The sequence below is a fragment of the Culex quinquefasciatus genome, chromosome 3 (genome assembly GCF_015732765.1).
Source record: "Culex quinquefasciatus strain JHB chromosome 3, VPISU_Cqui_1.0_pri_paternal, whole genome shotgun sequence".
NCBI classification, from domain to species: domain Eukaryota; kingdom Metazoa; phylum Arthropoda; class Insecta; order Diptera; family Culicidae; genus Culex; species Culex quinquefasciatus.
Window position 1 is genome coordinate 40,224,603 of NC_051863.1, and position 72,089 is coordinate 40,296,691.

The following is a 72,089-nucleotide window of genomic DNA, read 5'->3' on the forward strand; positions in this document are numbered from 1 at the left end:
CGCCGGAACCGGTTACCGGTGGACACGGGGGGACACTTCCGGAGTATGCAAAGAACCCTACCATGCGACGTATCAAACGTCATGAAATAGAAAATTATGACCATCTGAGGTCATGCCAATATCCTCTGACCCAACCTGGTCACTCCGGAACCGGTTACCGGTGGCCACTGGGGGACACTTCCAGAGTATGCAAAGAACCCTACCATGCGACGTATCAAACGTCATGAAATAGAAAATTATGACTATCAAAGGTCATGCCAATATCCTCTGACCCAACCTGGTCCCTCCGGAACCAGTTACCGGTGGACACGGGGGGACACTTACGGAGTATGCAAGGAAGCATATCATGCGACATATCAAACTTCATGAAATATAAAATTATGACCATCTAAGGTCATGCCAATATCCTATGACCCAACCTGGTCACGCCGGAACCGGTTACCGGTGGCCACTGGGGGACACTTCCGGAGTATGCAGGGAAGCATATCATGCGACATATCAAACTTCATGAAATTGAAAATGATGACCATCTGAGGTCATGCCAATATCCTCTGACTCACCCTGGTCACGCCGGAACCGGTTACCGGTGGCCACTGGGGGACAATTCCGGCGTATGCAAGGAAGCATATCATGAGACATATCAAACCTCATGAAATTGCAAATTATGACCATCTGAGGTCATGCCAATATCCTATGACCCAACCTGGTCACTCCGGAACCGGTTACCGGTGGCCACTGGGGGACACTTCCGGAGTATGCAAAGAACCCTACCATGCGACGTATCAAACGTCATGAAATAGAAAATTATGACTATCAAAGGTCATGCCAATATCCTCTGACCCAACCTGGTCCCTCCGGAACCAGTTACCGGTGGACACGGGGGGACACTTACGGAGTATGTAAGGAAGCATATCATGCGACATATCAAACTTCATGAAATAGAAAATTATGACCATCTAAGGTCATGCCAATATCCTCTGACTCACCCTGGTCACGCCGGAACCGGTTACCGGTGGCCACTGGGGACACTTCCGGAGTATGCAGAGAAGCATATCATGCGACGTATCAAACTTCATGAATTTGAAAATTATAACCATCTAAGGCGGTGGTCACCAAAATGCGGCCTGCGGGCCGTATGTGGCTAACCGAGGTCTTCTGTACGGCCTTCGGGATGGTTTTGAAATTATTTTGGAATCCGGCCCACTTTGCGTTCTCATATGAAGTTCGCTAGAGAAATCATGAACTAAGTTTCTTTAAAAAGAAAAAATATGTTTTTTTTGACGAAATAACCATAATTGATTTCTGATTTCTACAATATTTATAAGGTCATGGGAAGTATTAAACTAGTGGTGCCTTATTTTCCTGTAGAATTTATAAATTATAATGAATATGAAACATTCATTCCTTTAAAAATATAAAATTATGAATGTGATAGTGTGACAAAAACTTTGTATTATCTGGGAATCACGTTGCTAAAAATACTAAGAATAAATAAATATCCAACAGTTCTAAACATCAGATCACTTTCTGACTAAAACTTGTTAGAAATATTGAATAAGGAAATTATAAAATATGAATTCCGAGCTAATATTTTTTGGTTCAATTTTGTTATCCTAAAAAATCGACAGAACATAAAAATTCTATTTGATTATATTTTTGATCTTTTTTTTTGTGCCCGAATCTTTGATTCAAAATGAAACGAGAAGATTGTACTCGTACGAAAAGATCTTAAAAAATTTCAAAATCATTGAAAAAACACTTTTTTATCATGTTCAATACTACAAATTTTTCGATCGAAAATAAACTTCTAAATTTCAATAAATATGTTTTTTTCCTATAACATACGGATAATTCAAAACTTATTACTGTTTCTTCAAAATTCACTCAAAAAATCATTGAAAAAATGTTCAAAACATTCAAAGCTTAAATGAAACAATCAAACCAAATGTGTTCGCAAAACCAAGAAAATAATTATAAACAAAAAAAAGTTAATATAAATATAACAATTTTTTTTTCAGTGAAATATTGTCGAATTGTACAACATTAATATTTTAAAACATGAAATATGATGAGAAAAATTTATGAAGAATGTTGATTTTTTTTCAATTGATTATGTATAATTGGTGACAATTTCTAAGTTGTCAAAAATTTAGTTGTTTGTCAAAATTTCAATTTCAAACTATTCTACTCTACAACTTATTTTTTATTTATATTTTACATGTTGCCCACGACTCTGGGGCAAATTTCCAAATAAGCCCTTGATGATCAGCTGGTTGAGGACCACTGATCTAAGGTCATGCCGATATCCTCTGACCCAACCTGGTCACTTCGTAACCGGTTACCGGTGCCAGTGGGGGACACTTCCTGAGAATTCAAGGAAACATATCACGCGACGTATCAAACATCATGAAATTACTTCCGGAGGGTCTGTAAGTTAGGTAATTTTGGAAGGTTCAACTAAATTTATCTACTACAGAAAATTAAAACCACCATCAATTAAATGGTTCCGGAATGGTAATCGGGCTTGGTTGTGTAGCTGCTAGTGTGATTGCGTCCACATTTCTTGTGACGAGTAATGTGTCATCACGCCTTCTATCGGATGAGGAAGTAGAAGGTCGGTTCCAGCCTCAGTTGTTGTACGGTCATTTGATCATTCCAGTTTTCTCCCTGCTATAATTACAATCAACACTCCAAACCAAGCCTGCTCCGGTGGAGTCGCTGGCGGCGGTTGGACTCCCAATCCAAAGATCGTCAGTCCGAACTCAGGGATGGAAGGTTCCTTGGAAAATGAAAAGGATTTGGCGCTCTCCCCATTAAAACCTTTTAAATCTTAGGTTCGAGAAGAAACTTCAAACTTGGTTCTTTGCATGTTTCACAAATTTCCTCCATTCCCAACCCATTTTCGGTTCCAAATTAATCAGGATGGGCCGGAGGACATCGCCACCAGAAATTGTCTCTCAGTGGCCAGGTTGGATTAAAAACGTGGGCAAGACCTTTGGTGGTCATAATTTGCAATTTCATGAGGTTTGATATGTCTCATGATATGCTTCCTTGCATACTCCGGAATTGTCCCCCAGTGGCCACCGGTAACCGGTTCCGGCGTGACCAGGGTGAGTCAGAGGATATTGGCATGACCTCAGATGGTCATAATTTTCAATTTCATGAAGTTTGATATGTCGCATGATATGCTTCCCTGCATACTCCGTAAGTGTCCCCCCGTGTCCACCGGTAACCGATTCCGGCGTGACCAGGTTGGGTCATAGAATATTGGCATGACCTTAGATGGTCATAATTTTATATTTCATGAAGTTTGATACGTCGCATGGTAGGGTTCTTTGCATACTCCGGAAGTGTCCCCCAGTGGCCACCGGTAACCGGTTCCGGCGTGACCAGGTTGGGTCATAGGATATTGGCATGACCTTAGATGGTCATAATTTTATATTTCATTAAGTTTGATATGTCGCATGATATGCTTCCTTGCATACTCCGTAAGTGTCCCCCCGTGTCCACCGGTAACCGGTTCCAGCGTGACCAGGTTGGGTCATAGGATATTGGCATGACCTTAGATGGTCATAATTTTCAATTTCATGAAGTTTGATATGTCGCATGGTAGGGTTCTTTGCATACTCCGGAAGTGTCCCCCAGTGGCCATCGGTAACTGGTTCCGGAGTGACCAGGTTGGGTCAGAGGATATCGGCATGACCTCAGATGGTCATAATTTTCAATTTCATGAAGTTTGATATGCAACATGACGGGTTTCTAGCGATACCATTATTGGAACCGTTTTGGTGGTACCCTGTAACCGGTTCCGGATTGGCCACAGTTGGCCGGAACGATCCCAAACATTCAGAGGTAGTATGTAGTGTGCGTATGTAATGATTTACAAACAATCCGGTTGAAAAAATTGACTAATGTGTTGATTTTATAACAAAAGCTGAAAAAATCATGTTTTTCGGATGTTCCGGGTTAACGGAACGGGTGTCCACTTTTGACAAATCATCTCTACGGGAACTTAAAGTTGAGGTTATTACCCGTCAAATGCAACTGGAAGCAACCCGCTATGTGTTATCGTTCCGGAAATACAGGTCCTCAAAGTCGGGGCCTCAAAAAGGACTTTTTTCGGTTGTAGCAGGTTCCCGGTGGCCACAGTGCCCAAAACCGGTTCTGCCAGTCGGAATCGCAAAGTAGACATTCTAACCTTTCATTTGCGGCCAAGACATCCAAAATCGGTCAAGATTCCGAATTTTGGCAGCCAAATACATTTCTGGGTCATATAGACCCGAGTACCATAAGTGTATGTACGAAACGAAGACCATGGCCAGGTTAAACAAAGTACACCTAAACGAATTTGAACACCCCTAAACACAAAAAATGTAACATTGTTTTGCTTGAACTAAAATTTCTCCCTAGCTTTTTTTGACATCGTTTCAAGTTGCAAACCATCATGGATAATTCTCTACCAACTCACAGGAAATCGGGAAAAGTGGCCCCGACCCCTCTATGATCCTTTATTGATATCTCGTGACGGACGGGCGGTACGACCCCTTTCATTTTTGAACATAAGAAAAAAGAGGTGTTTTTTTATAATTTGCAGCCTGAAAAATAAGATAGACATTTTGTGTCAAAGAGACTTTAAGTAAAATTAGACGCCCGATTTAATGGCGTGCTCAGAATTCCGAAAAATAAACTTATTTTTCATCGAAAAAACCCTGAAAAAGTTTTAAAAATTCTCATATTTCCCGTTACTTGACTGTTAATTTATTTGGAATATGCCATTTTAAGGGATATTCAATGTACTTTTCGAATCTACATTGACGCTGAAGGGTAATTTTTTCATTTAGAACTAAATTTTTTTCATTTTAAAATTTTGTGTTTTTTCTAACTTTGCAGGGTTATTTTTTAGAGTGTAACAGTAGTCAAAAATTGTAGAGCAGACAATTACAAAAAATTGGATATACAAACATACGGGGTTTGCTTATAAACATCACGTGTTATCGCGATTTTACAAACAAAAAAGTTTTGAAAAAGTTACTTTTGCGTTTCTCTTTGTTTCGTCGTCCGTGTCTGTCGCGGGTGACCATGAACGGCCATGATCAACGACGATCAACTTTTACAACACGGGTAGACGGTAATAACAAAATTCATGCCATTTCAATTAAAAATACTGTTAAAATAACAAAAAGTGTTATGGAATCTTCTTGAAAAATCCATTTTTGCATAAGAGTTTAATAACAAATTATGTTATCATAACGAAATTTGTTATTGGTCTGATATTGGTTGAAAGTACAAACAACTCGGAAATAACATTTTTTGTTATGGAAGAATACCGTCAACTGTTATTGGGATCATCGGATTAGTTGTTAAAATAACAAAAAATAATAACAAAGATTTGTTCGAAGATTAACTAAAAGTGATATTGGTCCGTTATTACAATAACAATCCAAAAACAAAAAAAAATCATAACGACGAATAACAAATCTTGTCATAAATAACATGAAATGTTATTGGCTTACTATTTTTAAATATCAAAAATGTTATTCCCAAGCTATTTCCGTCTGCTCGGGAAAACTTTTTTTTTGTAAAATTACAATAGCTCGTGATGTTTATAAGCAAACACCCTATATACACATATCATTTTTTTTGTAATTGTCTGCTCTACAACTTTGTGCAACATTACTACACTCTAAAAAATAACCCTGCAAAGTTAGAAAAAACACGAAATTTTATTTTTCATTGTTGGGTAATTCTCTACCAACTCACACGAAATCGGGAAAAGTAGCCCCGACCCCTTTTCGATTTGCGTGAAACTTTGTCCTAAGGGGTAACTTTTGTCCCTGATCACGATTCCGATGTCCGTTTTTTTATATCTCGTGACGGAGGGGCAGTACGACCCCTTCCATTTTTGAGCATGCGAAAAAAGAGGTGTTTTTCAATAATTTGCAGCCTGAAACGGTGATGAGATAGAAATTTGGTGTCAAAGGGACTTTTATGTAAAATTAGACGCCCGATTTGATGGCGTACTCAGAATTCCAAAAAAAAACGTGTTTTTCATCGAAAAAAAAAAAACACTAAAATAGTTTTAAAAATTCTCCCATTTTCCGTTATTTAACTGTAAAATTTTTTGGAACATGTCATTTTGTGGTAAATTTAATGTACTTTTCGAATCTACATTGTCTCAGAAGGGTCATTTTTTTTCATTTAAAAATTTCTTGTTTCTTCTAACTTTGCAGGGTTATTTTTTAGATTGTAACAATGTTCTACAAAGTTGTAGAGCAGACAATTACAAAAATTTTGATTTATAGACATAAGGGGTTTGCTTATAAACATCACGAGTTATCGCGATTTGACGAAAAAAAAGTTTTGAAAAAGTTACTTTTCACGTTTCTCTTTGTTTCGTCGTCCGTGCCGGGTCGCGGGTGACCATGAACGGCCATGATCGATGACGACCAACTTTTTCAAAACTTTTTTTCGTAAAATCGCGAAAACTCGTGATGTTTATAAGCAAACCCCTTATGTCTGTATATCAAAATTTTTGTAATTGTCTGTTCTACAGTTTTGTAGAACATTATTACACTCTAAAAAATAACCCTGCAAAGTTAGAAAAAACACGAAAATTTAAAATGAAAAATTTTGTTCTAAATGAAAAAATGACCCTTCTGGGTCAATGTAGACTCGAAAAGTACATTAAATTTTCCTTAAAATGACATGTTCCAAATTTTTGTACAGTCGACTAACGGAAAATGAGAGAGTTTTTAAAACCTTTTTAGTGTTTTTTTATTGATGAGAATACGTTTTTCGGCTGCTCTAGTTTTCGTTCAATCCATTTTTTTTTCCTTGAAATTGTTTATTTAGGTCCCCTTAGCTGTAAGAAAACTGGTTCGGACCGGGTTTTAGTTGTAATTTACATTTTAACTTAAGGCTATAGTAAATTAACAGTTTAATCAAAAGAGATAATGGCATTAAGCGCCGAATTCTCCCTGAGCATCTTGCCGAGTTCTTTGAAGAAGGGGATCAGAGGTTCCAGCAGGGTTCTTGTTGATCCGCTCACTACCGACAACACCGCTTCCAACAAGAGCGAAAACGGAATTCGGTTGTCTTTACCATAGACCTTCTGAGGCACGACTGCTGCTGGGTTGGTTGGATTTTTTGGCGATGTTTTTATTGAGCTCACTCCCGGGAACGCTTTGTTGAACTTGTCCGAACCTGGCTGTGGAAGGGTGCTGCTCCGAGACTTGTCACTGTGGCTCTTTTTCTTTGTTTTTCTCTTCCTTTTGGATGTACCGCTTTTTGTGTTGACTATCAGCTCATCTTCAGTTTCGTCCTCAGATGAACCATCCTCTTCCTCAGAAAGGACGGAAAAGGGGTTCTCGCTGCCGGCACTGGTCGTGACCGTCTTCACCATATCTGCGAATGAGCGCTTCGACCGCCTCTGCAGTTCGCGTTTCAACTTGTCCTCGCGCGTCTTGTATTTGGGACAAGAACGAACTTCGTGAGGTTGCCCTCCACAGAGCAGGCACTTCTCCAACTCTTTCTGGCACTGCTCGTCCGGATGTTTCTCGCCGCATTTGCCACAGACCGTCTTGTTGCTGCAGAATGCCTTAGTATGTCCCAGCTTTTTGCAGTTAGAGCAACTCATAACGCGCGGGCGGTACATGCGCACCGGAAGACGGAGCATGTTGTCCACCACCAGGTAGTCCGGTAGAGCTGTCCCCGCAAACGTCACTCGGTACGAGCTCGACGGGACGAAGCGTTTGGACGCGCCCTCGCCTTCGGACGTACCCATCTGTCGAACCTCAATGACTGGGATTGTTGGTAAGTTCCTCCTCTTGAACTGGCCAACCGCCTTCAACACCTGCTGCTCTGTCAGTCCATTTTCGCTCACTACGCCGTCGATCTCCACGGAACGCGCCGGAATCCAGACCCGGTATTCAATACAGAAACGCGGATCGCAGACGATTGCGTTGGCTTCCTTCGGGTTGTTGACAGTAGCGCGGAGCTTGTTCTGGTGGAGTTTGGTGACATCCGTCACCCCGGGGTAGTGCTTCCACAGTTCCTCTGAAATCCGCATTGTTTGCAGTGGCTTGTGCTTCGGCCGAAAGAAAACCTGCCACCTCTCTCCGGGAGCGTCCTGCACGGATAGAAATCCTGTCCGAAAAATCGTAAACAAATTGTTTTAAAATCGATAACATCGAATGTTTTCGATTTCGTTTACAATGTTTTCAAAAATGAAAACATTCTCCTCGATTTCGAGAACTTTTGTTTTCGAAAACGAAAATTTTTCCGTCGCTCTTTTCCGAAGCGTAACAACTGTCAAAACGCAGCCTAAATCAAAACGTCAACCCGGCTGTGCGGTGACAGTTTGTTTGTACAAAGTTTTTTTTTTTAATGTTTTCGGGAAGTCGTTGTCGGTAGCCCGGTAACCGGCCCATTCCGAGGGTGATGGCCAAGTGAAAGACGTGCGTGCAGTTCTGCCAAAGTGTCCAGCTGCAAGCACTGCGTCCGGGTCAACCGTACCAAGCTAGAAATTGCTGACTTCGACAGTGTGTTGCAGGAGGAGGTTTCGGTAGTGGCGGAATTACATTCCCAGAGAAGTCAAAGATATCGATCCGCACCGCCAGCGTCGATTCTGACTTGCAAGAGTGAGCAAAAGGCCGAGCAGAGGTTCAGTTCCGGAAGAACCATTGCCCACGGATAACCTCCTCCCCCTCCTCCTCCTCCTCCTCCTCCTCCTCCTCCTCCTCCTCCTCCTCCTCCTCCTCCTCCTCCTCCTCCTCCTCCTCCTCCTCCTCCTCCTCCTCCTCCTCCTCCTCCTCCTCCTCCTCCTCCTCCTCCTCCTCCTCCTCCTCCTCCTCCTCCTCCTCCTCCTCCTCCTCCTCCTCCTCCTCCTCCTCCTCCTCCTCCTCCTCCTCCTCCTCCTCCTCCTCCTCCTCCTCCTCCTCCTCCTCCTCCTCCTCCTCCTCCTCCTCCTCCTCCTCCTCCTCCTCCTCCTCCTCCTCCTCCTCCTCCTCCTCCTCCTCCTGCACCGGCCACGGAAGCGGGAAGCAAGTGGTCAACATTAGGCTGGTAACAATTCGGATGTCGGTACGACCCTCAGAAGCCTGGTAATATATGAATGAAAAAATCTCCCAACATTCGTAATCAATCGATCTAATCGACCTTCATTCCGTCACAGGCTGCGACGCCGAACTCTTCCACCACATCTTCAGCCACCTCGGACAAGGACAACGGACGACAAGGGAAGCGGCTCGGCCAACATCTTGCACGTACCAGTCTGGGTTGTTCCACGATAACAAGGACCTACCGAACTCGAGCTCCGTCGGCATCCTGAAGACGATTTCGTTAAAGCTTCGATCAGTCGTGCGGAAGGCGCTGAAAATTCACACACACACTTTGTACACTCTACCACCACAAAACTCTAATCTAAAATTCTACAATTCTAATTTCAAAGGTTCTATAATTCCAAAACCTAAATTCTCAAACCTACAAATTTAAAATTTTAAATTCAAAGGTTCTTAAATTCTAAAATGATTCTTGAATTCTAAAAATGAGAACTTATAAAATTCTATGATTCAAAATTTCTAAAATTCCAACAAACTAACACGTTTATAACCTAAAAATCAAAAATCTAGAATTTTAAAAATTCTTGAATTCTGAACCTTCCAAAATTTTAAATTCAAAAATGTAAAAATATCAATATTTCTGAAATTACAAACACTAAAATTTCAAAACTAAAAATCTATAATTCTAGAAATTTAAAAATTTAAATTTTGTATTCTAAAGTTCTACAGTTCTAAAATTCTTTAAAACACTGTAATTTTATGAACCTAAAATCTTGAATTCATTCTAGATTTCTTAAATTTTAAATTTTAAGATTCTAGAATTCTTAAGTTTTTTTTAATTTTCTTAACTTTCAAAATTTTATATTCAAATATTCTGAATTAAATATATTCAAAAAAAAATAGTGTCTATTCCATTAACAGATAAAAATAAATTCAATAAATTTTATTAATTCTATTCTATAAAACTATAATTTTACAATTCTATAGTTCTATCATTTTAAAATTCTAAAGTTTTATATTAAAAAAATCCCAAAATTTAAAATTCAAAACTTTTGAAATTCCAAAATTTTACTATTCTGAATGTTATGAATTCTTAAATCCTAAGATTCTAAAATTCTAACATTTTATACTTCTACTTTTCTATAGTTCTAAAAATCTTAAGTTTTTAAATTCTAAAATTTTGCAAATATCAAATCATTTTTTTTATACAATTTCAAATCCCTAAAATTTTAAAACACAAAAATTTTCCAAACCAAAAAAAAAAAAAATTTTTTATTAAATGAAATTAAATTAAATAAATTCTTTTTTTTTCTACGATTCTATATTTCTATAGTCCTAAAATTCTAAAATTCTAAAATTCTAAAATTCTAAAATTCTAAAATTCTAAAATTCTAAAATTCTAAAATTCTAAAATTCTAAAATTCTAAAATTCTAAAATTCTAAAATTCTAAAATTCTAAAATTCTAAAATTCTAAAATTCTAAAATTCTAAAATTCTAAAATTCTAAAATTCTAAAATTCTAAAATTCTAAAATTCTAAAATTCTAAAATTCTAAAATTCTAAAATTCTAAAATTCTAAAATTCTAAAATTCTAAAATTCTAAAATTCTAAAATTCTAAATTTAAAATTTCAAATTCTAAAATTCTAAAATTTAAAATTCTAAAATTCTAAAATTCTAAAATTCTAAAATTCTAAAATTCTAAAATTCTAAAATTCTAAAATTCTAAAATTCTAAAATTCTAAAATTCTAAAATTCTAAAATTCTAAAATTCTAAAATTCTAAAATTCTAAAATTCTAAAATTCTAAAATTCTAAAATTCTAAAATTCTAAAATTCTAAAATTCTAAAATTTAAAATTCTAAAATTCTAAAATTCTAAAATTCTAAAATTCTCAAATTCTAAAATTCTAAAATTCTAAAATTCTAAAATTCTAAAATTCTAAAATTCTAAAATTCTAAAATTCTAAAATTCTAAAATTCTAAAATTCTAAAATTCTAAAATTCTAAAATTCTAAAATTCTAAAATTCTAAAATTCTAAAATTCTAAATTCTAAAATTCTAAAATTCTAAAATTCTAAAATTCTAAAATTCTAAAATTCTAAAATTCTAAAATTCTAAAATTCTAAAATTCTAAAATTCTAAAATTCTAAAATTCTAAAATTTAAAATTCTAAAATTCTAAAATTCTAAAATTCTAAAATTTAAAATTCTAAAATTCTAAAATTCTAAAATTCTAAAATTCTAAAATTCTAAAATTCTAAAATTCTAAAATTCTAAAATTCTAAAATTCTAAAATTCTAAAATTCTAAAATTCTAAAATTCTAAAATTCTAAAATTCTAAAATTCTAAAATTCTAAAATTCTAAAATTCTAAAATTCTAAAATTCTAAAATTCTAAAATTTAAAATTCTAAAATTCTAAAATTCTAAAATTCTAAAATTCTAAAATTTAAAATTCTAAAATTCTAAAATTCTAAAATTCTAAAATTCTAAAATTCTAAAATTCTAAAATTCTAAAATTCTAAAATTCTAAAATTCTAAAATTCTAAAATTCTAAAATTTAAAATTCTAAAATTCTAAAATTTAAAATTCTAAAATTCTAAAATTCTAAAATTCTAAAATTCTAAAATTTCAGAATTCGAAAATTCGAATATTCTAAAATTCTAAAATTCTAAAATTCTAAAATTCTAAAATTCTAAAATTCTAAAATTCTAAAATTCTAAAATTCTAAAATTCTAAAATTCTAAAATTCTAAAATTCTAAAATTTAAAATTCTAAAATTCTAAAATTCTAAAATTCTAAAATTCTAAAATTCTAAAATTCTAAAATTCTAAAATTCTAAAATTCTAAAATTCTAAAATTCTAAAATTCTAAAATTCTAAAATTCTAAAATTCTAAAATTCTAAAATTCTAAAATTCTAAAATTCTAAAATTCTAAAATTTAAAATTCTAAAATTCTAAAATTCTAAAATTCTAAAATTCTAAAATTCTAAAATTCTAAAATTTCAGAATTCGAAAATTCGAATATTCTAAAATTTGAAAATTCTAAAATTCTAGAATTCTAAAATTCGAAAATTCTAAAATTTCAAAATTCTTTAAATCTAAAATTCTAAAATTCGGAGATTCTTGAATTCTTAAATTATCAAAGTCAAATTTTAGAATTTCAAAATGCCAGATTCCAAAAGCACTATTTTCTAAATTCTCAAATTCTATATTTCTCAGATATCCAAACATCTCGAATTTCCGGATTCCCAATTTTTCAAATATTCTAATTCCTCACATCCAAACTTTAGAAATTCCCGAATTTCCTCTTCCCCAAAATTTCCAAGTCCCCAAAATTCCAATTCCAAAATGTTCCAAATTCCCATGTTCTTTAAATATACTATATCCTTAAATAACTTGTTTCTTAGATTCCCAAATTTCCAGATTCTTGGTTTCCCAAATACTCAATTTTACATATTCCCAAAATACCGAATTCCCAGATTTCCAAATTTCATAATCCCCAAATTTTTATAATCCCCGATTCTCAAATTCCTGAGTTCCCAAATTCTCAAATTTTTAAAATTACATATTCTTCTAGAACCAATTATTTCCGAATTCGCGGATCCCAAATTTGCACATTTTATGATTCCCAAGTTTCCAGAATGTCCGATTCCCAAAATCCCAATTTTTCAGATTACCAAATTCCCAGTTTTTCATGAATCACGAAATCTCAAATCGCCCAATTCCCAAATCCTTTAATTCTTAAATTCCAAGATCTTAAAATCCCACAACCAGGTTCTTGAATTCCTAAATTTTTTAATATCCATCTTTCCAAATTTGTAAAATAACATAATACCAATTTGGATTCAGGATTCCCAGATTCAGAAAATCCCAAATTCCCAAAACTACACATTCCTTAATGCCCAGATTCCCATATTTCCAGATTCTCAAACCCCTAATTTCTTTTATTCCCAAATTCCAAACACACACACACACACACACACACACACACACACACACACACACACACACACACACACACTCACAGAATGATTATTTTTATAATTAATGGTGTATTTTTGCTTAAATAAATAAAAACGAACCAACTGTTTTACTGAACCAAAAGAAATATCCAACGGTCAATTCAAATACCAAAACCAACGGTCAATTCAAAACCGATTAAACCGCCACCCTTCGTTTGGGATGGCTGCGTGCTTTTGTTTTGAGCCAGGCGTACCCAATCGTCACGCTTCAGAATCGAGAACATTGTTGTCGATTTCAATGCAAATGTTACCGGACGACTGGTCGACAACATTACGAAACGAATTTTAGAGCAAATCGACAACAATGTTGTCGATTTCCCGGACAGGATTTCTATCCGTGTGGTACCTACGAACGCGCAGGGTTGGTGAATCCGGTTCTGAGGAATTCTCCACCTTCTTCTCCGTCGCCGGCTGCTTCTCCGCCTGAAACCCGTCCGGTTTCTTCCACACACTTTCATTCGTGATTGTGTTCCAATAGAACGGCTTCCCCTCCTTGGTCTTTTGGAGCGTCCAACCACTTTCCGCTTCCGCGGCCGCCGCCATGGCCGTCAGCGAAGGTAAACAACTCCGTCAAAAATAGAAAAAAACGCGCTAAAACTCGAAAGGCGACCACTCACTGCAAGAGCTGACGAGAGAGTTCGTTCAATCCATACATTTATGATTTATGTTCAGTAAAACTCAATTTTGAACCACCCCAGGAAGCACTTTAACTGCTACACCAATCTGGTAACAAAAGTTTGGTTAACTCCGACTCCGGCTTTCAGCTCCAACCGACTCCCACTCCGACTTTGACACCTACTCAGTAGTAGGAAAATCATTAAATTTAACATTCAAATTTGTTTAAATTACATCACTAAGATGTTCACATTTGCCCGGATACCGCAAACATATTGACATTGACATTGACATCGAAGATGAAGATTTTGTATTGCAAAATGAAAAATACGAATTAAATACAAACATAATGGTATGAAATCATAATGAGCTTGACAGAGAAATGATCGGAGTACCTTAAAAAGTAATTTTCAACAAATTTTGAAATCCGTAGTTGATCTTCAATGGGGCAAAACCTTGGATGTAAACAAGCAACATATCCTTTACTAACTCAACATGGACTGTCGCTAGAGCAAGAGGGATAGACAGTTTGATTACAAATAAGGTTTCGCCCTGTTGAGAAGTTACTACGGAAATGTTTCAAAAGTTAGTTAACTTTAATTACGAAAACATTGATTTTTTTTTTAATTCTCTCAATGTACATTGTTGAAACAGAAATAAAAAAAAATCTTCAGATTTTAGAAGAACAATTTTGTTAGTAAAATTTATTTTTGCACTCATCCTCTACATTAAAATTATTCCAAGTTAATAAACTTCTGTATTTAATTGATATTTTTCAAATAAAGCCAAAATCGATTTTACATATGAATTCAATTTGCTCACTTTTAGGCTGTCCAGTAGGGTGACAATTAAAAAAATCTACTTCAAGGATACCCTCTGGCTCGATTCTTTAAGCAATTATAAGTAATTGTGTCAATTTCGAGCCAAATCGGATAAGGTTTAGGGGTCACTTTTTATCGTTGAAGTTTATATGGGGATAATCGCAAAAATATAAGCACCAACATTTAAATTGGAAGTATGGGTTAACAGATATTAGCTTATAACATTGCTCACAACTGAAATCTGAATATTTTTTTTTTCAGTGTAGTGCAGTGGGTGGTAGTAACCTGGTCAGTAAATTAGATCAAATCAACAAAAAACGAGTTCCTTTGAAAACTGGTCAAAGAGTAATTGGATGGGAAATTGGACGAACCCTCGGTAAAAATATTTTCCAGACTGAAAAATCAAATCTATCATAAAGAAATTGCCAAAAATCACAAAAAAAAACAATTTTACAACATTTTTTAAGCCACTGTAACTTTACAACGATTGAACATAGGGCAATGGTCAATATGGAAAATTTTGTACAAAATTGTCTGGAGAATCGATTCCCTTGTTCGGTTTATGACGTTTAGAGCACTTTAAAAAAAATAGTTTTTGTTAATGATTTTTGTATTTTTTTATGAGAGTTGCTCAATCCTAACCTTTTTCTTAAGTCTTTTTGTAACATCTTAGGTTATGTCCACAAAAAATGAAGGAAAAACAATCGTGGGCTCACCTTCAAATTCGACTTTTAAACCTAAAAATAAAAAAAATCTGATAAAGGTGGCGTGTTTTTTTTTCAGTGGATTTTTTTTTTGAAATCCCGTCAATTTTCCTACTAGTGTGTCTTTGACTAATTTTTGGTACGATGCAACGGCTTCGCAATATTTAAATTACGAAAAATATAAATATTTGAAACACTAACGCTCTTCTCAAATGTCATTTTCGAGTGAAACTGGCTCCATATACACAAAACGCTTATATTAGTGTAGGGTAACATGTCAACAAAGTTTCATTGAAATTGTAGAGGGTCCGGTACAACCGATACCTTATTTGATTTGGAATTGCTCTGTATTTTTACAGTTAAATAACGTAAAATGACAGAATTTTTGAAAGTATTTCTATATTTTTTCGATAAAGAATAAATTCATTTTTGTCAGTTTTTGTAGGTCAGTGTAATCGAGTCTGGACTAAATCTTGGTTCTTATGAAGAAAAATCCATTATTAACATAAAGCAACATAAATCTGAAGTAAATTTTCCGTGCATATCCCCGGATCCCGCCACCCCTATTTGTGCTGCCGCCCCCGGCTTGGAACTTAATTAAGCAGATCAAATCGCTTTCACGTCCATAATAAAGTGCATCATTTCCCACGTGTGAGGACCGACGCGTCATGCCATGCATCACGCACTTCAAGGAGGGGGTTGTCGGTCAGCGGGGGGCAAGCTGGGAGCTGGAAAATCGAGGGTGGTTTAATTAATTTTCTATTGACAAACGCATACGTCATCGAATTCCGGTTTAACTTCCGGAACCGGAACCGGCTGGGATGTCCGTAATTAAACACTTTGATCCAGCGCGGGAGTGAGAGTCTGGCTAAGTGATAAATTAAATGCAGGACCATGTTTAAAATCGTGCAGTTTTGTGTGTTTATTGTGATTTTGTTTGAAAATTCTTTAAAAAGTGCAAGCAAAATCATGAGGCAAACTAAGACAATAAACTAAATTAAACTTTAAAGGGATGATGTTTCAAGGATAACTGTTATAAAACATAAATAAATAGATGTACTTTCTTGGGTATTGTGGTCCAATTGAACAAATTCAACCACTAATACGTAGTATACAACTTTGACGGTAAACTAGAATCCAAAATCTGACAATCTAAAATAAACCCACAACGCAAAACCTAGGCTCATTTTCCCTCCCCGCTATCCAAGTTCAAACTTGCAATGCCAAATGAGGTCCCTAATTGCGCAATCAAAGATGATCCCTTTCATTAGATGTGACTTCTGGCCGGCACGAACAACTGTCGGACGCCGTCGCCACCGCCGCCGCCGAGCTGGCTGAAACAAAAGCAAACTCGGATAATTATGCGTCATTATTGTGCTGAGGTCGGGGCTTTTGTTTTGACGCCACTAGACCACCATACCACACACACTATAGATGAAGCTGATAAGGTTGCAAGACTAGAAAGTCCTTTTTTCATAAGTTTGATAATTTGTTGAAAAAATATTGATATAAATTTGCATTAAAGATTTTTTAAAAACACATTTCGACCTTTCGAATTAATCGCTTCGAATCAACAATTTGCGTTTCAATAAGGGCTCCAATTTCTTTGTCCGAGCTTGAAGCCGCTGCCGCTGGCTAATGCTTGAGTCTGCCAACAGTGGCATCAACCGATGATTCTGGAACCTAATATGTGGTGAAGTCGATATCGCCGCAGAGTGGATTAGATTTCCATTTCTAGTAGTACAGGAACAGGGCAAACGCATCTAGCAAAATTAACCCCTGTCTGCGTGTGTGTGTGTGTATGTGTGTGTGTGTTTGTGTCGATAGACAAGCGGCTCTTGGCTTTACTCAACCGCTTCGAATGTGGCTCTGCACGATGTGTAATTTTCGTTTATTAGAAATGAATAAATGATGGATTACATCAGCCTGCACACATGAACAATGCGCCATACACACATGGTACAACCACATGAGCTCTAAAGCTGCAGTACACTTGACTTTACACTTTGCAACAAGCTTAGTAGAGCATAAGTATTATTATTAAGGGGTGTCCCTTGAAAAGTATTAGCCAAGTCGAAAAAAAAAGAAATATGTAAAATTTACTTCTTTTTTTGACGTAATATCGAATTTGGGATCCTAAAGTACTACTTTACAATCTTACTTATTAAGGGGCTCCGTTTGAAGTTGAAACCTTTAAAGAAAAAAAATCTATTTTTAGACTCTTAAAAAACTGACACGAAAAATTAAAAATTTTGGGAAATCTCAACAGGTACCGAATGGCTCGATTTTTTAGGGAATAATAAGTATCTGAGCCAATTTTGAGCCAAACCGGTTAAGGTAAGGGGTAAGACATATAAGAAAAATAAAAAATAGTGTTTTTTTGCAAAACAAGCTTTAGTGACAAAAAGGGAAATTGAAATCACCAAAAACAAATTACCGCGTATCATTTTTTCCAGGGTAGTCCATATCTATACCTGCAACTTTGCCGAAGACCACCAAATCGATCAAGAAATTCCTTCAAAAGATACAGATTTTTGAATTTGCATAAATCATTTTTGTATGGTCAGCTGAGCTCTACGAAATTGGCCGATTTCGACCATTTTTTGTATTTTTTTGTTTAACTCAAACTTTGTGGGGGCCTTCCCTATGACCAAATAAACTATTTTGCATCATTGGTTTCAAGGTTCCTGATTGCTCAAAATCAACCACTCCATTCGCGAGCACAAATAGCAGGCGACGCGATACTGCCTTGATGAATTCCTACCGTTTGTCACTCTCACACCATTCGCTCCCGAACACTCTCTTTTCTACTCTCCTTCTCTCTCTGATCGGCTCAGTCTCCAAACGGTTCAGACAGGCCGATCGTCTCCGATCACTCTGAACTGAAAACATTTTTTCTCTGATGCGCTGCGTTATACTCATTGATTTGGGTTGCCTAAAATCAATGTTATTTATTAAATTTTATATTTATTTTGATTTCATAACATTATAGACACCATTCAAAGAAACTTTCACCAAGAAAAAAACAAATTGATGGCAAACTGAGGGCGTGAAGACAAAAAGACTGCCGCGCTGGCATTTTGTGAGAGTGGCTATTCGCTGAGCATGGTAGTGTGTGAGTGTCGTCGAGCGACGGAGTAGGCAAATATTTTCACGATGTATTTGTTCGTTGAGTGAACAGTTCGGGCCACTCGCTTGCTGCTTGCGAGACTCATTCGCTCATGAATGCTAGCGGGTTGGAATAGGCGACGAATGGATAGGCGATGAGTGAGTGGTTTCTGTTCATTGAACCGAAAATCAGGACCCTTGATTGGTTTACCCATACAAGTCTCCATACAATTTTGGCTGCTGTCCATACAAAAATGGTATGTAAATATTCAAACAGCTTAAACTTTTGAGTGAATTTTCTGATCAATTTAATGTCTTCGGCAAAGTTGTAAGTATTGTTGAGAACTTTTGAGAAAAAATAGGTACAGGGAAAAAATTTTTTTTATCAACATGTTTTACACTAAAACTTTAATGTTTTTTGATTTTCGAGATTTTTTTATATGTTTTAGGGGACCAAAATCCGCAACTTTTGAGCCATAGAGAAACATGGTCAAAAAATCTGCCGCCGAGTTATGAATTTTTGAAAAAATAGTGATTTTTAGAAAAAATCGAAGTTTCATGCAATAACAAGTTTGACAATATTTTTTAATGCAAAATTGAATTTGCAATCAAAAAGTGTTGTACAGATTTTTTGATAAAGGGCTCTGTTTTCAAGACATAACCACCGAAAGTTTGATTTTAGCGAAATATATGCAGTTTTTCGATTTTTTAAAATAGTGACCATGAGTGACCAATTCTGAAAATATTTTATTTAAAAAGTTCAGAAAATTTGCTATAAAATTATCCATGAGACATTAACATTTGGACCTCGGGCTGCTGAGATAGAGCCGCTTTAAGAAAAGAAACACGAAATTTGAAGTTTTCTTAATCACACCAAAACAACCAACCATTTTCTAAAGACGATATCTCAGCAACTAATGGTCCGATTTTCAATGTTAATGCATGAAACATTCGTGAAATTTTCCGATCTTTTCGAAAAAAATATTTTGAGATTAACATTTTAAAAGGGCAAAACATTGAATATTACGCCCATTTTAAATGCTAGTCATGATTTAATAAATTTCAAAATATTTTTTTCGAAAAGACCGGAAAATTTCACGAATGTTTCATGTTTTAACATTGAAAATCGGACCATTAGTTGCTGAGATATCGTCATTAGAAAATGGTGGGTTGTTTTGGTGAGATTTAGAAAACTCCAATTTCCTTGTTTCTTTTTCTTACAGCGGCTCTATCTCAGCAATCCGAGGTCCAATCTTTAATGTCTCTTACACAATTTTATAGAAAATTTTCTGAACTTAAAAAAAAATCAGTAATGGTTACTCATGGCCATTATTATTAAAAATGAAAAAACTGCAAATATTTCGCTAAAATCAAACTTTGGGTGGTTATATCTTGAAAGCAGAGCCCTTAATCAAAAAATCTGTAGAGTACTTTTCGATTGCAAATTCAATTTTGCATAAAAAAATAATGTCAAACTTGTTTAATCATGAAATTGCTGGAGTCCCGAGTTATAATTACAAATGTTTACGGTAGTCTAGCTTGTACGTGCGACAAACGCATCCTGACTTTCCTGGCCTGAAATCCCTTTGGCCTTTTGTCGCACTTACATCAATTTTCATGGAGTGACAAGATAGCACGACAAGATTGAAACTACTTTCATATATAAAGTGACAAAGATGCACGGAGTTTTTTCGGTTTTTGTTGAATATCTCAGGCTTGAAATCGAATTTTGGGGATCTGTGAAGGTCAAAAGATGAGGCATTGTGAGCTGCACAAAATGGCGTTCTTAACTCAATTTGACCCAAAATGCACGTACGACAAGTTAGCACGATGGCGACGAGCTGCCAAATTTGTATGGAAAATTATATAAACAAACTATTGCGCCTTGCATGAATTTCTAGAGTTTTGTGTCAATCGTGATGGCCTATGATTTTTTCATCACAGTGGTCATGGCTGGCTACAACTGTCAACTTTGCGCACTTTGCACCTTGCTAGAGTGCTGCGCAATTATTTTCATCACAGTGAAATTTCTTCGGCTTAGCTAGTTGCTTCTGAAACTCGACGTTTTTGCTTCTCAGCAATAAATGAGGACTTTATTTATTGCTGAGAAGCAAAAACGTCGAGTTTCAGAAGCAACTAGCAAAGCCGAAGAAATGTCACTGTGCCACGGAATCACAAGAAAGGAGCTCCCAGGAACATTATAAAAACAATTGGAAAATCGCAAAAAAAAACAAATGGATCAGTTCAGGATTGATCCGAGCATTTGAGGGAACCGAGTTCAAGTTTACCATGGATGGCATTTCGAAGACGACTTCTGCTTGCCTCGGTGACGATTATTTGACTGGCTGCTAGCGCCCAAGCGTTCCCATTTCAGAGAAAGGTTAAGTACGGGAGCATCGGCATGCCAGTGACAAGTGATGACCGATTTAGTTTTCTTCTAGCTTGCAAGAGTAATCCGAATGCCAGGCTTTGGCTGCCGATCTCTCATGTTGGCTAAGGGACCTGGGTTCGATTCCCGCCCATCTTCTCTGGGTGGTCTGTATTTGTCACGTTTGAACTAAACGTTTAGTTAATAAATTTGCTCTAAAAAGACGGTGTGATTCGCTTCGCTAGGAGACGGCGATTTTAGCGGATTGCAGACTGGATTTGGACGGCGTGATTGTCTACTAAATCGTTAACTATCCTGACTGCTTCCGGTTGTGGACGCAATTATGTTGCGTCAAAAATCTTTTTCTTCTCAATCCATTGCATGTCCTGTAAACTTAGAATGAAGCATAAATGCTACCCGGGAATCACAGAACATATTCTATTTTGTTCAGTTTCGGAGCAGTTTCTTGGTAGGATTTGATCCTGGAACATATTTTCAAACATTAATCAATTATGAAAGAAATAAGAACGAACACTGAGTTTGATGGAACTGATATGGATACAAATTCGAAATAATTCGAGGGAAACGGTTTCGACTTTGAAAAAAAAAATCAACAAACAAAATCAAGTTTTCTATGGCAACGACTGGAAGTGTGAAGAAAAATCACTGTGATAAAAAGATACTGTGATGAAAATATTTGCGCAAGACTCTAGTAAAGTGCAAAATGCGCAATAATGATGCAAATTAGCTTCTTTGGGCATACTGAAGGAACCAAAAAAGTTTCAGCCGGATAAAAAATCCAAAAATTAAAATTGCCAAAAAATTCCGATTTCGTAGAGAATTGCTCAGAATTGTGATTTTTAGAAAAATCGAAATTTCACACAAAACCGATAGTGTGAATTTTTAAAAAAGTGACCATGAGTGATCGTTTCTGAAAATATGATTTTTGAAAGCTAAAAAAAAAAGATTCAAAGTTGTCTAGAAGACATTGAAGATTGAACCTCTGGCTGCAGAGAAACAGCGGCCTAATGAAAGAAAAAAAAAACAACAACAGGAAAAATGAAGTTTTCTAAGTACCACTCCCAACCTTTATCAAAATATTGGTATAGAGCAATTACAAGTCAAATAGGGAATCGGTTGTACCCGACCCTCTCCGATTTCAATGAAACTTTGTAGTCATGTTATCCTACGGTTCTATAAGCCATTTTTGTATATATGGAGCCAGTTTCACTCGATAATGACATTTGAGAAGGGTGTAAGTGTTTTAAATATTTTTCTATTTCGCATTTTAAATATTGCTGTATCTCGAAACCGTTGCATCGTATCAAAAAATGGTCAGAGACAAATTTGTAGGAAATTGGACGGGCTTTTCCGAAAAAAATACAATGAAAGAAAAAACAATCCACTTTTATGAGATTTTTTTGATTTTCCAGTTTAAAAGCTTAGGATTGTTTTGCGGTCAATTTTTTTGTAAAAAGAACATAAGATGTTACAAAATGACTCACGAAAAATGATGGAGCAACTCACCTAAAAAAATACAAAAATCATTAAGCGAAACTTTTTTTTCCAAACGGTCTCTAAACTTCTAAACTAAAGGTTTTAAAAATAAAAATGCAGAAAAAAGGGTTTTTTGATGGTTTTTTGCAATTTTAAAACGTTCCGAGGAATTTGGTGAAACAAATAAAAAAAACATGAACTGTGTATTCAATCATCGACAATTTTTGTAATTTTAGAATTTATAAAAGAATGCCAAGATATTTCGAAATTCGTTAGTGTGGTCCCATAAGGTTTTCCAATAAAAATTATACTTTTTCAAATGAAGATATCTCGAGTTTAAAGAAAAACACCCCTGAGATTTTTCCAGCGTTTGTAGTGCTGGATCTCCTCTTTCTAATGCAACCTGGCGTTTATAATTTGGCTTGCGCTCTTTAGAGATATTTAAGTTTAAAATTTGCACCTTTACTGTAACTTTTGACCCTTAAGTCCAAATTGACTTTTCAAAAAATAAAAATGTTTGTTTTTAAGAGCTCTAAAGGTGCCCCGAATACCACTTTTCTCTAAAAATTGATTGCTCAGATGCCTTCTATAAATTTGGTCGCAGAAGGCGTAGATTACTTGATAAAATTTTGGTGTCTTGAACAAAGTTGCTTGGATTGGCAAGTCCAACAACTTTCTAGAAGAAAAAAAATCTAAGAAATATTCCTGAACAGTTAAATTTTCAAAATCACCCTAATAGTGAACCACCCTAATTTCAACCAAACTAAAAGTTGCCTCTTTTTTATATGCAACAACTCTTCTGAAGACACCAAAGCTCCAAAACTTCACCATTTTATGGAAAATCCATTTTCCACTAAATTTTGCAATCTGGACCACTGTGCATTGTCCCGAAGTTTGACTGCATTTGGTTGCTGAAGTCCCGATTTATAATTACAAATGTTTACGCTAGTCTGGCTTGTACGTGTGTCAAACGCGTACTGACCTGAAATCCATTTGGCCAGTTGTCGCACTTGCATCAATTTTCAGGGTTTGTCAAGTTAGCCAAGTCAAGATTGAAACTTCTTTCATATGAAATGTTACAACAACGTACGGATTTTTTTTTTTATTGAATATCGGATTGAAATCGAATTTTCGGGGATCTGTGAAGGCCAAAAAGCTAAACTTTTCAAATCATAAGTTGATCACTAAAACATTTTGTAATAAAATTGAAAATTGAGAGATTTTTTTGTAATCATAACCGTTTATTTATTTTTTTTGCTTTAAATATTTAATTCCTGTTCAAAGTAAAGTTTCACCTTATTTTTTGGGACCGATTTGCAGCCCACTAGAAAAGTTTATGTTTTCTCAAAAACAACAACGACATTGAAACAACTCCTCCACCTCTTGCTGTCAGTTGGGAACACTTTACTGCTCCCGTCCAGTAATAACTTTTTTTTCCCGCACTCGTGCGACAACTTTTACTGCCAATCGGTCGTTTTTGTTCATCACAAGTACCACTTTTGGTGACTCTTATTTTTTTTTCGGTTGATATTGTTGCTCGCTTTTTCGATTCGAAGTGGATGAAAGGATTTTATTATTTTTTCCATCGAATCCGTTCTATTCAGGAAGGATAAGAACAGGACTCTCGGCACACAAACGCGCACACACACACGCTCGTTCGGCGGAAGTATAAATAAATGTAGTCATTTTATTTCTGTCCTGCTTCCTGTGAGTTTGTGTGTGACTTTTGCTGCCTTACTATCTGACGTCGTCGGAGTCGCCTTTCGTGTGGGGGAGGGAGGTTTTTCCCGGGTATTATTTCCTATCATATTTATGGCATTTATTAGCCTGTATTGCATTGATTTCCGCTGCTGATTTAATGGACTAACTAATGGCACCACGGGAACCATAAGGCGAAGGCGGCGACGGCGAGGACGTGGTGGTTGTTTGGCCCCGAATTTCGGGGCTAGATTTATGGGACATTATCGGTGCGGGATTGGAGGGAACTTTGGTTTTGGTGGGATTGTCTTTCGCCTAGTCCTACTTTTTTGGTGGGCAAAATTTATGGCGGGCGGATGAGCACAAGTACGTGCTGACGCGCGTTATGCTGGGCAAATAATGACGGAAGTGAATCATGAAAGCATAAGAACATAATCGTGACTACAAAATTAGAGGGGTTTGATACTGTTTGAAACCATCTTTGATGTTAGTTTGCTTAAAAATAACCCTGCAAACACAAAATTAAAAAATTAAAAAAAAAAAATCCAGATTAAAAATTATTCTTTCAGGTTATTGCACCTGAGCAATTCTCTACTAAATCGAGCAATTTTTACCCTTTTTTATTATTTGGCTCAAACTTTGTGGGGGCTTTTCCTATGACCAAAGAAGCTATTTTGAGCAATTCTCTACCAAAACCGGAAATGGATTTTATTTGTATTTTTTTATTTGGCTCAAACTTTGTGAGGGCCTTCCCTTTGACCAAATAAGCTATTTTGTGTCATTGGTTCACCCATACAAGTCTCCATACAATTTTGGCTGCTGTCCATACAAAAATGGTATATAAATATTCAAACAGCTGTAACTTTTGAGTGAATTTTCTGATCAATTTGGTGTCTTCGACAAAGTTGTAGGTATTGTTGAGGACAATTGAGAAAAAAATAGGTACACGGAAAAAAAATTGCAGATTTTTTTATCAACTTTTTTTTCACTAAAACTCAATTTCCCAAAATACGTATTTTTTGATTTTCGAGATTTTTTGATATGTTTTAGGGGACTAAAATCCGCAACTTTTGAGCTATAGAGAAACATTGTCAAAAATCTTCCGCCGTGTTATGATTTTTTGAAAAATAGTGATTTTTGGAAAAAAGTCCAAATTTCATGCAAAAACAAATTTGAAGTTATTTTTAAATGCAAAATTGAATTTGTAATCGAAAAGTACTCTAAATTTTTTTTATAAAGGGCTTCGTTTTCAAGATATAGCCACCGAAAGTTTTTAGTTTTTAGTTTTTTGTTTTTTTTTGTTTTTTGTTTTTTGTTTTTTGTTTTTTGTTTTTTGTTTTTTGTTTTTTGTTTTTTGTTTTTTGTTTTTTGTTTTTTGTTTTTTGTTTTTTGTTTTTTGTTTTTTGTTTTTTGTTTTTTGTTTTTGTTTTTTGTTTTTTTTTTTTTTTTTGTTTTTGTTTTTGTTTTTTGTTTTTTGTTTTTTTTTTTGTTTTTTGTTTTTGTTTTTGTTTTTTGTTTTTGTTTTTGTTTTTGTTTTTTGTTTTTTGTTTTTGTTTTTTTTTTGTTTTTGTTTTTTGTTTTTTGTTTTTGTTTTTTGTTTTTTGTTTTTTTTTTTGTTTTTTTTTTTGTTTTTGTTTTTGTTTTTTGTTTTTTGTTTTTTGTTTTTTGTTTTTTGTTTTTTGTTTTTTGTTTTTTGTTTTTTGTTTTTTGTTTTTTGTTTTTTGTTTTTTGTTTTTTGTTTTTTGTTTTTTGTTTTTTGTTTTTTGTTTTTTGTTTTTTGTTTTTTGTTTTTTGTTTTTTGTTTTTTGTTTTTTGTTTTTTGTTTTTTGTTTTTTGTGCTTGTGTTTTGTGTTTTGCCCGCAAAAATGTCATTTTGGAAATATAAAAATATTTATACTTAGAATCAATCAAACGTAACAAATTAAACTGTCCAAACAGCATTGCACATTTACGACTTCTATCATTTGTTTGCTCTGCCTTTTTATTATTCCGATCACTTTCCTACCCCACCTCCACCGTCCTCCCACGTATGACTTTATTTACGAAACGAGAGTGTGTAAATTCGATGAGGAAAATGGACAAATAAAACTCGACAAACTCGAGGGGTTGGCCTTTGCCACCAAGCAGTTCTGTTTGACCAAGGAGGGAAAATCGAGAAACGATAAAGCCAACCTGAGGGAGGAGGGGTGGGCTAAAATTGATGACACGATACGCAACAAACCATTATCGACAGGCGATCGAATCGGCCGACCGTGGTTGGTCTTTTGAACTTTTGACTTTTTAGTGAAAATTCAAGGTTGATTTTTTGTGAAGCTTCAACTAGTTTGGTTTTTGGTCATACATTTCATGGCAACTCTTTTATTAGCCCACCTCACGAGAACGAGCTCGGATCAGCTCGTGGAAAGATGTTCCGTGTCCAAAAATTCGAAACAGGTCTTTGTACAGCTCCAAAACTCATGTTAATTGCTTCGGTCCCGGATGCCTAATATCCGAAGGATGATTTCGTTGCATGCAACATTAATGGCTCCTGGTGGACACAAATTCGAGGCAATCATCTGTCATTGGGCCAGTACCGATGACCACTGGTTGGTACCATGCAACCATAAATGAACAATTCTTCTGTACCAAGAATCCCCAAAGCAAAAGTTCGTTTCATGACAATTTGCCATATCAATCTTTCCTGTTTTCCCAAAAAACTGTCTTAAGATTCGTTCCCCACCAGCAACGCTGACGGTGGCACTAAATTTCCGGATGCTTCGGGCGCACCTCAACGGAACCCTGAACCTGTCATCCCGGCGCGCTCGGTGAGCATATCGTACGGGCGCTGTACAAGAAGTCACCAGAAGCTGGAACATCTGATGATGACACGCGCGGTACACGACGACGCTACCCCCGGCTGAATTCGACTGTCACCGGTTTAAGGGGCGGTGGGGCAGAATGGGATTTTTATCGGAAACCACAAGATTTAGAGGTCTAAAAGGTCGACAGTTCAAATGTTCAAGCATGAACACTTCCAATAATTCACAAGAGTCCAAGAGTCTAAGAGTTCAAGAGTCCATTAGTACAGGTGTTCAAGAGTCCAAGAGTACAAGAGTCTAAGAGTCGAAAAGTTGAATAGTCGAAGAGACCAAGTGTCCAAGAGCCCAAGAGGCCAAGAGTCGAAGAGTCCAAGAGCCAAAGTCCAAGAGTCCAATAGTCCAAAAGTCCAAGAGTCCAAGAGTCCAAGAGTCTAAGAGTTCAAGAGTCAAAGAGTACAGGTGTTTAAGAGTCCAAGAGTCCAAGAGTCCAAGAGTCGAAAAGTTGAAGAGTCGAAGAGTCCAAGTGTCCAAGAGCCAAAGAGTCGAAGAGTCCAAGTCCAAAAGTCCAAGAGTCGGAGAGTTCAAGAGTACAAGATTCTACGATTCCAAGAGTCGAAGAAGTCTAGAATCAAAAAAGTCTATAGTCCATGAGTACAAAAGTCTAAGAGAATATGAGTCCAAGAGTCCAAGAGTCCAAGGTTCCAAGATTCCAAGAGTCGAAAAAAAAACGAAGAGTCCAAGAGTTCTGGTGTCCAAGAGTCCAAGAGTTCAAGAGTCGAAAAGTCCCAGAGTCCAAGAGTCGAAAAGTCCCAGAAACCAAAAGTCCAAAAGTCCAAGAGTCCATGAGTCCAAGAGTCCAAGAGTCCCAGATTCCAAGAGTCCAAGAGTCCAAGAATCGAAGAGTCCAAGAGTCCAAGATGTCAAGAGTCCAATAGTCCAAGAGTCGAAAAGTCCAAGAGTCCAAAAATTGAAGAGTCCATGAGTCGAAGAATCCAAGAGTCCAAGATTACATGATTTCAAGAGTCTAAGAGTCCAAGAGTCCAATATTCGAAAAGTCCAAGAGTCGAAGAGTCAAAGAGTCAAGAGTCCAAGAGTCGGATAGTCGGAAAGTCCAAGAGTTCAGGAGTCCAAAGTCTAAGAGTCCAAGAGTACAAGATTCCACGATTCCAAGAGTCGAAGAGTCGAAAAGTCTAGAGTCAAAGAAAGTCCAAGAGTCCAAGAGTCCAAGAGTCCAAGAGTCCAAGAGTCCAAGAGTCCAAGAGTCCAAGAGTCCAAGAGTCGAAAAGTCCAAGAGTCCAAGACTCCAAGAGTCACCTTTAAAACAAAATGATTTTTCTTTCAAAATTCTTGTTCCAGAACGCCGCGACTATTTGTTTGTTCTACAGATATTGCCCACTCCTCTGAAAGGTTCGGGGTGCCACCCTGGGGTTACACGGTTCGTTCTAGACGGTTTGAATAATTTATGTGTTCGCAATTTCACACAGTTCGCTCGCAATAGTTCTTACTTTGTTGAAATGAGGGGGGGGGGGGGGGCGGGGGGAGGGGAACTCCAAGAAAGGGTGAGCAAAGTGTATCGAATTGTGTAACAAGGTGAGAGTGGCAGCAACACTGAGGAAAGCATCCAAGAAGGACGCCGCTGAGTGGGAAATGGGTTTTCCACCAGGGAATTAGAGGTTGCACAATAGCTTGTTGGCTGGCACGAGGGAGGATTGGCTGCGTGTACGTTGTAAAAGGACGCAATCGAGCTTCAAAAGAGGGGTGTATTTTGCAATCGGGTGGCTGATCCGAACATTATGAGGAAAACAAAATCATTCCTGGAAGAGTGTATCTGTGGCAGATACGTAACAGCTCCCTTGAGTGAAAGTATTTGGTTGAGCGAGATGTAAAAATAACAATCTTTATCATTTTTTGATGCAATGTTAAGAACGAAAAATACCAGGATAGATCTACTCAAGCTTAGGGAAATGTAAACATTCGATCAGTTTTGGTCGTTTTACAGACTTAATAAGTATGCAGATTTTTGTTATTTTCTGAATTATGTTTTAACCAATTTTTTGCAACTAAAATCCTAATGATTTATTGTGGTTAGTATTAGTTCGGACAGTATTTTCATTAGGTCTGTCTTCAATTTAAAATTAAAACAAACCTAATTCTTTCAGGCCTGATTTTTGAAAATAAAAAATAAGATAATAATGGAGAAATGATAATAAGGAACACACGAGTTTTAAAGGTTAATTTTGGAAACAAAAAAACTTATGGAAACCAAGACCAAAATCGATATTTTGACTCTTTGCCTCAATTATCAGGACAGCGGTTTGCGATTTTTGTTAGGTCTTTTATTAAAGCCTAACGGCTGGTACAAATTTTATTTAAAGTTCCCCCCCCCCCCTCATCTCCTTCAGAGTTGGTCCGCAAAATCTGCAGGCAATTTTTTTTTTCAGAAAACTTCAAAATTTCAATAGAAATTGAAGAACAATCGGCTGAAATCAATTTAAAATACATTTCCCAGCAGTTAAAATCATTTTAAGCATGTTTGGGGTGAGTTAAAAATGTTTTAAATTTTTGAAAATGTTTGACTTTTAATTATTTTTTTCGCAAAAAATTTTGTTTTCTTCAAATCATTCATTTTTTGAAAATGAATTATTGCAAAACAACTGAACTAATGTAAAATACATTTTGAATCTGTTTTTCCATGCAAATGCTGAAAGTTTGGCTTGTTATTTCAATATTTATATTTTTTGATTTAATTTGCCACCCCCATTCCTCGACTACGGCCAGAGCTGAGGGACAAAAACTTTGAAAAATAATTGCATTTTTTATCTGAAAAAATAGATAACAAATGAGTTTGTAATGTGTTTATGTGTGTTTATGTTCTTCTTCTCTTTTATAACATTTTCAAGAAATAAAAGAAATTGGGTAAATCTCTACCAACTCACACGAAATCGGGAAAAGTTTCCCCGAAACCTCTTAGATTTGCGCAAAACTTTGTCCTAAGGGGTAACTTTTGTCCCTGATCACGAATCCGAGGTCCATTTTTTGATATCTCGTGACGGAGGGGTGGTACGACCCCTTCCATATTTGAACATGCGAAAAAAGAGGTGTTTTTCAATAATTTGCAGCCTGAAACGGTGATGAGAAAGAAATTTGGTGTCAAAGGGACTTTTATGTAAAATTAGACGCCCGATTTGATGGCGTACTCAGAATTCCGAAAAAACGTATTTTTCATCGAAAAAAACACTGAAAAAGTTGTAAAAATTCTCCCATTTTGATTTTAAAATTTCGTGTTTTTTTCTAACTTTGCAGGGTTATTTTTCAGAGTGTAACAAAATTGTAGAGCAGACAATTACAAAAAAATATGATATACAGACATAAGGGGTTTGCTTATAAACATCACCAGTTATCGCGATTTTACGAAAAAAAGTTTTGAAAAAGTTACATTTTGCGTTTCACTTTGTTTCGTCGTCCATGTCTGTCGCGGGTGACCATGAACGGCCATGATCGATGACGACCAACTTTTTCAAAACTTTTTTTCGTAAAATCGTGATAACACGTGATGTTTATAAACAAACCCCTTATGTCTGTAGATCAATTTTTTTGTAATTGTCTGCTCTACAACTTTGTAGAACATTGTTACACTTTAAAAAATAACCCTGCAAAGTTAGAAAAAACACGAAATTTTAAAATGAAAAATTTTGTTCGAAATGAAAAAATGACCCTTCTGGTCCCTTTGACTCCAAATTTCTATCTCATCACCGTTTCAGGCTGCAAATTATTGAAAAACACCTCTTTTTTCGCATGTTCAAAAATGGGAGGGGTCGTACCGCCCCTCCGTCACGAGATATCAAAAAACGGACATCGGATTTGTGATCAGGGACAAAAGTTACCCTTTAGGACAAAGTTTTACGCAAATCTAAGATGGGTCGGGGCAACTGCTGTATGAGTTGGCGGAGAATTACCCATTTGCAAAATCACATCAAACAAGTAAAACTTCCAACCGATAGATTTTCTAAAATTCAAAGAGCTCTTCTTTACAATGCTTTTTTAAGGTCAAAAATTGGTTGAAAAATGGATTTTTGGCGATTTTTTAAATCGAAGCCCGCCTAAAGGCTAGGTAGTAGAGTGTTAAAATTGTGATTAGCACCATTCTGATACTTTTCAAATTATGTATCACTTTACTTTCATAGAATTTTAGTGAAAAAAAATATTTCCGGATTCCGGTTAATGTATTTCACACTAATATAAAAAAGTTGAAGTTTTGGTTCGAAGAGACAATTATGCACAAAACGCAAAAGCATTCTATGAAATATGTTTTCTGGAAATTGGGCACGTTTATGTTACGTACCAATTTTTTTTCTGTGAGAGGTCATCACGGTAAATCTTTCTAATTAAAATCTGATCTCTGCGTGGAAAAAAAATGGGAAAAATCGCGAAAATGTATGGGGAAAAACATCGTTTCAAGATTTTGCCAGCAGGTGGCACAGGTTTCGCCCAAAATTGCCTATTTGTGAGATTCTTCAAGAAATTAAATTTCTTACAACTTTGGCGAAGGGTGCACAAAGAGCCATGTTTTTTATTGTCACCCTCTTGTGTATTTATTTGAATTAAGAAAAGCCTAGTATTTTTTTATTGGTTTCTTTTTGAGAATATCGGCTGTTGTTAAAATTATTATCAGGAATTATTTGCTTAAATTTAAATTGAAATCAATTAATAAAATCCAACCAGTGGACACAAAGCATCCCGCAGAATATTGAGACTATGCAAATAATTTCGAATCATTTATTTCAACTCTGACGGCTGTCATCACATCACAGCTGCATTTATGTTGGTTTGCCACTCAGATTTACGTAACACATTTGACAGATTCTCTTATGATTGACCGCTCCCGTTATCGGCTGACACTGCAAATCATCCGAGTTGACCCATTTAATTTCGAAGCTGAGCTTTTTTATCTCATTAAAAGCTACAATTTGATTGCTCTTTGTCGGCTGACAATTATGTGCGTACGATGTGTGTCTCTTTGTGGCACGCACACTTCAAATAATGCCACTTTTAGCCAACAAAAAAAGAATCACTCATCACCAATCGCGTCAGTTTTGTCGGGCAAAAGGGGGTGGGACCCTATTTTTGGTTTATTTTTGTGTTATTTTGCGCGAAAAGTGACTTTTTCCACATCATACGGAAATTCAAACGAATCATAACAGAATCTTCTTTTCACATTAAATTATCATAATTGCTGGAATTACCCTCTGCTCTGTGATTTAATGTGACGGAAGGAAGCAAAGAAGAAAAAAATGAAACTCGTATCCTTCACGTCATCGCAGGAAGTGCAACATCGTTTGGACGGCTCTATTTTATTTTTCTCACACCCCATTAGTGCTGAATCGATAATTTATTTAGTCAAGCTGCTGCACAAACACACACACACACACACACACGTGTGCTCGAAGCCGGCGGCGGCGGCGTGGCGACAGCAGCTATTAGTGCAAATGCACTGCGGGACATTTCCGGTTTCCTCCGCTGGACTCGTGCTGTTGGTGCTGTTGGATTGTTGCACAGCACACACACACACACACTCGTCGATTCGACCAATGACACCCATGCTGACCACCCCGTCCCTTCTCACCACGTACCGTGCAGCGTGTGGCCCTTCTGAAATTGGGATTCTTTGTGGGAGAATAGGGTTGGTGGGCCAATTATTTGATAAGTTTAACTTAAGCTAAAATAATTGTGAAATATTTCAATTTGTATAAACACTATTGAGCAATTCTCTGAAATTGCAGTAATTTTATTTTTTTGTGTATTTTTTAATCCGACTGAAACTTTTATGGTGCCTTCAATATGAACAAAGAAGCCAATTTGCATCATAAGTTTGCCTACATAATTTTCCATACAAATGTAGAAGCTGTCCATACAAAAATTATACATGAAAATTCAAAAATCTGTATCTTTTGAAGGAATTTTTTGATCGATTTGGTGTCTTCGGCAAAGTTGTAGGCAATGGCTAAGGACTACACTGAAAAAAATGATACACGGTAGAGGTGGGCCAAACCGCTCTTTTTTAGGAGCCGCTCATTTTCGTTCGCTCATTGAAAAGAGCCGCTCTGTTGAACGGCTCTTTCGGTCTTCTTCAAAATTTGGATAAAAGTTTTTTTAAGAATCATGTGATTTTATAAGTTGTTTCTCATTGGACTTTTACAAATTATTTGATAAAAAAAATAAAACTGAAAACGAGAAGATGGTCGCGGTCTCTATGTCAAGTTTTCTACTCCAACCATTCGAGTATTTGAATGAGCATGAGCATGAGCATGAGCATGAGAGACCACCCATGGTTGTCCTTCTCCGTTGCTGAACAGAACCGTAATATCCTTTCAGCACTACTGATCATAGGCTTCGACTATCTAGTGGTATTTCCCTTATCAACAGCATGTATGAATGCGCCGAAAAGATAAAACACCATGATTGCTAAAACTAGATCAGTTGCGAATAGGTAACAGTCATTGGCCACCAACGGCGCCCGCCATGTCAGATTGTAGATCTCGATTTTAAGGGACGGAAATGTTAGTTAGCGCAGGTTGCTACTAGGGCAGCTGATTTACTCTGTGCTTACACCCCACAAGCGCCAGGAACCTGAAAATTGGTTAGTAGGATAGGGTGTTTGGTCAGGATTCATCATAGAAGATGATGATGCGACCCAAAATCATAGTGTTTGTTGAAAGGTATTATATTTTATTCTCAAGGCAAACAATCGGATGCTGCGGATGAGACATTTCCCGTTTAATTGTTGTTAAATTTTAAATGAAATGGTTTTATCTTAGACAGCCGGCTGTGGAAAGATAAAGCCAAATAGTGCTTATTTATAGAATGAGGTGTTAAACGATAGCGTAGTCTGATTTTTAATTATATAATCATTTAGTTCATGAATTTGTTACAGAATAGACGCGACGAACTCAATCATCAAGTGCCTTCCGATCTTTTTTTCTGTTAGCTAGATAAGGTATTGATTTTCGTTGCCTCTCGAGCTACGATGCTATGGAGAGGGCTTAACACACAAACAACCGACGTCGAGCCCTCCGAGCTACGGAGCTATGGGAAGGTCTTTTCAACACAAAAAAGACTCGCGCACCTCATGACGTTCTTGATGAATCAAAATAATTTTGTTACGCGATAAACCTAACGATCCCGGATCATTTTTATCGAAAACTATATCACAATTCACGACAAATATGCGAAACAAAAGGCACACACAAAAAAAACATTTTTCACTCCGAATATTTTTTTACGACCACGCGCTCCCTTTGCCAATTATGCACTCTAAAGTCTAAACATTCGAGTATTTGAATGGCATCCAAACTTAAATCTAGGATGTTGAAAAATTGCTATTAATTTTTAAATTGCGTTTATTTCTGCAAGAATTGAACTTATGCTGATATATTATTTCGAGAAAACATTCTGTGAACCCTTTTGTACATTCTGATTAAATTGATAAAGTCAACAAACGCAAAATATTAATCGGCCAAAAGATTTTTTTTTTCCAAAATCTCAAATCTTTTCAGTAGATTGCAATTTGAAATGCTTCAATTTGTATTCCGGTAATACTTCAATGTACAATCAGTTGTAAAATGAAAAGTTTTTTTTTATGTTGCTTAAAAAATCATTTACTTTTGGGATTCTTTTTTAATAAGCTTTGATTTATTTGAAATAGCATTTTCAATACGCGAAAACAAAATCAACATTATTTTTTTTTGAAATTCAATAACTTATATTTCTGGCAAAAATCATGACATCTTGAGAAGGTTCTATCAAAAAATCGAACTTTGAAAAAGAATCGTATTTCTTTTTTTGTGTGCGGTTCTTTTGCTCTTTCCCCGAGCAGGGGTAAATAACACATGAATACCAAATTTTGGTATTACTTGAGCAAATAACAGCGACCAAAATGTTCCCTTGGTTGCCCAGTAATAGATGGTAAAATACCATGAAATCATACCAAAGTCTTGTATGTGGAAGGGCAAAACAATACCAAACCATGTTATTCCAAGGGTAAAATAATACCTCACAATAGAACCATTTCAATACCAAGTTGAGGTCTTCTGGATTTTTGAACATTGCTTGAATACCAAAACTTGGTATTGCCATGGTTTTAATTTTAGGTATTCCCGCGCCCTTGAAAAATCATATTTTGGTATTCCTGTGGTCTTCCACATACATGATTTTGGTATGATTTGATGGTATTTTACCATCTATTACTGGGCAACCAAGATCACATTTTGGTCGCTGATATTTGCACAAGTAATACCAAAATTTGGTATTTTCATACCATTTTTAGTGCAGCAGTTGCAGTTAGTGAAAAAACGGAAATGATCCATATGCAACAGCCAAATCTACTCACCTGATGATTCCATGTAGTTCTTAGTGATACTCTTCACCACATCGAATGCATTTGTCATTGATGAATGGCCTGTGCATGAAGTTCTTGAAGATTCTGAAAAATAACAAGATTGAAAATAAGTGTTATTAGAATAAAACTGGATTGAAATTCACCAAAATTCAATAATCTTTCGATTGACTCGTTTTTCAAAGTATTTGGGCTTTGTTTTTCAAGTCATTTTAGCGCAAAATTTATTATCTTGTCCAAATTGGTAAAAAAAATCCCATAGTTCCAGAGAAAATTGATGAAACCTTTCAATACCAAAATAATACCAAAATGTGACATCCTGACTTAGAAAATTTTCCACAATTTCAAATCATTTCTGTAGGGGGTATATCAAAAATGTTTAAAATCAAGTTCGAAATTACCGGTTTTCAATGAAAGCATTCGCTTTGAGACATCATTTTAGTGCAAAATTAATTATTTTGTCAAAATTGGTCAAAATTTTCCCATAGTTTCAGAGGAATTTGATAAAACACTTTAATACCAAAATAATACCAAAATGTGCCATCCTGACTTAGAAAATTTTCCACAATTTCAAATCTGTAGGGGGTATATCAAAAATGTTTAAAATCAAGTTCGAAATTTCCGGTCTTCAATGAAAGCATTCGCTTTGAGACATAATTTTAGCGCAAAATTAATTATTTTGTCAAAATTGGTCAAAATTTTCCCATAGTTTCAGAGGAATTTGATAAAACACTGTAATACCAAAAGAATACCAATATGTGGTGTTCGACCATTGACTAATTCTGCAATTTTGCAATATCAAAACAATACCTTAAATTGGTATGATACCACATTTTGCTCTTGCATAATCCTCAAGACAAATTTTAAAGGGTCCAGGAATACCAAAATTTGGTATTGATACCAGAGAAAGGTATTATTACGCATTTCCCTTGTTGTTTACCCATGCTAGGGTCAGTGGCTCGCTCTTTTTTTGCCCACCTCTAATACACGGTTAAAAATCGGTGATCTTCAATTTCACTTTTTTCACTTAAACTTGATTTGCAAAAAAAAAAACATTATTTTTATTTTTTCTGGTATGTTTAAGGGGACATCAAATGCCAACTTTTCAGAAATTTTCAGAATGTGCGAAAAATTTTTGACCGATTCATGAATTATTGAATCAATATTTATTTTTTAAGAAAATCGAAATATTGGTACTTCAGTGACATTTGGTCAAAGTGCACCGTTAGCCATTTTCAGGCAACTTTTTGGAAAAAATTCACATTTAATCATTTTTTAGAATAAGTGTCCATGTTTGCCCACCTATGAAAAAAATATTTTTTTGAAAGAGCTGAGAAAATTCTCTTTATTTTGCTTTTTTTAACTTTGTTGAGATATTGCCATGCATAGATTTAAAAACAGAAAAATTGATGTATTTTAAGTCTCACCCAAACAACCTACCATGGTCCGATTTTGAATGTTTAATTATGAAACATTTGTAAAATTTTTGATCGTTTCGAAAAACAATATATTCATAAAAATAAATCATTTCCAAATGGCCAAACATTCAATATTACGCCCTTCTGAAATGTTCTAGACAAAAATGAAAAATATTGTTTTCAAAAAGAAAAAAAAATCTGAACCGTTCGATAATATGTTTTGCAAAGGTGGGCAAATATGGACACTAATTTTAAAAAAATATACTATTAATATTTTTGAATAAGAGCCCATGTTCGCACACTTTTGAAATTGTTTTTTTGAATAGTCAGGTTAAAGTTAAATTGCAACTATTTTCAAAAAAGTTACCTAAAAATTGCTATAACTTGAAAACGGTACACTTTATCAAAATTTCACTAAAGTACTTTCGATTTTCAATTCGATTAAAGGGTATTTTACCCATAAGTGGACCCCCTACACAGAAAAAAAAGTTGAATTTTGGAATGTTGAAAATTTGGAAGGTTGAATATTACCTCTTTTTTGGGTAATATTCCATAAAAAATGTGTAAAAATGTGAACCTGATGAATATTCATCAAAAACTGATGAAAATTCATCATTTTCTGGGGTAAAATTCATCATTTTTTTAGCCACAAAATCTGTCACCATTTCCTGATGAATATTACTTTCTCATAACCCTTTGTACAAAACAATGAAATCTGAAGTCTTTTGAACAATTTTGACTATTTGTTTCATCAGTAATTTGTTTTGGAACAGAAAAATAGCCATTTAAAAAAAAGTTTTTTTGCCTGTTATGAACCCTTCCTATAGTTGAAAGCTATTACTTCATACCAAATTTGACCGATATTTCGTGTTTTGATGCATGGTGGAGGTCTTATGATAGATATAATGAATAAAAGATGGATTTTCCATCATAAACAAAAATGTTTTGTTAACAAATTTGGCTTAAAACAGCAAAATATCTAACAGACATTTAAACAAATTTATTTCCGAAAAAGATCAAAGAAAACGTTTCTAAAACAATAAAAACATTAAAATGATAAAAAAAGTTATTTTGATGCACATTTTTCCACTTAAATTACATAAATAGTTGACTGAAACTAAACAAAAGATTTGTTTACAGCTGCTGATAAAACTACGCATGTTCATTTTCAAAACAGCTTCAGCATTTTTGATACTTTTAACATGAAAACAGCTGTATTTAATAATATATTATATATTATATTTATACTCATAATTGAAAAATATGCAATTAGGTTGATTACAACAAGCATTTATTGTATGTTTACGAGAAACTTTTGCCTAAATACACAGTTTCCTTCATTTTTGAAGGTTAAATTAACAGGGTTCCACTTTTGGAAAAGTTAGGATATTCGATGTCTTATATTGGACCCCCCTAAGTTTTGCTTGAAAATCAGCAGTTCTTCGCTTTATTTTAGTATTAGTTAATTAAATTTACATTATTTCGACTTACTGAAGTTAAATAACCAGTCAAAAAATGATTGGATAGTTAATTCAATCATTAAATAGAAATGCTGTTTTGTTGTGAAAATGCTAGTGGCCATGGCTGATTTCAGAAGTCGAACTCAACACACTTATTTTGGCAAAAAGGACAATTCAATGTCAGTTAACATTGTTTTAAATGATGCTGGACATGCCAAATAAAAGATTTGCAGACAAAAACACGCTTGAAATAGGAAAGGGGTCCTTTAATGGATAACGTACCCTACTTCAAAAAATGAAGCTGAAAAATTTTTGCGACCAATATTTCGATTCCTTCAAAAAATCAGTTTCATTCCAAAGATTTTTGGCACATTCTGGAAATGCTTTATTTTTGTTTTAGAAACAGATTATGCACTTAATTTATCTATGGCAGTACAGTGTAGAAATACTATAAGTATCATAATATTGGCATTTCATTTTGGAACACGTAATTATACACATTTGCTTTTTTAGAAACAATGAGATTCAAAAAATAATAATCAAGTATAAGATCAATTAACAAATTGTGAACTTAAAATAAGATCATTTTAGATCATAGCCGATCGACAGTTATTCCTGATATTACTATTTATTAAAATATTTGACGAAAAAAATGCCCTCTTACCCTACTACCACCCCGCACCAAGGGAGACAATTTCGCAATTATTTGGTCAAACGCATAATGTGCGTTCAGTGTGTGTGTGTGTGTGTCATCACACATTGCAGAACGATACTTTGCCGAGCGGGGAGGGTGGGAAAAAGGGGACGGGAAAATGGTTTTGCTGCTGCCATAAATTGACGCAACTTTTCGGTGTCATCATTTCGAATTCGTTTCGTTTTGAGTGGGCCATCATCATAATCACGTGTGTGTGTGTGTGTGATTGGTGTGCAAACGTGCCAATAAAGCGCAAATGACGGGTGAAAACAGCACGACTGTCAGATTCGACAGAGAGAGTGAGATTTTGTGCACACTCTGGCTGTTGAAATTAAGGGCCAGAAGGGAGTAAGAAGGGGTTCAAATTAGTACAACTATTTCGGATGAAACGTGACTAATCTGGATTTAAACGGGCAGTTGAATATTTTGAGGCTAATTACTTGCTATAACGAACATTCAAAACTATATATTTTTGAGCTATTTTGAAACATGCGCACGAAAACCGAACCGTCTTTAAATAAATAAATTTTACAATACCTTGAGGAAAATTAGAATCAACTTAATACAAAAGTACTTTACAATTTACAAATACATCCATAATTTTTAATTTTTTTTTTTTTTTTGCTTTAGGTTTACAGTGAATTAGATTCAGTATAAGATTCTACTTAAATATGTTATCTATCTATGATATGATATCTGAAGAGGGAAGTGATGTTTGATGATTATAATAAATTAATGCGATTACTGGAATGGTTCTACAGGAAAACTCTCTTCAAACAAGATGCTGCAACTCATGCATTGTCAATTCTTTCAATTAGTACAAACTGTATAATGGTTACAAAGTCCGAGAAACATCCAACTAACAATCATACCGTTAGACTAAGGGATGAATATTGAATAGTTCGTCTGAATTGGCAGCCTGATTTGAATACGGAATGATAGGTTGCAGTTCTCAAGAACATGCTCCAACTTGCTCTCACAGCATCAAGATACCTCGTCCAACAAAACTGAGCAGGAAAGATGCCAGCCTGTTGAAGTCCGAGGACTCACGCCAAGTGGCTAGAAGGAGAGTGGTGCAAAATTAATGATCATAGACGTATTACTTGACGGCTCAAGTATACATCATGTGGTTAGTCTCATCTCGCACCCTCTCCGGCGCAACTTGTGGGCAACAACATTGCAGCCCAGAAATGGCCACCGGGCTTCGGGTTGGGTGGGTGGATTGTTGCAGGAATACACTGGCAAAAAGGGAGAAGCGAAGAACACTGACTCGTAGAATTTCTGCAAGGTATGCACAAGACGTGTGCGTATCATTCCAGGCAGGGGAATGGTTCTTCCACGTGGTGGGAGGAAGAAAGACTTGCAGCGAAGGGATGAGCTGTAACGTAAGTCAAATGCTTTAATTACGTGCTTGACTTGGAAAATGGTTCGTTGGAGAAGGATGGTGAAATTAACAACGATAAATGGGAGTTTGCTGGAGTTTGCAGCAGATTTGACTTTAATCAGAAGGTAATTGCTGTCTTCAATCTGCTTAATTTTAGGAATACTACGAGACTGTTCTCTCATTGTACCTTACAGGAATGTTGTCATTTCTCGTTTCAAATAATAAAAAAAATCAAAAAATAATAATTTATCAAACTAAATTTAACCAAACCAAGGCAAATCTAGTGAGAATGGACATTTATTGATACGTTTTTAAATCGCTTAAATCAACCGCAATTCAAATTAAAAAAAAACCTCTTCCACAAGTTTTCATTCCCATTACACTTATGCCAACGGAAAGCATAAACCCACACATTCCCTGACAAAAGCCGGTGAATTTTTTGGAGCGTAAAAAATGAAAGATCCTCCTGTTCTCCCCTCGCCACCATTTCACCTTAGTTAAAAGTACCTGGCAAAAGCTGCAAATGTTATTTACATTGTTGAACATTTACTTAATAATGCGGTTTTTCCTCGCTCCACGTTCATCTTTTTCGGCGCAGGGCGGCAAACCCCTTTCTTCGCTTCCTGGCCAGATGGTTTTTCACGTGCTGCGCCGCGAACCGTGAGCAAGCTGGAGCTTTTTTGCTGCTCGGTTTTTCCAACTAAAACCTCCTCCGCCACCAGATGGCCACCGTTCCCGTGGCGAAGTACATTTTTCCGCATTTTCCAAGGAATCTGCTTTTTTCCGGTTGCTTTAATTCGCCGCTTCTTTTGTGAGGATGACCTTTTACTGTGAAGAGAAGATTTCTCTAACACAACAACAGCTTCATCATTGTGGAACGTAGTTTACGTTCCAGAGGTTTTCGAAAGAAAACTGATTAACATTAAACGTAATTTAAGAAGAGACCATTCGCACGTCCAATGGAAGAGCCTTGTTTTATTTCTATGATACCTGTTTGATTGAAATTAATTCAAATTCAGCCCCACTTCCTTGCGAAGCGAATTTATGTACACACATACTTTCTAAAGGCAATGCAACCTTTTGTTTATAAAAATAAACTAATTAAGTCGATTAAACCATTGATTTGAGCTTATTTTAATTTGTATGGGAATTCTGTGCACACTTGTGACACGTAGTACAATTTTACTTTCGAAACACACTTGTGACATTTTGACATTTTGCCTTCCTCACTGAGGTAAGGCTATAATCCTGCTCTAAAAATGAACTTTGTATAAAAACGTCGTAGACCCACCTTCATGTATACAAATCGACTCAGAATCGAAAACTGAACAAATGTCTGTGTGTATGTGTGTGTGTATGTGTGTGTGTGTATGTGTGTGTGTATGTATGTATGTGACCAGCAAACTAGCTCATGTTTCTCGGCACTGGCTGAACCGATTTGACCCGAACTTGTTGCATTCGACTTGGTTTAGGGTCCCATAGATCGAGTTTTATTCAGATTGAAGTTTCGATAAGTAGTTCAAAAGTTATGTATAAAAATATGTTTTCACATATATTTGGATCTCACTTAATTGTATGTAAACTATGTCCGGGTCCATCATCCGACCCATCGTTGGTTAGGTTATCAAAAGACCTTTCCAACGAGCCTTAAACATTGAAGATCTGGCAACCCTGTCTCGAGATATGGCCCGTTAAGTGATATTGATCTTTTTGCAAGCCGGATCTTAATTAAATGTATATAAACTATGTCCGAATCCACTATCCAACCTATCGTTGATTAGGTTATCAAAAGACCTTTCCAACGAGTCCAAAACATTGATGATCTGGTAACCCTGTCTCGAGATATGGCCACTTAAGTGATATTTATGTACTTTTTTTTCCAGAATTTGTGTACAGCCATTGTTGGTAATGAGTAGAGCTGGGACTTTGGATAACCGGATAATTTACAATTGTTTCTATATAAAATCAGATATCATCTTTTCAATCGAACCAAATCAAAAGGGATGTACGAAAATCTTATCAGAACTGAAAACTATTTGGATATAAATTATTGAGAAACCCAAAAAAGATTTATGAATAAAAATATAACGGATCGGATAGTTTTTCGGATAATAGTATTCGACCATAAATCATGTGATACAAAATTAAAGGTCATTTGAATTCCGGTAAAATTATTTTGTTCCGTCTTAATGTTTCTCCACAGTCGGGAGAAAAAAGCTGACATGTATGAGTTAGATCATTTTCTAATAGAATTATCAATGCTGCAAATTATCCGGAAATCCGAAGTTCCAGCTCTAGTAATGAGTGAGGATTCCTCACTGAGGAAGGCTCCAACCACATAGGTGGATTAAGTTAGTTTTTTTTAACATTATTTGATATTGATCAAAAAATACTTAGCTAAAATGTTACACGAGGGTTTGGTTGGTTGGTTTTTTGTACTTGATCGTCATTTTGTTTCATTCAACCCAATGTCAACTCCAATGCTGTTAATCGTTGAAATCAACGGCGTTTATATCATCGATGTCGTTGATCGTTGATTTAAACGTAATCGTAATCGAAGCCATCGTTGATTTAATCGTCAACGTCAACGGAGTCGTTGATTTAAACGGCGTTGATCAACGCGTTGATTATCGATTATCAACGCGTTGATCAACGCCGTTTAAATCACCGACTCCGTTGACGTTGACGATTAAATCAACGATGGCTTCGATTACGATTACGTTTAAATCAACGATCAACGACATCGATGACGTTGATTCAACGATTAACAGCATTGGTCAACTCCTCCTACGGGTATGATTTTGCCAAACTTTGAACTATTGAAATTAAAGGCAGGTTCCATCAAACTTTGCCAAATTTTGTGATTATGTTGAAACCATATTCGAAAGTCACTAATTTTCATAAATATTCAGACTTTAATAAAATTGTTAAATCGAAAAAATTAAAACTTTTTATTTTTTTTAAATTAAAAAAAAAGTATCGGAAAATGCTTTATAAGGCATTCTCTTTTACCGATCTGTAAGTGATTATTTTTCAAAGTTTATGTCGTCATCGTCGTCGCCCCCCCCCCCCCCCTTTCGAAATTGGTCCAAAAATCAGGGAGCAAAAAATATATTTTATTTAACTTCAAAATTTCAACGAAATGTTTAGTGCAATCAGCTAAAAACAATCTAAAATGCATTCCCCTGTGTTTATTATCACTTTTGCCATGTTTTAGTTCTTTTAAACATATTTTTTTTTAATTCTGTTCTACAACCTGCTAGAACTTCGTTGGATAAATGTATGACTCGTGCTGAAAAAATCCTCTTTTTGCAGCTTGTTGCATAAACTACTATTTTGCAGTCAAATGTTGAGACTAAGGCTTGTTATTAATTTTTGTTTTGCCCCCTCCTTGACCCCGACTAAAGCCGAGGGACAAAAACTTTGAAACATATTTGCATCGGCCTAATTTGAAATTGAATATTATTTATTAACATCTTATTTTTTGCAAATATTTGAATTTGCTATTACAAAATTTTGATCGTAATTTTTCGACTATCAATAAATCTCAATCGCTAGTCACGAAATGACGATTGATTGCAATCAAGTGAAAGTGCCATGGTTGACTTACAGCCATTGAAAGATTAAAAATTGCTAATGTTAGATTTTTCTTAGTTGCTACCAAATAGTCCTATTTTTCAACAGAAGATAGCTCGGCAGCCATTTGTCGGATTTTCAATGTTGAAAATCGATCTCTGCGAAAAAAAATATTCAAAGTTCTCAATTTTTGAAAAGTTCCTATCTATCATAGTTAAACCCTTTCAAATATTGTTGAATATTTTAAAATATTTTTTTTTGATTTTTAAAATTGAAAATCAAGTGATATTTTTTTAAAAACGTCTGTTCAATACATTTTTCAAGATGAAAAAAAAAAAACATTTTTTTTATTAAAATATATGATTATTGTGACAAAGATTGTTAATCGATAAAATTATCGTCAATAATATTTTCGTCTGACGAGAACGATGATGGTAATCGTTATCGTCGGGATGATAACGACAGTCTATCGTTATCGTTATTTCTATAATTCTATCTGCGATAATCTTTTTAAATCTATCTTATATTGATTAATTTTTTAACCATGAATATATTTTTTGAAAATTCAGTAAATTTCAAAGTTTAAAATGTACTCAACATTGTTCACAAAATACCATATGTTTTTTTTTCGAAAATACTCAAATTATCATAATTTGGGTTTCAAACGAAGCGGAATGTTATATGCTTTTTCACTTATTAGTGTTTTTGTTTTGCTAAAAACTTAAATTTTCACAAAATACCGTTTTTTTCGAAAATACTCATTTTTTTTTAATTTGAATTATGGTTGATACCAACGAAGCGAATTTTAGCATGTTTTTACATAAATCGGAGTTTTTTGTTAAAACTAAAATTTTCACAAAATAACGATTTTTTGGAAAATACTCAAAATTTTAAAATTTGCATAATGGGTTTCAAAAGAAACAAAATTTGGTGTGTTTTTTCACTTTCAATATGGTATTTTTGGAAAACACTAAAATTTTCACATAATACGGTTTTTTTTCGAAAATACTAAAAATTTTAAAATATGCAATAATTTTTCATGCTTTATTTATGCATTCAAATTGTGAATGCTTTATAAATTTTATTGCGTCGTTCTATACCCATATTACAAATTTAAATAATTTGAGTATTTTCTAAAAAGTACGGCAAAATTTGAAAACTTACCTATTTGACACAAAAAACTCTAATAAAGGGAAAAAGCAATCAATCACTTCGATTGATAGTCATATTGAAAATTTGAAAATTTAGAGTATTTTCGAAAAAAATCGGCATTTTGTGAAAATTTTAGTTTAAGAAAAGCTCTAATACATGAAAAATAATACAAAATTTCGCTTCTTTTGATACCCATATTGATAATTATGAAAATGAGAGTACTTAAAAAACAGTAGTTTGAGAACAATTTTGAGTACATATTTCGCTTAAAACATACTAGATATTTTAAAAAACATTCTTAGTGAAATTGAAATTTTACCATGATATGATTGAATTAATCAGTTTTAGAAAGATCTCGACGATATCGATCGTACTATAACTATTGTAGTTCGATAATTTTATCGTTAACAACCTTGATTGTGGCCGTATATTTGGCTAAATATGGCTATAATTTGCAATGGTACAAGTAGAGTACTTTTCAATTGCAAATTTTATTTTGCAGTAAAAACTTTAAGTCAAAACTGTATTTTTGGTTGGATTTCTAATCTTTTGAAAAATCATTTTTAAACGGCATTTTTTTAGCCGTTTGTTCCTATGGCCTCAAAGTTACGAGTATATTAAAAAATCTGATTTGGAGAAATTTTAGTTTCGTGATTCGAAGTTAATTTTAAAATTGTTTTTTTTTTAATTTCTATTTTAAACCTAACCAAAAAAACCCAAATCGTTTTGGAAATACTATCAAAAGATACAGACATTCGAATATTTACATACCATTTTTGTGTGGACAGCTGTATGGAAACTGAACGTACCTTTTGTTAGCCATTTTGTTTCGTTTAAATTGATAGCACGATTACCCGTAACAATTTCAGCAGCTCTCAGAATAATACAATGCATTCATTGTTTCAAATAAAAATCATTTGATTTATTGTTTTTAAAATGTGTAACTTTCAAAAAATTTCTAATTTCCTGGCTTAAGTATGGTTTTGAGTATGGTCATTTTTTTTTACCTGATACAACAATAACTTCAGTGAAAGAGCAATGTTCGTTAACTTCTGAATAACCGTGCATTAGAATTTGATTTTGGTGGAAAAGAAGTGAATTCATTTGTCGAGAGTTGTGATAACCTTTTGTTAGCCATTTTGTTTCTTATGAACAGTTGCATGTTTCCAGTGGAAAAATTTAACATCTTTCAAAATAAAACTCAAAGGTTTGGTAATGAGCAACATTCAATAAATTATCTCAACCTTAACTCCTAAAATACCACATCACCTACGATTTGAACAGTTCACATTTCCTCGAAACAGTGCTCACTATTTGTCGTGAAAAGCTCTTACAGGGCATGGCGGTCTCCCTTACCCGGGCGACCACTCAAGTGGAAGCATGACACGCAACCAGTGGGACCCATTAAAAATAAACGCTTACTGGAAGAAAAAAAAGAATAGTTTTGCGCTACAACTTCGACGGGGGGAAAAAATAAAGGAAAACTGCCCGAAACTGGCCAATAAATTGTGCCTGCGGTTCCGGCCGGCCGGCCGGCAGATGAACCAATTGGCAGTCCCTTGGAAAAATATAATATGTACACTTTTCACAACTCTCTGGTGGTATCTTTATTGCCCGCCCACCCTTCTGCCTCTCAGCGCTTTCCACCAGGTTTTCCTTTAGTTTTTTTTCCGTTCTTTTGAGCGGTTTCTTTTGTGCCCTTAAGTTCTCGCTCTTTTTGTTTAGCTCTTGTTATTGGCTTTGGATGGATGCCAGCTTGAACTTTTCAACCCCCTTCGTAACCATAACTATCACGACGGGGTGAAGTGGACAGTGTGAGCAATTTCAAACAAGAATTTGGAATTCATTAAGTCAAGCCATGACAAGTCAATTCTGTCTTATACAAATAATATTTCCCCATAATTTCGCTACCGGCCATGCAGAAGGTTGAAAAAAAAACGTGGAAAACCCATTTCACCCCACACTGCCCACCGAACCGACAAGTGGCAGCATTTCTTCGGGAGAGAAAAGGCGCGCATAAAAAAAGCACCATCATATTGAGGGACTTTCATTATTTTATTTTCCCAGCGTTCTTTCTTTCCAACGCTCCTGCCGCCCCAGGAGAGTGTTTGGTCAGGAAAACCCGACCCAACGAAAGGCACTTGACGGGCACCAACTTTACACTTTGACTCGAGGGAGAGGGGAGGGAGGGGGGGAGGGCAGAGCATTATAGCAAATAATAAATAAGGTGGAGCAATTCGCCAAATATGCTTGCTGCTAACAATGCTGCTAGTTGCAACATGAATGCAATGAATGGCTGGAAAACGGAGCTCTTGGCGAAAAAGGACCTTTGCGAATTTGCGCGACACAGAGTTGTCAGCGTTGATGACCATTATGGGAGAAAGGGCTGGAAGTTCCCCGTGGGAGCACGACGATCATCATGAGTCAGCTCATGTTGACAGAAAATGAGCGGTCCCTGGTGGTGAAAAGTAGGTGTTCATCACATTTTATCGCTACTGACGGTTGGGGGCTAGCGCAATTTTAATGTGTATTTCTTATAAGCCACTGAGAAGATTTATTTTTTTTTATTTGGATTTAACTTTATCCTTGCATTCCCTATATCAGAAGAAGTCATTTTGCATCATTCATTTTTTTCCATATTAATCTCCACCTGGCCAAAGCCGAGGGGAGGGGGCAAACAAATTAAAATCAAATTATCATTTTTTTTTTGTAAATGAAAAAAAATGTTTCAAAATGCATTTTACACCTTCTTAGTTGTTTTGCAATCATTACTTTTCAAAATGTCCAAGTATTAAAGCGATTATTTTTTCGCCAGTAAAACACTACTCGCGGTGCTGTACATTGGAGTTCTACAAAACATGAATATTGATATTTAGCGAAATTTTCAGATTCTAAAAAAAGTTTAACATATCACTATTTGGTCTAAACAAATAATTGTGTTTCAAAAATTAAATTTAATTTCAACACTTCAAAACCAATTTTCAAAGTTCCATAAAGAAAATTATAAAAAGATTCTCACCTCTTGAAAAAAGATTTCGAATGTGTTTTTCTTGAAACAGACAATTTCAAGAACGAAAAAAAATTAATGTTCTTTTCAAGTGCAAATTTGAATTTGCTCAAAAAAGTTATAATACATAATTTTTTTTTTTTTCAAATTTTGGCCGTTGCAAATATTTTTCAAAGTTTGTGTTATCTGCTGAGAACAATTCGGAATGCATTTTCCTGCGTTTAAAATCATATTTTGCATGCCTGGGATCGATCAAAAATATTTTCAATTTTTTTTAACTCCAATGTACAGCACCGCAAAAAGTTTCTATTTCGTCGTTGAAATCAAATTTAACATTTGAAATGGTTTGAAAATAAATGATTTTCTTTATATTATTATTATGACCAACTTTTGAATTTTTGCACTATTTTTTAATGATCTGAAAATTTTGTCAAAAATCAATATTAAAAAAATTTTAATGTAAAATATTGTTCTAAATGAAAAAAAAAATACCCTTCTGGGTAAATGTAGATTCGAAAAGTACATAAAATTTCCCTTTAAATGACACGTCCTAAAAATTTTCATAGTTGAGTACCGGAAAATGGCAAGATACATTTCAATGTTTATTTCAGTTTTAATAATCAAATTTGCCCGTTTATCTTCAGGAAAACAATTTGCATTCAATAATTGAAATTTGAATAATTTTTGACGGTAACATATCGATGCCCGTGTGCTCTATTGTACTATCTAGATAGGAATCTCAGCAAGCTTAGTACAAGAAAGCACACCGACATCAATATATTTAATAATTAATGAAGCATTTGTGGTACTACATATGATTTACAATTTAAAAAAAATAGGTGGCAAATTGTTTTTTTTATTACTTTTTATTATCTATAATTAACATACCTCAAGTTAATTTTGCTTTTAAAATGTTTTTGAATTATTAGATCAGGTTGACCGATTACCAAGCATCAGAATGACATTGCTAGTTGGGTCAATTTGACAGACTTTGAAGTTTTTTTTTTTTTGTTTCATTTTTAATCGATACAAATGCGAGCAGAATCGCTCCGCAACTAAACTAAACCTCGAAGTAAATTCAAAATTTGAAATGGACTGCTTTCTTGGAATTCTCTCGACAATGTAGACCTAGGGAAAATGAAACAAGTATTTTAGTGAGTAGTTGTCTGATCAAAAAACAGGACTCAACATTGAATTTAAATGTTTTAAGATTTTTCTGTAGAAAAAAAAACAATGGGAAAAACGATTAAAATAAATGATTTCTATGTTTAAAAATATTTTAAACCCAGAAAAAAAATCAATTACAAAAACTATTTTTTTACCATGCTAATAACTTCAAATAAAATTGAACATAAGCCCGAAAGATTGTGAAAAGGGTGGTTTTTGGGGAAAAAACTGATAAGTTTTAAATTTTTAGAAAGGTTTTTAAAAGACCTTTCCAATGCGTCCAAAAGGTTGAAGATCTGACAACCCTGTCAGAAGTTATAATCACTTAAGTGTTATGTATACACCTTTTTTTATGCCGGATCTCAAATATTTTGATGGAAGTGATGTCATCGGATGGGTAACCAAAAGACCATTTTAACGAGATCTGGCTACCCTATCAAAAGTTATAAACAATAAAGTGTTGGCTGGATCACAAATATGTTGATGAATGATTGTCAGGAAGGCACCAACCACCTAAAAGAGGATTAAGTAACGTTTTTATTGAATGTTTAAAACATAAAAAAGTTTACTTCCTCACTGACGAAAGGCTTGAATCACTCCGAAAAAAAGCTTCTTAATTTGACCTCCATGACACACTTTCACGTGTTTATATCGACAAAGAACCAAATTCTTTTTTTTTTGGATTCCAAAAAGTCACTATTAAAAAAGCAGCAATTCCCCACAAAAACAGCATGATTTGAAAAAAAAAGTTCTCCGATCGGGCTCAAAATTTGTCTAAGGGTTCCTTGGCCAACATAATTAGACCCGTATTTTTTTGTTTGGCCATTAGGGTGACCTAAGCCGTGTTAGGGTGGTCCGAAAAATTGCAATTTTTGTCGATTTTTGCAAAAAACACTTTTTTCAAAAAATCATAACCCCGCGCCATTTAATCCGATTTTAGCTGTCTTAGACGCAAAAGAGAGGGTATTAGTTTGGCTATTTGGGAAAAGTAGTAAGAAGTTTCAAAAATCTAGAAAAGGTCGTATGAAATCATAAAATGCTGTTTTGAAGGTCTCGGTCAACATATCAAAAAATGGTGAAGTTATGTTTCCTATTTTCTGAGATACGATTTAAAAAAAAACTGGGTTTTCCGACGCGCCACGCGCATAAATTGGGAAAATGACGAAAACGGCAAAAAAACGACTTTTTCCACTAAAACTGTGATAACTTGTTAGAGTACCAAAATTTTCGTTTTTCGTTTAGGCAACTTTGTTTTTGCCTTCCTCACTGAGGTAAGGCTATAATCCTGCTCTAAAAATGAACTTTGTATAAAAACGTCGTAGACCCACCTTCATGTATACATATCGACTCAGAATCGAAAACTGAACAAATGTCTGTGTGTATGTGTGTGTGTATGTGTGTGTGTATGTGTGTGTGTATGTGTGTGTGTATGTATGTATGTGACCAACAAACTAGCTCATGTTTCTCGGCACTGACTGAACCGATTTGACCCGAACCTGTTGCATTCGGCTTGGTTTAGGGTCCCATAGATCGAGTTTTATACAGATTGAAGTTTCGATAAGTAGTTCAAAAGTTATGTATAAAAATGTGTTTTCACATATATCCGGATATCACTTAAATGTATGTAAACTATGTCCGGATCCATCATCCGACCCTTCGTTGGTTAGGTTATCAAAAGACCTTTCCAACGAGTCCAACACATTGAAGATCTGGCAACCCTGTCTCGAGATATGGTCATTTAAATCATATTGATGTACTTTTTGGGAGCCGGATCTCACTTAAGTGTATGTAAACTATGTCCGGGCCCACCATCCGACCCATCGTTGGTTAGGTTATCAAAAGACTTTTCCAACGAGTCCAAAACATTGAAGATCTGGCAACCCTGTCTCGAGATATGGTCATTTAAATGATATTGATGTACTTTTTGGGAGCCGGATCTCACTTAAATGTATGTAAACTATGTCCGGGTCCACCATCCGACCCATCGTTGGTTAGGTTATCAAAAGACCTTTCCAACGAGTCCAAAACATTGATGATCTGGCAACCCTGCCTCGAGATATGGCCCCTTAAGTGATATTGATGTACTTTTTTGAAGCCGGATCTCACTTCAATGTATGTAAACGATGTCCGGATCCACCATCCGACCCATCGTTAGTTAGGTTATCAAAAGACCTTTCCAACGAGTCCAAAACATTGATGATCTGGCAACCCTGTCTCGAGATATGGTCATTTAAATGATATTGATGTACTTTTTGGGAGCCGGATCTCACTTAAATGTATGTAAACTATGTCCGGGTCCACCATCCGACCCATCGTTGGTTAGGTTATCAAAAGACTTTTCCAACGAGTCCAAAACATTGAAGATCTGGCAACCCTGTCTCGAGATATGGTCATTTAAATGATATTGATGTACTTTTTGGGTGCCGGATCTCACTTAAATGTATGTAAACTATGTCCGGGTCCACCATCCGACCCATCGTTGGTTAGGTTATCAAAAGACCTTTTCAACGAGTCCAAAACATTGATGATCTGGCAACCCTGCCTCGAGATATGGCCCCTTAAGTGATATTGATGTACTTTTTTGAAGCCGGATCTCACTTCAATGTATGTAAACGATGTCCGGATCCACCATCCGACCCATCGTTGGTTAGGTTATCAAAAGACCTTTCCAACGAGTCCAAAACATTGATGATCTGGCAACCCTGTCTCGAGATATGGTCATTTAAATGATATTGATGTACTTTTTGGGAGCCGGATCTCACTTAAATGTATGTAAACTATGTCCGGGTCCACCATCCGACCCATCGTTGGTTAGGTTATCAAAAGACCTTTCCAATGAGTCCAAAACATTGAAGATCTGGCAACCCTGTCTCGAGATATGGTCATTTAAATGATATTGATGTACTTTTTGGGAGCCGGATCTCACTTAAGTGTATGTAAACTATGTCCGGGCCCACCATCCGACCCATCGTTGGTTAGGTTATCAAAAGACTTTTCCAACGAGTCCAAAACATTGAAGATCTGGCAACCCTGTCTCGAGATATGGTCATTTAAATGATATTGATGTACTTTTTGGGAGCCGGATCTCACTTAAATGTATGTAAACTATGTCCGGGTCCACCATCCGACCCATCGTTGGTTAGGTTATCAAAAGACCTTTCCAACGAGTCCAAAACATTGAAGATCTGGCAACCCTGTCTCGAGATATGGTCATTTAAATGATATTGATGTACTTTTTGGGAGCCGGATCTCACTTAAATGTATGTAAACTATGTCCGGGTCCACCATCCGACCCATCGTTGGTTAGGTTATCAAAAGACCTTTCCAACGAGTCCAAAACATTGAAGATCTGGCAACCCTGTCTCGAGATATGGTCATTTAAATGATATTGATGTACTTTTTGGGAACCGGATCTCACTTAAATGTATGTAAACTATGTCCGGGTCCACCATCCGACCCATCGTTGGTTAGGTTATCAAAAGACCTTTCCAACGAGTCCAAAACATTGAAGATCTGACATCCCTGTCTCGAGATATGGTCATTTAAATCATATTGATGTACTTTTTGGAAGCCTCACTTAAATGTATGTAAACTATGTCCGGGTCCACCATCCGACCCATCGTTGGTTAGGTTATCAAAAGACCTTTCCAACGAGTCCAAAACATTGATGATCTGGCAACCCTGTCTCGTGATATGGTCATTTAAATGATATTGATGTACTTTTTGGGAGCCGGATCTCACTTAAATGTATGTAAACTATGTCCGGGTCCACCATCCGACCCATCGTTGGTTAGGTTATCAAAAGACCTTTCCAACGAGTCCAAAACATTGATGATCTGGCAACCCTGCCTCGAGATATGGCCCCTTAAGTGATATTGATGTACTTTTTTATTCCGGATCTAAAAAATATATGAAATTTGTGTACAGCCATTGTTGGTAATGAGTGAGGAAGGCTCCAACCACATAGGTGGATTAAGTTAGTTTTTTTAAATCGTTTCTCAAAAAATTGGAAACAAAACTTCACCATTTTTTGATCTGTTCTGTAATTTTTTCCGAGGAATCAGGCAAAAATATTTTCAGACATGGGCTCTTTGGTCCCGAGACCTTCAAAACAGCATTTTAAGTTTTCATAAGACCTTTTGAAATGTTTAGCTAGATTTTTTAAACATCTTGCTATTTTTCTTTGAAAGGCCAAATTATCACCTTTCATTTGCTTATAAGACAATTGAAATCGATTAAAATTACTAGGAGTTATAATTTTTCAAAAAAAAGTGGGTTTTGCAAAAATCTACGAAAATTGCCATTTTTCAGACCACCCTAAAACGGCGTAGGTCACCCTAATGGCCAAACAAAAAACGGGTCTAATTATTTTGGCCAAGGAACCCCAAGAAAAATTTTGAGCCCGATCGGAGAACTTTTTTTCATATCATGCTGTTTTCGTGGGGAATTGCTGAAAGATGATGTTTTGTTAAGTACCGTAAAACTGGATGACTTTGACAGGCTTTTGGTTTTTCCGCAAAATGAAGACTATAAAATTTATACGTACGGAATGGTATGAAATTATATTGACCAAGGTAGAAAAGTGTTCAAACTACCTCAAGAAGAACTTTTCATAAAATTTTGAAAAGTTTGAAATGTGTTTTACCTATTGTTATAAAAATGTTTATAAACAGCATTATTTCAATATTCACAAAGTGACATGATTTTTTCAATGAACATGGCTGAATCGAAAAACGGGATGCATCTTCGGATTCTTTGGACAATTTTTCACTAGAAAAAAGTAAAATATGTTCCAAATTTATAAGATTTTGAGAACAAATTTCAAATGAATTATGAAAACCTTTGATTCGTCCTTCGATTTAGTTTATAATGCATAAATGAATCGATAATTTTATAAATAGAACAGGTTTTAATGAGTTCAATATAAATTTTACAGTAACTACAGTGAATATCAACCGTCACAACACTTGAAATAGATTTTCTTTAAATAACTTCATGTTTCAGGCATATCAATTTCGTGTAAATTTGGCAGAGAACAAATCAACTTTTTATATCGAACCAAAAAGTTTGATGCCTCTGTATCAAACTGTACTAAGTTTTTTTGACAGCAAACTTTCAGATCAATTATAATAACAACAAACAAGTCGCTTAGTGAATTTCTGCAAATACAAAAAGTTACTTAAAGGTTGCAGTGACATCGGACTTGGGTTTATCCCCAAATTGCGGACTAAATTCTTTCTTGATGACGTCTTCTTTCCTTTAACAACCTTTTTTTCTCTTCCCATCTTTACAATTTCTGCTTATTTGTGCAATACTCACCCAACCACACAGCGCACGATGGCGCCGGTCCCTAAATTAATACCCCAAAGCTCGCTGACTTAACAGGAAACGACTTTCACCTTGCATACCACAAAATGACGAAGGTCGGGCCGTCCCCGAAAAGACGCAGCAAAAAAATTCTTCATCAGCCGCAAAATGAGCGACGCCGGAAAAAAAGTGCAACTCGTCATGTTTTATATCGTTAGTTTCAGTTTTCCAGCGATTTTTCCGTGGGTTTTCTTTGCTTTCTTTGCCTTTTAAATTTCCAAGATTGAGCGGAAAGGGAAGTGACTTTGCATCTTTCGTTACACTGGTTATGACGACAATTTGTTTTTGGAAGACTTGGCACTATTTTTGCTTTAAAATATGTTTGAATAGAGTGTTCATAACGCTATATTAAAAAATATATATTTGAAACATGGAAATAACAAAGTTTTGTGATCTCGACTTATTTTTAAACAATATTTAAATTTTCCACACTATTCCGAATGCAACTGAAATGCTTCTTTTCTTCCTGAATGTTTTTTGGTTTATTCATCAGCAGAAGCAGCTGCAGCTTAATTAGAATGTCATAAACACTCACCTGTGCGCGAGAGTTTTTTTTTCAGGGTAGTCTTTTTTATGCTTTCACAATTTTGTTTCGTCCGGTGGATCTCACTTTGGCGAGGATTTAACTGACATAAAGATTAAATCTGTAGTTTATTTTGATAAGTTCCAACAAACCCATTTTTTTTTTGCCTAATGAGCGTTTTTGAATACCTCTGATTCAAGACGGTTCCAAAAATACTCAAAAAGGAAAAAGTAAAAATTTGTAACATTTAAATTTACAGAAGAAATTTTGCAAACCTTCAACATAATTTAAATTTGAATCAACAAAAAATGAAATCTATTCTATTTTCCATTTATTTTTTATTTTTTATGGAATGATAAAACAATTCTGAATGAAAAACCTCCAGCACGATTAGTTGAATCGCAATTAGAAGCATTTTTTTCTAATTTCTATTATGGCGGTTGATTCGCTCTGCCAGGTGCATCTGAGATCAGTGAGAAGGAAAACTTCTGATGCTGCTGCTGCTGCAAAGTTAGCTAACAAGCCACTTGTGGGCTGGTATTTTTTTCCCCATTTGTGAATGAGCTTGGAGTGCAATTAGAAGAGGCTAATCAGAGCGCCAACAATTGCAGAACGGCAATGAATCGGGTAGGAGAAAGGAAAGTCAGACTAATTAAGAGGCTTTTGTAGGTGGGTTGAAGTGCTTTTGATTGAATGCCTTTTTCAGCTTGCTTCTTAATTTAGATACTTTGTTATAGATTTTAAATTAAAAAAGGAAAGGAACAAATTATCCGATAGAAGGTTGAAGCACATGGGAATCGAACATTTGAATCCGCTTACTAAGCGGATAGCTTAACCATTCGGCCACGAACTGCCCCATTATAGCCAAATTTGAATGTTTGATTACATTTTTTTTCAATACTTTTTTACCGCCATCTTGAATTTTAAATTTCTTTTTTCTTGGTTTGACTATCCGTAGTTTCAATCAACCGGCCTTCAAGGCCTTCAGATAATCAAGTCTGGACTGTAGTTGAAAATTAAAGGGGGGAATAAAGTCCTTCAAAATTAGCCAAGGGGATCAGATCCAAAAAGCTTTTTTAACATTGAGCAGTTCTCTCAGATTTCGGTCATTCGATTTTTTTTTGTATTTTTTAATCCGACTGAAACTTTTTTGGTGCCTTCGGTATGCCCAAAGATAACATTTTGCATCATTAGTTTGTCCATATAATTTTCCATACAAATTTGGCAGCTGTCCAGACAAAAATGATATGTGAAAATTCAAAAATCTGTATCTTTTGAAGGAATTTTTTGATCGATTTAGTGTCTTGAGCAAAGTTGTAGGTATGGATATGGACTACACTGAAAAAAAAATGATACACGGTAAAAAAATTGAGTGATTTTTTAATTAACTTTTTGTTACAGAAACATGATTTGCAAAAAAAGCACTATTTTTCTTTTTTTAAATTTTTGATATGTTTAAAAGGACATAAAAAGCCAACTTTTCAGAAATTTCCAGGTTGTGCAAAAAATCTTTGACCGAGTTATGAATTTTTGAATCAATACTGATTTTTTCAAAAAATCAAAATATTGGTCACAAAAATTTTTGTTTTTTTCATTTGACGATGTTAAAATCAAATTTGCAAACAAAAAGTATTTAAGTGAAATTTTGATAAAGTGAATTGTTTTCAAGTTATATCCATTTTTAGGTGACTTTTTAGAAAATAGTGGCAGTTTTTCATTTTTTTAAATTAGTGCACATGTTTGCCCACCTTTGAAAAAAATATTTTTGAGAAGCTGAAATTCTCTATATTTTGCTTTATTGAACTTTGTTGAAACGACCCTTAGTTGCTGAGATATTGTCATGCAAGTGTTTGAAAACAGGAAAATTGATGTTTTCTAAGTCTCACCCAAACAATTTCTAATGTCGATATCTCAGCAACTAATGGTCAGATTTACAATGTTGAAATATGAAACATTCGTGAAATTGTGCGATCTTTTCCAAAACATTATTTTCAAAAATTTTAAATCAAGACTAATATTTCAAATAAAAATAGTGTTTTTTGCAAATCAAGATTTAGCGACTTTTTACATAAAAATTTAAATAAACTTTTTAAATAAAAAACCATCAAAAAATTTTGACCATGTATCTTTATTTTTCAGTGTAGTCCATATCCATACCTACAACTTCGCCGAAGACATCAAATCGATCAAAAAATTCCTTCAAAAGATACAGATTTTTGAAGTTTCATACATCATTTTTGTATGGACAGCTGCCAAATTTGTATGGAAAGTTATATGGACAAACTAATTATGCAGAATTGCTTCTTTAGGCATACCGAAGGCACCAAAAAAGTTTCAGTCGAATTAAAAAATACAAAAATTTCGATTTCGTAGAGAATTGCTCCATTACTATTTTTTTTATATTTTTTTTGAGGTTTAAGGTAAAATTATCAAGATTCAATTACGATGACGACAGTTTTATCGTTATAGAGTTATCGTGCAATAACTTATATTGAATATATTTCTAAAATTAACTAAAACCAACCAATCTATTTTGAATTTTGAGGCTTCCTCTTAGTATATATTTTGCTGACAATATGGTAAATTTTTAAATTTAAATACTAAAAAAATTACAATATTTCGTATTTTATAAAAGTACTAAAATGTTTATAATTTACAATATTGGTATCAAACGATTCGAAATTTTGCATATATTTTCACTGTTTCAGAGCTTTTTAAATCAAATACTCAAATTTTCACAAAATACCGTATTTTCTCGAAAATACTAAAATTTTCAGGATTTGCAACATTGGAACTAAACGAATAAAAATCTAACCTTTTTCATTGTTGTAATGTTATTTTATTGAAATACTAATATTTTTACAAAATACCGAGTTTTTGAAAGTCAACAAATTTTCATAATTTGCAATATGGGTATCAAACAATTAGAAATTTTGCATTTATTTTCACTGTTTTAGAGCAAGGGTCCTGATTACTCAAAATCAACCACTCCATTCGCGAGCACAAATAGCAGGCGACGCGATACTGCCCTGATGAATTCCTACCGTTTGTCACTCTATCACCATTCACTCCCGAACACTCTCTTTTCTACTCTCCTTCTCTCTCTGATCGGCTCAATCTCCGAACGGTTCAGACAGGCCGATCGTCTTCGATCACTCTGAACTGAAAACATTTTTTCTTTGATGCGCTGCGTTATACTCATTGATTTGGGTTGCCTAAAATCAATGTTATCAATTAAATTGTGCATTTATTTTGATTTCATAACATTATAGACACCATTCAAAGAAACTTCCACCAAGAAAAAATCAAATTGTTGGCAAACTGAGGGCTTGAAGACAAAAAGACTGTCGCACTGGCATTTTGTGAGAGTGGCTCTTCGCTGGGCATGGTAGTGTGTGAGTGTCGTCGAGCGATGGAGTAGGCAAATATTTTCACGATGTTTTTGTTCGCTGAGTGAAAAGTTCGGGCCACTCGCTGGCTGCTTGCGAGACTCATTCGCTCATGAATGCTAGCGGGTTGGAATAGGCGACGAATGGATAGGCGATGAGTGAGTGGTTTCTGTTCATTGAACCGAAAATCAGGACCCTTGTTTTAGAGTTTAATGAATTCAATACTCAAATTTTCACAAAATACCATATTTTCTAGAAAATACTCAAATTTTCATAATTTGCAATACAGGTACGAAGTAAAGTTTTACCTACGGTATTTCGTGAAAATATTAGTAAATTATGAAAAATTTGAGTAATTTGAAAAAAACGATATTTTGTGAAAATTTCATTCAAAAAACAAAAAAAAGTGAAAATGAATGAAAAATTTTGAATCGTTTGATACCTATATTGCGAATTTTAAAATGTTTAGTATTTTGAGAAAATTTGAGTAATTAATTAAAAAACTCTTAAACAGTAAAAATGCATGCAATATTTCGAATCGTTTGATACCTATATTGTAGTTATGGAAATAGCGAAAATCGGTATCTTTTGAAGGAATATTCTAAACATTTTGGTGTCTTCGGCAAAGTTATTTGCATCGATGACAGTCCTCAAATAGTAAAAAAAAAAAAAAATAGTAAAATAGTACACGGAAAACAAATATTGCTTAATTTTTCATTTCATTTTCATTGAAAGTAACCTTGGTATTTTTTAATTTTAATGTAGCCAAATTATTTCGGGATTGCGACCGTAAATGTAACCATTTTTGAAGAAGAATAAAACATCGTAGGGGATTTAAACTGCAGCTTTAAAGCTATAAAAAGTGCTAATATTTTTTTTTTAAATTGCGGAAATTTATGGAAAATTCAATTTTAGAGCTTAAGGGTGCCCACCGCGGCATTCGAACCGGCATCCTCTGGATTGTGAGTCCAGTGCGCAGTCTAATCGATCCACATGGGAGCGACTTTGCGACACTTAAAAACTTTTTAAAGTAATAGATGTTTTCATTCATAGACACTTCATTTCAAAATTTTCAAAGAGAACTTTTCCTCCAGCAAATCACTACCATGTGTCACTCCATATTAACCTCAATTGCAGGTATTTCTCGCCGCCGTCAAAGTATCACACAAAAAAATGGAGAAAGGACGAAAAAAACGCACCTCAAACCAAATGAGAATTTACGCAACCGAGCTTTGATCCAGCTCACCTGCTACGGGTAGATATCATGACCGTTCGCCATTAAATTGGTTCCCTCTTTGTCACCTTGCCCGGCCACCAGCACCCCGACCCCAACAACTACAAAAAAAACATCACCGAGGGCCCACACAGGCCATTAGGGGAACCTATGGCGACGCAACTTCATGACAAGGATCGGTCACTCTTTCAAGGCATTTGAGGGTTTTTTTTTTTTTTTTTTCGCTGGTAATTTATGTAGGGTAGGTTGACCTGTTGTGGACGCTTTTGCGGAAGTTGCTTTGATAATTTTTAATTTATCAAAAAAAAAAATTTGTACATTTTTGAAAATATATTTTGATTGTAATAATTAATACTGTTGACGTATAAGCCAGTGGCACCAGCGCTCTTGCAGGAAGTGCTCCCAAATGAAGTCATAAAGCTGATAACAGCTCTAATGGAGTGGTACTTGGGCACGAAAACCTGATGGGACACTCTTTTTGAACTATCAGGGGTCTACTTTCAACATCACCTTTGTGCATGATCCATACAGTTTTTCCCCCATTGTACTTTGAATGTGTGTGCGTATGTGGAAAAAAGTGCGTATGAGTTTATTGATTTTTATTGACACAAGTTGAAGGAGAACAGAAAAAAAACCTTCCCTCAAATTGCGTTCGACATTTTCCATCGGCTCGCTTTTCCAAATGACAGCTCCGATATGAAGGATGTTGCAAAATCAGGAAGAAAAAAGATGAATGAAAAAGCTCTCGAACAGAAATATCCTTGTTTCGGACAATGTGCAAAATGCCGTCTGATCTCGTATTCCGGAAACGATGTTTCTGGCCCGACAAAACCAGCCTGATAGATTGTGATTGCCCGGGATGGTCTTTTTCCTGCATGGTTTTGTATGAAAATGGCCCCAGCAAATCAAGAGCGAACTCCATGCAGAAAATCGTCTTTCGAACTTGATTGCAAGGAAAAAAAAGTTGAATACAAAATTCGGGCCTGCAGCTCTGCGTTTTTGCCTGGTTCGGAGATGATTCTGATTTATTGTCATGATAACTTGTTCTGCTGCTGCTGCTGCGATTGAGATGATGATGATGGGTCGAGGATGAAAAACGAAAGGCCGATGGAGAATTTTAAACAAAGGATCGATCATGTCCGGATGGAACATGAATGATGAAAAGTTTTACATCGTTTGGTTTGAAGATATGTTGACCTGACGATGACTGACGACTTTTGGAACTACCTACCAGCGACTCTACCGAGACAGGACCCAGGAAGACGACCTGGACGACCGATAAAAGGCTTGATCAGGCTTATCTCGTCTCGAAAAATGCCACCGGGACCGTCTGGGATCGAACCCAGTCCAACTTTGAAATATATTTGCACAGCCTTACTTCATAGCTACCAATAAAATTTCAGTACATTGGAAATATGCACTATCCACTTGCTGTGATTTGTCCCAATCGATTTGTTCAAAAAACTGTCATTATTTTCTCCAATATCCGCAGGGCACAGCTTTCAATTTGCTCCATTTCTCTTCCACTTCAGGTTCAATTATTTTCAATTTGTTCACTCGCGTTGTGCGCGGTGATCCAACTTTCACAAAACTGCCTTCCATCTTTCAGCCTGACCTGGCAGCAACGCGCCACCATTTGCCACGCACAACTGGATCCCGGAAAACTTTGCTCATTTCGGATGCAAGCTCCGTTTTTTTTTTTTTTTTTGGAAAATTTCCAAATATAAATCAACTGCCGCGGACGAGGAGTGCGCCGCGCTCCTTAAGAAAGCGACCCAAGCATTCCGCGTGAAGAGCACGCTGCCACTTGGCAAACGGGAAATCTATTAAGCGGCACTAAATTTACAGACAGTTATCGAGATGAAGCAATGGTTGCGCGAAATTTATTGCCAAGCAATAAGCACCCCGGTTCCGACCCCGACCCAATCCGTCCGTTTGCTCCGTGGACCAGCTTGGGCGGTTGCGGTGAAGCAGGGTTTTGGGAAAGTTGAACGATCTTCAACTTTTCTCGATGCTTTTTGTTTCAAATCTACTTACAAAACCTAACTTAAGGCTGTGGAAGATATTATTCTCGATCTTACAGTTTTGGCGGACATGTTTGTTTTTGAAAAGATTAATATTCTCCGCCAACTCACACAGCAATTGAACAGACCCCTCTTTTTTTGGTGACTTCGGCATGCCCAAAGAAGCCATTTTGTATCATTAGTATGTCTATATAATTTTCCATACAAATTTGGCAGCTGTCCATACAAAAATGATGTATGAAAATTCAAAAAATCTGTGCGTAATTCTCTACCAACTCACACGAAATCGGGAAAAGTTGCCCGACCCCTCTTCGATTTGCGTGAAACTTTGTCCTAAGGGGTAACTTTTGTCCCTGAACACGAATCCGAGGTCCGTTTTTTGATATCTCCTGACGGAGGGGCGGTACGACCACTTCCATTTTTGAACATGCGAAAAAAGAGGTGTTTTTCAATAATTTGCAGCCTGAAACGGAGATGAGATAGAAATTTGGTGTCAAAGGAACTTTTTTGTAAAATTGGGCGCCCGATTTGATGGCGTACTCAGAATTCCGAAAAAACGTATTTTTCATCGAAAAAAAGCTAAAAAAGTTTAAAAAAATTCTCCCATTTTCCGTTACTCGACTGTAAAATTTTTTGGACCATGTTATTTTATGAGAAATTTGATGAACTTTTCGAATCTACATTGACCCAGAAGGGTCATTTTTTCATTTAGAACAAAATTTTTCATTTAAAAATTTCGTGTTTTTCCAACTTTGCAGGTTTTTTTAGAGTGTAACAATGCTGTACAAAGTTGTAGAGCAGACAATTACAAAAATTTTAATATGTAGAAATAAGGGGTTTGCTTGTAAACATCACGAGTAATTGCGATTTTACGAAAAAAAAGTTTTGCAAAAGTTACTTTTTGCGTTTCTCTTTGTTTCGTCGTCCGTGTCTGTCGCGGGTGACCATGAACGGCCATGATCAACGACGACCAACATTTTCAAAACTTTTTTTTGTAAAATCGCAAAAAATCGTGATGTTTACAAGCAAACCCCGTATGTATATATATATTAAAATTTTTGTAATTGTCTGCTCTACAACTTTGTAGAACATTGTTACACTCTAAAAAATAACCCTGCAAAGTTAGAAAAAACATGAAATTTTAAAATGAAATTTTGTTCTAAATGAAAAAATGACCCTTCTGGGTCAATGTAGATTCGAAAAGTACATGGGTAATTCTCTACCAACTCACACGAAATCGGGAAAAGTTGCCCCGACCCCTCTTCGATTTGCGTGAAACTTTGTCCTAAGGGGTAACTTTTGTCCCTGATCACGAAACCGAGGTCCGTTTTTTGATATCTCGTGACGGAGGGGCGGTACGACCCCTTCCATTTTTGAACATGCGAAAAAAGAGGTGTTTTTCAATAATTTGCAGCCTGAAACGGTGATGAGATAGAAATTTGGTGTCAAAGAGACTTTTATGTAAAATTAGACGCCCGATTTGATGGCGTACTCAGAATTCCGAATAAACGTATTTTCATCGAAAAAACACTAAAAAGTTTTAAAAATTCTCCCATTTTCCGTTACTCGACTGTAAAAAATTTTGGAACATGTCATTTTATGGGAAATTTAATGTACTTTTCGAATCTACATTGTCCCAGAAGGGTCATTTTTTCATTTAGAACAAAATTTTTCATTTTAAAATTTCGTGTTTTTTCTAACTTTGCAGGGTTATTTTTTAGAGTGTAACAATGTTCTACAAAAATGTAGAGCAGACAATTACAAAAATTTTGATATATAAACATAAGGGGTTTGCTTATAAACATCACGAGTTATCGCGATTTTACGAAAAAAAGTTTTGAAAAAGTTGCTTTTTGCGTTTCTCTTTGTTTCGTCGTCCGTGTCTGTCGCGGGTGACCATGAATGGCCATGATCGATGACGACCAACTTTTTCAAAACTTTTTTTCGTAAAATCGCGATAAGTCGTGATGTTTATAAGCAACTCCCTTATGTCTGTATATCAAAATTTTTGTAATTGTCTGCTCTACAACTTTGTAGAACATTGTTACACTTTAAAAAATAACCCTGCAAAGTTAGAAAAAACACGAAATTTTAAAATGAAAAATTTTGTTCTAAATGAAAAAATGACCCTTCTGGGACAATGTAGATTCGAAAAGTACATTAAATTTCCCATAAAATGACATGTTCCAAAATTTTTACAGTCGAGTAACGGAAAATGGGAGAATTTTAAAACTTTTTAGTGTTTTTTCGATGAAAATACGTTTATTCGAATTCTGAGTACGCCATCAAATCGGGCGTCTAATTTTACATAAAAGTCCCTTTGACACCAAATTTCTATCTCATCACCGTTTCAGGCTGCAAATTATTGAAAAACACCTCTTTTTTCACATGTTCAAAAATGGAAGGGGTCGTACCGCCCCTCCGTCACGAGATATCAAAAAACGGACCTCGGATTCGTGATCAGGGACAAAAGTTACCCCTTAGGACAAAGTTTCACGCAAATCGAAGAGGGGTCGGGGCAACTGCTGTGTGAGTTGGCGGAGAATTACCCACATTAAATTTCCCATAAAATGACATGTTCCAAATTTTTTTACAGTCGAGTAACGGAAAATGGGAGAATTTTTAAACTTTTTTAGCTTTTTTTCGATGAAAAATACGTTTTTTCGGAATTCTGAGTACGCCATCAAATCGGGCGTCTAATTTTACATAAAAGTCCCTTTGACACCAAATTTCTTTCTCATCACCGTTTCAGGCTGCAAATTATTGAAAAACACCTCTTTTTTCGCATGTTCAAAAATGAAAGGGGTCGTACCGCCCCTCCGTCACGAGATATCAAAAAACGGACCTCGGAATCGCGATCAAGGATAAAAGTTACCCCTTAGGACAAAGTTTCACGCAAATCGAAAAGGGGTCGGGGCAACTTTTCCCGTTTTCGTGTGAGTTGGTACAGAATTACCCATTTGCAATTTGAAAGACTATTAATTAGCAGTTTTGCCATCCTCAGCTGAGGTAAGGCTATAATCCTGTTCGGATAATGAACTTCTTTCAGGAACTGCGTAGACCCACCTTCATGTATACTAGGGTGGGAACGATTTTCAAAAAGTTCTCCGATCAAGTTTTTGTATGGTTCCCCTTGTAGCACATGCCCATAGGGACTTTCATGCCAAATATCAGCTCATTTGGTTGAAAACTGGCTGCGCGCATCAGGGTTAAAGTTTACATGGAAATTACTATGGGAAATTGGAAATATTTTGTTCAAACGCTCCTACTGGTCCTGCAAAATCACGCGCCAACTTCTGGTATGGTCATTCCTAAGGGGAATGGTCTGGAGAACACTTTTCCCAAAGAGAGCATACGGATTCGTTGTACCTAGAGCTGGCGCATCGGCAAACAATACAATGTCTCCGGAATCAACGGTTTTCCCTGAAAAAGCATCAAATTTTCCTTAGCATGCTATGAAAGCTTGATGCACACCGCGACGCCATATGTCAAGTGGCTGCCACGTGGTTGAAATATTAGCAATAAAACACAAATTTGCTATGCAAAGATTCTGAATTCGACTAGATAATATTAGGATTGCTCGAAATGTTCATTTTCTAGTTAAAAGAAGGTTTGCAATTGAATATTCCAGCTATGTCTTACCCCTTCTCTCTATAATTTAAAGTGGTCACTATAATTGGCCAACTTTTTTTTTTATCAATAATTAATAATTAAAATGAAAGCTGAAAAAATTTAGAAGCTGCTTTTTTTTGGTGTCATTTAGTATCCTTGGAAACGAACTTGATTTTCAATAAATGTGAATCGAATATTTTTTAAACTTTAATTTTTTAAAGGGTTCAAATGTTTGAAAATAAACACTTAAATGTATTTTTCTATTGTGGCATTGAAACACGAATATGATAAAATTATCACCAGAAAATGGGATCTAAGGTTCCCCGAGCAAATTTTACAACCAAAAAATTCACTATTAGAGCAGTTCTCTAGGATTTCGGTCATTCGATTTTTTTTGTATTTTTTAATCCGACTGAAACTTTTTTGGTGCCTTCGGTATGCCCAAAGAAGCCATTTTGCATCATTAGTTTGTCCATATAATTTTCCATACAAATTCGGCAGCTGTCCATACAAAAATGATGTATGAAAATTCAAAAATCTGTATCTTTTGAAGGAATTTTTGATCGATTTGGTGTCTTCGGCAAAGTTGTAGGTATGGATACGGACTACACTGGAAAAAATAATACACGGTAAAAAAATTTGGTGATTTTTTATTTAACTTTTTATCACTAAAACTTGATTTACAAAAAAACACTATTTTTAATTTTTTTTATTTTTTGATATGTTTTAGAAGGCATAAAATGCCAACTTTTCAGAAATTTCCAGGTTGTGCAAAAAATCACTGACCGAGTTATGAATTTTTTAATCAATACTGATTTTTTCAAAAAATCGAAATTTTGGTCGTAAAATTTTTCAACTTCATTTTTCGATGTAAAATCAAATTTGCAATCAAAAAGTACTTTACTGAAATTTTGATAAAGTGCACCGTTTTCAAGTTATAGCCATATTTAAGTGACTTTTTTGAAAATAGTCGCAGTTTTTCATTTTTTTAAATTAGTGCACATGTTTGCCCAGTTTAGAAAAAAATATTTTTGAAAAGCTGAGAAAATTCTCTATATTTTGCTTATTCGGACTTTGTTGATACGACCTTTAGTTGCTGAGATATTGCAATGCAAAGGTTTAAAAACAGGAAAATTGATGTTTTCTAAGTTTCACCCAAACAACCCACCATTTTCTATCGTCAATATCTCAGCAACTAATGGTCCGATTTTCAATGTTAATATATGAAACATTTGTGAAATTTTCCGATCTCTTCGAAAAAAATATTTTTGGAATTTTCAAATCAAGACTAACATTTCACAAAGGCCAAACATTCAATATTACGCCCTTTTAAAATGTTTGTCTTGATTTACAAAAATTAAAATTGAAGAAAAAAGACCGATTTCGTAGAGAATTGCTCATTAGTAAAAGCGTCTATTTAATATATTAAACTGCCTTACTCAAAGCATTCTCACCCTCAGATGGTAGTCCTTGATGCCCCTACAAGCTGCAGGTCGAATCAAGTTGATATCTGGATGGAACACTTTTTTTATTTGAGTTTGAAAATTATGCTATTTTTTCACTAAAATGCCAATAACTTCCTATAAATTTAACCATTTGGGATACTTCTCCCTGCATTTTGTTGCATTTTTTAAGCCCTTTCAGATGCATTTTGGATTTTGAAATTGAATTTTGCCTAAGTTATAACCTTTTTAAGTTTTTGGATGTTTTTGAACTTTTAAACTTTGTGTCCCGATTTGCCCCACTTCCCGTTGGCCTAGAGTGCTCATATTTTGACCAGATGCTAGTTTCATATGTACAAACAACTCCTTAAAAATTTCAGGCAGATTGCTGGGGTCGAAGCGAAATGGGTATGCTTTGCTCGTGGACTCGCTCTTTCATATAATTGAGTATTAGAGCAATTCCAGCTCAAATCAGGAATTTTCTGGTACTTTTGTACCCGACCCTCTCCGATTTCAATGAAACTTTGTAGACATGTTATCCTAAGCCTATATAAGCCATTTTTGTGCATATGGAGCCAATAGTACTCGAAAATAACATTTGAGAAGGGTGTAAGGTATTTAAATATTTTTGTATTTTGTAACTTAATAAATTACTGTATCTCGAAGCCGTTGCGTCGTATCAAAAAGTGGTCATAGACAAACTTGTAGGAAATTGGACGAGCTTTCTGAAAAAAAAACACTGAAACGAAAATACACACCACATCTATGAGATTTTTTGATTTTTAGTCTAAAAGTTAAATTTAAAGGTGATGTCACGATTTTTCTTCGTTCAAAATTTTTGAGGAAATAGCCTCAAATATAACCAAAAGACTGACAAAAAATGCAGGATGTTATGTCTCTCCTAAAAAAATACAAAAATCATTTACTAAAACTGTTTTTTTGAAAAGTGGTCTGAATGTCAAAATTTTTGAAAACCGGTAGTGGGAATCGATTCTTCAGACAATTTTATATAAAAGTCTCCTTATTGACCATTGTCCTATGTCCAATCCTTGGGAAGATACAGCGGTTTTAAAAATGAAAATGTTGAAAAATCGGCAAAAAAAGGCAAACTTATGGGAAGTTGGACGAGCTTTCCGGTAAAAATATTTATGAGACTGAAAAAACAAGTATGCCACACAGAAATTGGCAAAAACCACCAAAAAACCCGTTTTTTCAACATTTTCATTTTTTAAACCGCTGTATCTTCCCAAGGTTTGGACATAGTACAATGGTCAATATAGAGAATTTTATGAAAAATTGTCTGGAGAATCGATTCACACTACTGGTTTTCAAAAAAATTGACGTTTAGGCCACATTTCAAAAAAAAAACAGTTTTAGTAAATGATTTTTGTATTTTTTAGGAGAGACATACCATCCTGCATTTTTTGTCAGTCTTTTGCTTATTTTTTTGGCTATTTCCTCAAATCTTTTGAACGAAAAAAAATCGTGACATACCCTTTAAATTTAAGTTTTAGACTTAAAAATCAAAAAATCTCATAAATGTGGCGTGTATTTTTGTTTCAGTGTATTTTTTTCAGAAAGCCCGTCCAATTTCCTACAAGTTTGTCTTTGACCACTTTTTGATACGACGCATCGGCTTCGAGATACAGTAATTTTTTAACTACAAAATACAAAAATATTTAAATACCTTACGCCCTTCTCAAATGTTATTTTTGAGTACTATTGGCTCCATATACACAAAAATGGCTTATATAGGCCTAAGATAACATGTCTACAAAGTTTCATTGAAATCGGAGAGGGTCGGGTACAAAAGTACCAGAAAAAATCCTGATTTGAGCTGGAATTGCTCATTAGTGAAAAAGGCAAACATTTCATATTTTGGTTAGGATGGTTAAAATTTTAAGCTATCGACAAAATTTATAAAAATTTTACAAAAATAAATATTTCTTCACCACCGTGATCCCCGACCATCTCATACCTCGCCAGCACCAGAGTTGGCAGACTTTCTTTGAAGACCTTCTCACCCCATCGACTCGAATGGATCTTACCAGCATCTTAACCCGGTTGGGTTTTCACTCGAGGGAACTTACTTTCCGCGCACCAAGAGAAATGCACATCGCCCAAGATGATTGTGTACGTGTGCCTGTGTCGGATCAAGTCTGGCAGTGCACTGGCGTGCGGTTCGCACCTGCTGCTGGCTCGTGCAACTTTGATGGAACAGGTGCAACTAACACACACACACACCCAAGTCGGGGGAACGGGGGAGTCTGTGTGTCATGCATAGTAATTTATGCACCGATGCATCTCGAAATGTGCTCTTGTTAGTGTTATCCTTTTGGTTGGGTAGGGCAAGATCGAATAGTTCACCTCGTCAAAAGCTGGCAACGCTGCTGGATGGCGTCGATTGAATGGGTTTTGGTTATGAATTTTAAGGAAGACTGAACTGGGAGTTGACTTTAAGACGCTTATTGGATCAGATTTGTTGAATTTAAGGGTTGAGCCGTTCCTGATTCATCTTAGTTTTTAAGCCTTCAATTTCAAATTTGATTATTAGATTTTTTCTTGACCTAGTCAATGTCTTTAAAAAAAACTAACTTAATCCACCTATGTGGTTTATGCCTTCCTCACTATTAATCAACAATTAGCGATATGATGTGTTTGGACACAAATTTCATCTATTTTTTTAGATCAGCGACAGAATTGCATGATCTTCAATGTTTTGGACTCGTTAGTAAGGTCTTTTGATTACTTAACCGAGTCTTTAAAATGTTTGTCTCCGAGCTTTTCATAAAAAAAGTTCATTTTCATATCAGGTTTATAGCCTTACCTCTGTGAGGAAGGCATAATCAATCTGCTCCATTGTGTAGATCCAATCATGCTGATTGATAGCTCATGGCAAAATTTCCCATTTTCAAATTGTTTTTTTATTGAATCACTCACATTTTTTACAAAGCATAACTCGATAGCTCTTAAATGCTACTACTAATATCAAAAGCAGTGAAAAAATCAAATTACTCGAATGGCTTCGTTCAAATTAAATGTTGCTCATTTTATTTCAATTTTCCACCATCAAACATTCAATGCTTCAAAAAAACCGGAATAAAAGTTCGCTTGAATTCCATTTCCCACTAAATAAAACCCTCATGCCACACCCTCAGATCCGCAACACGCTGACCAACGACAAGGTCCCGGAAAATGAACTTGTTTGCGATGATGATCTTTGTGTGTTGTAACACATATATTGGGAAAATTTTCGGCGCAAGGGTGGGGTAGGGTTTTTCCTGCTGTCATGTCGACACGCTCGCTTCATTCGGGATGTTTGTATCGCCTCCGAAATTTATCTCTTTATCGCAGCGAACATGAAAAATGTATCATTCCATCAGAAACAAACATACACACACACATTCGCAACCATTATGACAGCGATCCGTTCATCTCGTGTTCCATGGTACTTAATCCCTCGTGTGTTTGCTTTGGAAACAGCAACCGGTTTGGGGCTGTATCCGGTTGAATCTATGCTGGGTCAATTTGTTTGAACATCGAACAAATTTGGCACATGGAAGTAAAAGAAATTTATATGATTAGAAAAAATATTCGGGGTTTGAGCGATGTTTCATAAAACATTGAACATCAAACATTAAACATTAGACATTAAACATTAACCATTAAACAATAAACATTAAACATTAAACATTAAACATTAAACATTAAACATTAAACATTAAACATTAAACATTAAACATTAAACATTAAACATTAAACATTAAACATTAAACATTAAACATTAAACATTAAACATTAAACATTAAACATTAAACATTAAACATTAAACAGTAAACATTAAACATTAAACATTAAACATTAAACATTAAACATTAAACATTAAACATTAAACATTAAACATTAAACATTAAACATTAAACATTAAACATTAAACATTAAACATTAAACATTAAACATTAAACATTAAACATTAAACATTAAACATTAAACATTAAACATTAAACATTAAACATTAAACATTAAACATTAAACATTAAACATTAAACATTAAACATTAAACATTAAACATTAAACATTAAACATTAAACATTAAACATTAAACATTAAACATTAAACATTAAACATTAAACATTAAACATTAAACATTAAACATTAAACATTAAACATTAAACATTAAACATTAAACATTAAACATTAAACATTAAACATTAAACATTAAACATTAAACATTAAACATTAAACATTAAACATTAAACATTAAACATTAAACATTAAACATTGAACATTAAACATTAAACATTAAACATTAAACATTAAACATTAAACATTAAACATTAAACATTAAACATTAAACATTAAACATTAAACATCAAACATTAAACATTAAACATTAAACATTAAACATTAAACATTAAACATTAAACATTAAACATTAAACATTAAACATTAAACATTAAACATTAAACATTAAACATTACTTCAAACTCCGAAGGGTAATAACACTTGTTTTTTTACTGTAGCGTTTTTTGTGACTACTGTTGCGTTATTTTGTACAGTGTTCAAAAAACATTTCAAATTTGTAAAGAAGATATTATTTTTTTTTTAATATGATTAATAATTGGGATGCAGTTGAAATTTACTGAACATTCTTTAAATAAAGAAAAAAAAACACATAAGCTGTTAGTAAAAAAATAAATAACATTTATTATTATTACAGAGTGGCCACTCAAGTCCGAAAATCAGGAAAATCTGAAATAACTTTGGAATTCGTCAAAATCCGACAAAATCGGGAAAAAGTCTGGAGTTTTTGCGTTTTTTCTGAAAAAAATCGGGAATTTTCTGGAAATCAAAACATGCTCATTGAATAATTATTTCTATCATTGAATAGTTTCGAAATATAATGCTCAGTTTATATTTAATCAAACCTAATTCGTTTCATTTAACACTAGTTCAGTTAATTTGCAATCATTAGTTTTCAAATAAAGTAAGATTCGGCGAAAACAAAAAAAATGAAGAAAAAAACAATTTGCGATACTAAACATTTTTCAATTTTCAAAAATTCAAAAGATGTTTAAATCAACCCAAACATGCTAAAAATGATTTTAAACGCAGGGGAATGCAGTTTAAATCAATGTCAGCTGATTGCTCTTAAATTTACATAGAAATTTAGAAGTTTAAAAAAAAATATATTTGAAGAAGGAGGAGGAGGGGAGGGGGTTGACAAAATCTTTAAATAAAATTTGTATCAGCCTAAATTTTTTTTAAAGATTAAGTCTCATCAAACATGTTGCATGATGTTAGAGGTAATGTTTTCATTTAATTAGATTTTTCAATTATATAGTATTGAATGATTGAAAACGAACAACTCAATAAATCAACATTGTTTTTAGAATCAAACATTGAATCCATGAATTAAAAAAGGTGCAGGTGGTTATGTTACACATGACCAGTATGACAAAGAACTTTGCAAGATGATTGTTGAAATTTTCGATAAGAATGTCCGGTCCAAATTTCCCCATGATTCCCTTATAATTACATAAGACAACTCTTTTGTGA